This window comes from Polyodon spathula, chromosome 21 (genome assembly GCF_017654505.1).
Source record: "Polyodon spathula isolate WHYD16114869_AA chromosome 21, ASM1765450v1, whole genome shotgun sequence".
Taxonomy (NCBI): domain Eukaryota; kingdom Metazoa; phylum Chordata; class Actinopteri; order Acipenseriformes; family Polyodontidae; genus Polyodon; species Polyodon spathula.
The window spans coordinates 14,012,575-14,084,663 of record NC_054554.1 but is presented as its reverse complement, the minus strand read 5'-3'; the positions used below and the strand labels follow the sequence as shown (position 1 = coordinate 14,084,663).

The following is a 72,089-nucleotide window of genomic DNA, read 5'->3' as shown; positions in this document are numbered from 1 at the left end:
CGAAAAGGCCAGATTCAGATATCTTGTGAGGTAAAAATTTCACAGCCTGGTTCCAGCACAGCCCCGCAAAAATACTGCATGTAATTAAGTTGTTGTACTGTAGTGAACTGTTCTGATCACTGCAAGAACACTGCAAAGAGAGTTTACAGCTTTTTGAGGTTTTTAATTATTACAATGTACCCGGTACAACAGCATATTTGTTATATCATCAACTATTTTGAGAGAGAAAGAGAGATTTCTGCTACAGTTAGAAATATGTTGTAAAGCATAGTCATTTGTATTTACAATAATGTTTCCCAATTGGTCCTCAGTGATTTTCAGATCTAATGCCCTTAATTTTTCTCCATAGGAGTGCATAATTTTATTTTTATTTTTTTTTTATTGACTATTCCAGTATCTTGGTTGTCGGTTGATATCTACTGTATGTATCCATTTAATTTAGTCTCATGAGTGTTTCTTAAAGGTCATTGAAATCCACCCAGAACCTTCAAAGGCAAGGAATGGGCAGAATTCATCTGTTTTGGACCCTGCTTGGTTAAGCAGTCTCTTGTTCTCATGCTTCGAGCCAGTCCCCCAGTGGAATACAGCTGGCCAGTTCCACCACTCATTATGTAGGTGCCTGACTGTGATTCTGGAACAGCAGAGATTTCTAATCCCCCGCACGCTCTTCTCACTCTGCATGTCTACAGTGTCGTTCTTCCCATATGTTACACAATTGGGAACAGGCAGCTCCACTGTAACAGCAAGAGCAATTACCAGTGCAGTAAAATAGATCATATGCAAAGTGTCACATATGAAGCAATGACATTTTGGTACAGTGGCAACCACAGCAATTATTTTCTGATCTACAATAGCTCTGATTCTGTTCATCATTCTAATAGACCCCCCCTTTTTTTGCCCAAGCATTACTGGTCTGGTAGCCCAACTCATTTCCATCAGTTGGTTGTGTTCTGCAGATTGCTCTGGGCGCTATGAGAGCAGTCACTGTGTTTTCTGCCTGGCATGATGGCGATCACAAGTGTGGCTGTGGGTTAATGAATAGAATGCATAGAATAGGGATTTTAGAATTGTTTAATTACCTAAGCAATTAAACTGCAGGGAATAAACTAATTTTAATGTTTTGTAAACAATCGGACAAGCCCTCCAATGGAGTGCTGTTATTTTAAGATGCACTGCAACAGTCATGTGGATGGGACTGCATCTGTACAACATTTATGTGCATAGGAAAAAAGGCTTTGATTAAACAAGCCTACACTGCATACATTCTACTGTGTAAAGTAGAATTTGTCTGTAATACAGTAATAAGTCATGGATGGAACATGACAAATATGTAAATGCTAAATTTTAATGCATTTTTGATCACATATATATATAAGTAATCCTAATTCTGAATTTAATCCTGAAATGTTTTTTTTTTTTTTTTTTTTTTTTTTTTATCAAACCAGTGATGGAAGAAATTCACCAATACAACATTGCCATCTAGGGATTGTCAGAGGCATAAGTGCAATTTAAATGCCTGAAGGTTTTAGCTATGTTTTCAACTTGCGCACGCACACATCCTAAGCAGGGCCGGATTATTTAAGAGTGGGGGGTCCGGGGCTGTTATCATTTTAGGGGTCACTCTTTGCATATTCAGTTCCTTCCCTGTACTGTTTTATGACTTAAGTCTTATCTGATCGATATTTTACCTGATTAGATGTTTGAGTTACACCAGTTTTGAAAATGAGCATTCGCCTAGTGTTAGTTACTTGCAATGTCAAATAAAAAATGGGAAATGCAAACTGTAGCCTCTTTTGTCGTAATAGCAAGTTATCTGGAAATGTGTTGTCCTTATCTCTTACCAATATGTATGTGTGTAATAGGTTTGTAATAATACAATAATACAAAGACACTTTCTAATGGAATGTTGTTTTTTTTATATTATTTGTGTCAGCAGAATCAGCAGAGCTGCACACACAGGAACAACATATTTTTATTTTTTTATTTATTTATTTCGTTTTTTGGGGGGGACCAAATGAGGCAGGCTGTATTTTAAGACAACCTAAAAACTTCATGGAAATCCTGTTTAAGAAAGCTGGACAATCTCAATAGGCCAAATTGGAATTCAGACACAAACATAGCCTCCGGTATTTTAATATGGATTAGTTTATTTGCATTTGGAACAAGAATTTCTCAGTCTAAAAGAGAACTACATGGGAAACACACACAACCCGAAACTACTACCAAAACAGAGTGAGAAAAAGGTGAGACTTAGTATTATTTTTCCATGGAGATTGCCCCACTGTAATACATATAAAACTAAGCCATTTCTCCGGTTGATTTCTCTCCAATGTATTTTCCGAAGTACTGTTACCTTTACATATATTTGTTGTATTTATTAAAACAGCGTGTCAGCGTTGGTGTTTTGTTCACATATCTTCCTCGGGATGACATTGTACTTGTATTTCTGCTTTTCAGCATCACTCTCATACTTTGAGTACTGCTTTCCCCCGTTTTCAGCTGTTTTCAAGAATTTCCCCCCATGAACATGTGGATGACAAATTCTTCAAGAAAGTAAATAACATGTTTTTTTTTGTCCAGACTATTATTAGGTGTACTTTGCAAGGAAGTAAAATATGAGTGAATACATACAATTATTAATACAAATGTATTAAATATATGTATTAAATATATTACCAGGGCTCTAAAAACATAAACTTCCGTGAATAGAGCTTCCAGGCAGTGCAGTTCCTTGGTGATATTATACATGCTGCTGTTGAACTTCTGCAGCATTTGTGTAGTTGGCTGAAAGCTCCTGCAGTCCTGCCCCCTCCACTCCAAGCAGTATTTAACCTGTAGCAGGCTTTCCAGAGTTTTGCCCTGAAGTTGATTTCGTAATTTGGTTTTCATCATTGTTACAGTCCTGAAAGTTTGTTCCACTGCTGCATTTGGTAGTGGTAGTGTCAACATAGTGAGAGCAAGCTGAGCAACAAGACCAAACCGCCTTTCCCCTGCAGCATTCATATCTTCATAGACCTCAAACCGGAAGGATGACTCATTAACTGTTTTGTCCAAGGTCTTTTCAGTTTCTCTTATGTCTTGACAAACCACCTGGAATTCCTGAGCAATAGTTGTGATGGGTCTCTTGAGTTGTGATAATGCCTCTTTTGGGTGCAGCATGTCCAGTTTCTCCAATATACTTATATTGGCTGGTAGTTGAGCCCGCAATTGATATGCCATCTACACCAGCATCCCCTTGCACTTCTCCTTCACTAACTCTACAGCCTTTTTGTCTTTAAGATTGTCTGTATAGGAAGTAAAATCATAACCCAGGTACATGGTTGCTGTACGCATGATATACATCTCAGTTAAAAGTGCCAAGCTCTGAGTAGGGAATGTTCTCTAGCTGATTTGCATCAACACTGACTGGTAGTATAGCATGAGATCATGAAAAAGCTTGGAGAGGCTCCCTGTCTACAACAGAAATAATTGGTTAATTCTGTTCAGTTCACCAAGGGTATTTTTTTAAGAAAGATGAAATACAGTTTATTGTATGGGTCTGTCATCATTTCACAGATGAGACTTGCTGTATAGCACCTTTCTGTGTCCTTTGACATACCAAAATGTAACCTGAAAGCATCCCATTGATCCAGCTACCTGGAAATGCTTTCTCCTCTGCTGAACCACCTGGTTGCTACTGGGTGAGTCATCCTTCTGGGGTCAACAGCTTCAAGAGTGTTATACAATTCCTTGTATAAGTTTCTTCGCTTTGCCCTGTGTGAGAACCAATTATAGATCTTGCGTACAAGAAAATCCAAATGCCTTGGCAATATTTCAGAGGCTTTGCTGCCAACTAAGTTTAATGAATAACAGATGCACTTCACCAGTACTAAATGAGGGACCTTTTCCTTTAGCGTAGTGTACACTGAATGGTTGCATCCTATCATTACACTTCCATACCAATCCATACCAATGCTAATGCACTTTTGCAGATCCGGGCCATCTTCTTCCAGTGCAGTACACAGAGTGTATACAAGGGATTCTGCATCTTTCTCATCCACTAGAATTAATTTGAAGAAAGTTAACACAATCTTCTTTTTTGAAGAACTAGGGTATCTAATCACAACAAAGAGTCTGTGTGAATGTTATATCAGTGCTCTCATCAATGATAAGTGTATAAAAACTGTTACCAATATCTGCCAGCAGTTCTGGTTGGAAATCTCCCTCCTGACCTGTGGGGGCGCCAAGTAGCGAAAGAGAAAGTGTTGGATGGGCTGGCCTGACAGTTCATTTCCTGGGTCGGGAAGTCGGTCAGCCTGAAAGGCGGCGAGACTCTGTTGCAGTAACATATTGACCCGGAAGGTAAACGAGGTAGCAGCTGCAGGCAATAGAGTCAGCTGCAATCATTTACCAAGGAGTCATGCGTGATAGCATAAAGGGGCCAGAAAATTGTAAATCTTTTCCTTCGCCTTGATTACAAAACCTAACCTGAAAGGACCCGTGCAATGCACGAAATAAATAATCACGAGTGTTTGTTTTGTTTGTCTTGTCTATAATTGTTACTTGAGCTGTCGCTATAGGCCAGCAATAAACCCAGACAACACTTCACCACTTGTTCACCACTAAAGCACATATTTCTATTATACTTCACCACAAGCACTGAGAGCACTCACTTTGGGCCTGTGATCGTGTGTGTGTGTCTAATTGTGTGTGTTAGTACTGTGCTTATTTGCGGGACTGCAACCCTTTTTCATTACTGTGCAATATGCATTGTTATGTATTGCAAGCTTATTATTGTTTACTGACTGGTCATCAGACCATTGGATTATAAAACCATTAAAAACAAACCATTTCACCCGTACTTTGTTGTCTGTTTGTTTCTTGGGATTACTGCACCAGCACCACACCTGCTTCACTAATTACCACTTTGCCACAGTAACTCAGCACCCAAATGTTAACAATCAAAGCAGTATACTTGATGTGATGAAATGCAAATGTCTTCAGAACAGAAGACTGGGGATCTAAAGAGGGTAGTATTTCTGATAAATGGTCAATTGTTCTAATCGAATAATGTTCTGCCATGTAACACATTAATTTTAATTCTGCTTCTTTGTCGTGTTCTAGGGATGTTGACAGTAAAATATTGATTCATTGGCTGAAGTTCACTTGTTGCTTTTTCGTTCCGGACATTTGAAACTTGCTTCTGGGACTTTGAATGCATGATAAGATCTTTCTTGTGAGTCTGCTGAGTACAGCGACACACAACACAGTAAGCCACAGTATCACTGCCTTGCACCCTGTAAAAAAGAAATATAAATAAGTCAACAGCAAAAGTATGAAGCTGTATTTTAAGAAAATATACTTTAGCTAACATTCTAACTATCATTCTTCAGGACTATAAACATATATACTGATCGACAGCAGTCAAAATAAACAAATAAGGACAACTGAAGGAATAATAATAATGAAAAACAATATATTGTTCAACACAATAAGGGCATATCTGGGCAAGAACACAAGCCAACACAAAAAGAAAAAAAACAGAGCAACCAAAAAACTAAAATAATACAGTGACAGTCACAACCCAGAATAAGTCCCAAGTCCGAATTTTTTAAATGTCCCAGCTTCACAACTATGAGGTATAACACACGGTATAGCCAAATCCGTTGCACCCCAATATTATCTTTTGTCCACTTTACAAAAGTTATAATGCAAGAATAAAAAGAGTTGGTTAGATATCACCCACTTATCTCGTCCAAATTGCCCAGAAAAATTGCTGAATATTTTTTTTAATCCACAGGAAAATGAATGAAATCCAATCCAACATAAAACATGAAAACACAAAAAAACCATCCATAGCAAACAACAGGTGGGACGACCCAAACAAAACTTTATACTCATTTTTCAAATGTGCCTGGAAAAAACCAACTTGCAATAAGAGTTTTTTTTTTTTTTTTTTTTAGAGAGGCATGGCAGGAAATGGCGTTGCGGTGACATCAGACCAGAAGGCGAAACAAACACAGACAGGCAGGTATTGCAGTTCACAGACGTGGCGCGTGCCGTTTTTATGTTAAATACAAAAATAAATACAATTTTCAAACAAAAATAAACACTACTCACAGAGCGAAACAAAATATTTAAACAAAAATAAATCACGAACACAAAATTAGACCTAAAGGTCCGGCTGGGCAGTAGCCTTCACAGATCCTTTAATTTTCAGTTCCGTTTTTGTTTTTTTTTATGCTCCTCTCCCGCTCTTGTTCACTCCTCCATACACCCACCCGGAATGCAGAGAGCTGCAGGTATTTATACAGGTGACCATCTCCCGATTACCAACAAATGAATCACTTAATTCGGGAGATGGCCACCTTCTGCACGAGTTTTTAATGTGGATGGGGCTTCCCTTCCACGCTGCAAAAACAAAACCTATACCAAAACAATAACAAAACACATGGCGCTTCGCTGACATATATACAATAACTTGTAAACCAAAACAAATACAAAATACAGTACAGGGGCGGAGGGGGAAACCCCATTCTAAAATAAATACTGAGCAGGGCTGCTCGCCCTGTTACAGAGGCCTAACACATCCCTCTCTGAACCTCACTTGTTTCTACCCCCTTTTTTTCTATGGAAGGGGTTTCTTAAAACTAAACCCAGAGACTCAAGGAGCTCATTAATTAGCGCCTGTTGCAAGACTGAGCCCTGGCTGAGAGGAAAAACAAATCAAATCAAATCAACCACTAGGTGGAGCAAATACTTGCGTTGAAAATCACTTGGCCAAGCAAAAACAAAGAACATAAGATATTATATAACTATGTTACAATGATATATATATATCTATAGATATATATATATATATATATATATTATATTATATAATATATAATAATATATATATAATAATGCTAATATTATTATTATTACGATTGCTATAATTAGTATCCGGTGATCAAAGTAGGGTGATCAAACGTAATTTTATATTTCAACAGACAAAAAGCAAAATAGGTTATTAAATGTAGTTTGTACCTAACTTAAAAATACGTCAAAATGCCCAAAAATATGTTTTTATCACGTAACACTGAGTTTTAAGACACCAAATTCACATGCTTTTTCTACCGACAGCCATCTTCAGTTTTGCATTCTACAGACTGAGCCTTTACAATTAAAAAAAAATAAAATATGTATACAAAAATAGAAACACTTCATCAATAAAAAATAATCAAAGATGGTGATTTTAAATTAAATATAAAATGTTTAAGCTCATGCAATGTTTTCTTAAATTAGTATACTATACTTAATTGTAAGTTTTGGAATATAAATTAAAATTGTATTTCCATTTTTACCAGTTTAAAATTGCTTACAATGGTGAAATTTTCTCAAACTGTGTGTATTGAGAATAATATGTATTTAGTATTTAAACTTATAACTGCAGACACATTGTGTTTCAGTGATTCACACTCAATTATGCAGTTAAAAAAAATAACTGCAAAGTTGATGGCCAGCACTTTGTGCTCTGAGCAGAGCGCTCCATAGAGGCAGAATCGCCAACCCTAATTAAGCACATTTAAACCATAAATAAGCTAAACATATATATACTTTTATAGCTCTCAAAAGTATTCACTCCCCTTGGACTTTTCCACATTTTATTTACAACATGGAATCAGAATGGATTTAATTAGGAGTTTTTGCTACTGATCAACACAAAAAAAGTCCACAATGTCAAAGTCAATAATAAAATCTACAAATTGTTCTAAATTAATTACAAATATAAAACAGAAAATAATTGATTTCATAAGTATTCACCCCCCTTGCTATGACACACCTAAATAAGCTCTAGTGCAACCAGTTGTCTTTAGAAGTCACATAATTAGTTGAATGGAGACCACCTGTGTGCAATTAAGGTGTTTCACATGATTTCAGGTTAAATACACCTGCCTCTGGGAGGTCCCACAGTTAGTGCATTTTCTAACAAAAATTACATCATGAAGACGAAGGAACATTCAAAGCAAATCTGGAATAAGGTTCTTCAAAAGCACCAATCAGGGGTAGGATATAAGAACATTTCCAAGGCATTGAATATCCCCCCGAGCACAGTAAAGTCCATTATTAAGAAATGGAGAGAATATGCACAACCAAATCTGTCTAGAACAGGCCGTCCTCAAAAACTGAGTATCCAGACGAGAAGGGCACTAGTCAGGGAGGCCACCAAGAGGCCTATGGCAACTCTAAAGGAGTACAGTTTTCCACGGCTAAGTTGGGAGATACTGTGCATACGGCAACAATAGCCTGGTTGCTTCACAAAACTGGCCTTTACGGTAGAGTGGCAAAAAGAAAGCCATTGTTGAAAAAACTCTCATCAGATCTCAGCTAGAGTTTGCCAGAAGACATGTGGGAGACTCTGAGACCACGTGGGAGAAGATTCTATGGTCTGATGAGACCAAAATAGAACTTTTTGGCCTCAACGCTAAGCGCTACGTTTAGTGTAAGCCTAATACCGCACATCATCCTGAAAACACCATCCTTACCATGAAGCATGGTGGTGACAGCATCATGCTCTGGGGATGCTTCTCTGCGTCAGGGCCTGGAAAGCTCGTGAAGATAGAGGGCAAAATGGATGCAGCAAAGTATGGAGAAATCCTGGATGAAAACCTGTTGAAGTCTGCAAGAGACCTGGGACTTGGGAGAAGTCTGCGCTTATTTGTTAAATAATTTACATAAAATACGCAATGCAATCTCCAGTACAGGAAAAAGTGGATTTTTAACTAAATATACTACGGTGTTTCCCTTGTCTGGTGAAATAAAAAAATAGAGAGATTAAATATAGAGAGAAAATTAAATTCTAAGTACTGAAATGTATTATTTTTCTCAGTAACAGTCGGCAAAATTCAGTGCTTACCCGACATATTAACACCCACCTCTGCTCACGAATGATTGGACAGCTGTCAGATCTTGCACTTTCCAATTGGCTACTCACTCGCCTTCAATTTTCATGCAGAATACTGTGAACGGCATCTGCTTGCTTATGCTTGGACAGCTGCATAAAACTTGGCAGATATGACTCTCCTATTGGTTAAACTTACTGTCAGTAGCTCTAACTGAAACAGACACATTTTATGTCCCACCCAGCTAACTTATGATTGGGCTACCGCAGAGACAATGCAGCTATTCACTTGGTTGATCGTAACGCGGAAGCCCTTCAGGAAAAAAAAAAAAAAAGTGGAGAACGTACAAGCACAGCATAAGCGAGTAGCGCTGTCAACAGACTGTTGTGGCGCTTTTGTTATTTATTTATTTATTTTCCCATGATACGACCCGCCAGAAATGTGTTCACAAGCCATAATTTAAGAACAGCTGCCGCGGGCACGATGGCCTGGCTTCACGAGCACGAATTTGTATGCAGGCACCACTTTGAGGACCCCTGTACTAGTACTACACGTGTTTCCATTGCACAATTTAAAATTAAGATGTAATGACTAATAACATCTATATGTACCTTTCAATTCCGGTTCTGCCTCCCATTTTTTTGTGTATTGCTGTTGAGAAGATGTTTTTATTGACATCATTAAGATATACAGGTATGTCAAAATATTTCTAAGAATTTCTCGCCTCTCAGTAGCTATGGTGTCAGACTCAGATAAACAGTCAGCAATGCATAAGAATTTTGGGCATACCTCAAAGGCTCAAAGAGTGTTAATATGATTGATCAAGCCATATGTCCATTACTTGGAGGTGGAATAAAGCAATAGGATTTGTAAATTTAATCAGCTGCCTGTCGTTAACAACTGATTAGGCGGGAGTTGAGAGAGTATGTATGACTGATTGGTCATTTCAAGTGGGAGGGTGGAGGTATTATTGTGACACATAAATATGTGGGATTGGTTAAAACTATAGGCTGTGCTACAAGTGGTACGCTACTGCATCAAGTTACTCAACATTAGAAAGTAGGATAAATATAATTGAAAGATCTCTAAGAAGCTAATTACAGAGAATGTAAAACGTCCCCATGTTTATCTGAATCCCCCCATTTAAAAAATATATCCCTCACACATTCCCCCATGAAACCATTCCCCCTATTTTTCCCCCCATGACTTTGATTTTCCCCCAATCTGGTTCTGATCTGCGTCACGTTCTCGCTGCAGCACACCTGATAAGAGTGGCACGTGACTTGATCGCAGGTCAAGTCATATGATCAGGCAGTCCCTGCTCCGCTAACGCAATACGGCTTGGTAAAACAGACCTGTTGCCACACACTACTTATTCATTTTTTAGATATTGTATTATAAATTATATATATTTTTTGAGGCCTTGGCTGCAAGTCCCTAAAGCCCCTGTGTAAATCCGGCCCTGACTGACGCAGGGTATGCAGGCTGAAGTATTACGAATTGCATCCATTGGACTTATTTGTTAGCACTTAATGATGATTTTAACACACCTAGTTTTTTTTTTTTATTATTATTCTGTAGCTAATAAGCCAGTTATTTTTCAATGTACAGTAATTTGACCTTGATGTAGCAAATCTAGTGCCAAGTGTCCTGATTTAGATCCAACCAGGATTGCATTAGAATAAGGGCTTCAGGTTTTTATTCATTTCATTTTTCAATGCTTATTGTTAGCTATTAGAGTTTTATGTAAATTGTTTTTTCAGTTATTTTGCTTTTTATATTTTGCATGAAATTATTGTTTTTGGTTACTTTCCAAAATGCTTGGGCTTTTTTCTGTCAAAATATGCATAGTAACTCTACAGTACTTTTACACTTAAGTTGTACCTTCTTTCATTTGCTGTCTTCCACAACGAAATCTTTATTGTCACAGGCATATTTTTCTGGGTTTTTTTTTTTACATTTCACCATAATTTGCAATTGTGTTTTAAATCCTCCATATTTGAACTGTAATACATCTTTATATCCCTCTAACAAGCCTCTGTTCCTAATTGCAATCTCATTTTAAATCTCCCAAGCAGAATTTATCGCTATAGAAATGTAGGAATTTGCTGTCACTCAGTGTTTGGGGTGGGTTTGAAGTATTCAGGACCAATCGATGATAGACATGTCAGGAAGGAGGGACATTGCCCACGTGCACTGGGAAAGTTACAGGTGGTGGTGCCCTATCTGCACTGTTGAATTCTGCTACCTCGTGGTTTAACCAATTACCCATTTCTACTCACTCTACTCTACTCAATTCTCTGATGCCGGACTTGACTACAAAGGTTTTTCAAACATTCAACACCTCGATAACTCTGCAGCAACAACTGAAGGAGCTTATGGAGTGTAAGTCAGTGTTAACCCATTCTGTAATAACAGTATGCCTGAGAAGATCCTGTTCTACAACAGAACAGGGCAGTTGCAGTTCTATTTAACCATCAGTGGGCGCAGCCAAAGACCTTTGAGCAGTCCATGGCAAATCTGCAGTCGAAGGTGAATCAAGACTGGGTGCAGTGGAAATTCTGATATTCTGTATCAATACTGTACCTGACACTTAAGGCAGAGGGTGGCATGTTTGAGGCATGCAAGAACACTTATTGAGGGTTTCTGTTAAGTCGGTATTCTGAAAGGTTGGAGACTTCACACTTTGTTCAGGCAACACCTTGTGTGTCAGCATTCACATTTTTTATTTATTTTTTTGCACATCTGCTTTTACTAAACCCACTACATATCACAGTCAAGGAGAGCTGGCAAAATATGAAAATCACAAGCAGTCACAGGATAGCTATATATATATATATATATAATAATAAAAAAAGCCATTGTATTGTTCAAAAAGAAATTGCAAACATGTCTAGAGCAAATTGATGGCTTTGTGATCCACAGCAAATAGAATCATGTAATCAACAGAATGCTGAGTAACCTGGCCATCTTTGCGTATTTTTTGACAAGAACATTAACATTCAGATTCGTAGTTTATTTTATGTCTGGCTTTTCAAACTGAAAGATAACAAAGCCTTTACTCCTGGCAGTAACACGAACACAAAAACAGATATTTGCACACACAGCTTAGTACAGTAATCCCTACTGAAATACATCCTTCAGATAAAGCGATGCATAAATACAACAAGATACAAACTCAAAGACATGTTTCTACCGATTATATTACTTCATTCATCCTGTATACAGTGCCATGAAAAAGTATCTGTCAATGTCTGATTTTCTGCATTTTTGCAAATTGTTCCTATTGAATTTGGTCAGATCTTTTTGTAGGTTGTAGTAGTATATAGAGGGAGTCTGAGAGAAAAAATGACACCAAAGTTTAGTGCTTCTTTCATTTGTTTGGTGTGCAAGGTAATCCAACATGCAATCTTTAGGTGTGAAAAAGTTATTGCCCCCCCTAGTTAACTCAACCCAATTAATACTATGTTTAACAATCAGGCCTGATTTGGGCCAGCCCTGCCCAATATAAACTAACTTTGGCCTTTACCATCAGAGTGAAGTTGTCAGCACACAGGTTCCAGAGACACATCATGCCACGATCAAAAGAAATTTCTGAAGACCTCCGGAAAAAGTTTATTGATGCCTATCAGTCTGGAAAGGGTTACAAAGCCATTTCTAAGACTGTGGGGCTCCACCATACCACAGTCAGAGCTATATTGTTCAAATGGAGAACGTTTGAGACAGTATTGAATCTTCCTAGGAGTGGCCATCCTGCCAAAGTCTCTCTAAGAGCAAGGTGTAAAATCGTCCAGGAATCACAAAGAACCCTAGAACAACATCCACGGGTCTGCAGGCCTGTCTCGCCTCGGCTAAGGTCAGTGTTCATGACTCCACCATCAGAAAGTCACTGGGCAAAAATGGGATTCATGGCAGAGTAGCAAGGTGGAAACCACTGCTCACTAAGAAGAACATGAATGCTCGTCTCAAGTTTTCCAAAAAGCACCTGGATGATCCTCAAGAGTTCTGGAACAATGTTCTATAGACAGATGAGTCAAAAGTGGAACTTATTGGCCAACATGGGCCCCGTTATGTCCGGCAAAAACCAAACACTGCATTCCACAGTAAGAACCTCATACCAACGGTCAAGCATGGTGGTGGTAGTGTCGTGATTTGGGGATGCTTTGCTGCATCAGGATCTAGATGACTTGCCATCATTGAAGGAACCATTAATTCCGCTCTGTATTAGAGAATTCTACAGGGGAATGTCAGGCCATCTGTCTGCCAGCTGAAGCTGAAGCATAGTTAGATCATGCAGAAAGACAGTGATCCGAAACACACAAGCAAGTCTACATCAGAATGGTTGAAGAACAAGAAAGTCAAAGTCCAGACCTAAACCCCTTGAGATGTTGTTGCAGGACCTGAAACAAGCAGTTTATGATCAAAAACCCACAAATGTCACTGAGTTGAAGCAGTTCTGCATGAAGGAGTGGGCCAAAATTCTTCCAATCTGTGAGATACTGATCAATAACTACAGAAAGTGTTTGGTTGCAGTTATTGCTGCTAAAGGTGGTGTAACCAGTTATTTAGTCTAAGGAAGCGATTACTTTTCACATGGGGCATTGGGTGTTGTATAACTTTCTTTAATAAATAAATAAATATCAAAATTTTGTGTTATTCACTCAGGGTCCTTATTATCTAATATTAGATTTTGGTGCAAATGCTTTTTCACGGCACTGTAATGCTTTGTTCTTGAGGTCACAAGATCAGAGAATAACGGGTGACACGGTTACAGTTGAGGTCCATTCGATGGCTGTGTCGGTATACTAGGTGATGCTATATCCAAGGTACCAGTTAAAACGTACATTAGAAAGAAGCTCCTACTGCTAATAACATTTCAGTTTCTTTGTGTATTCTCATTGTAAGGTGTTGTGAATCAGTATGACCATGCAAACTATAGGACTATTTTTAATAGGTTGTAAAGAAACATGTATACAAGATTATAATGTTACTTTTGTACTTGAGAAAGCTGTACACATTCTCAACAAATCCATTGAATTCCAACGCTAGGATTTTTAAAAGCAATCCCTGTCATTTAAGCACTTTACTCCTTCATGTAAATACTAGTCTAACTAGTCTATTTTTACAGCCAGCAGTGGTTTTTTGTTTGCAATAAATCTGTTCTTGGGCAGCTTTTCATACTCAGAATCTAACTGAGTCATCAACCACAAGCATGGAGAGCAAGTGTGTGTTAGAGAGAGAGAGAGAGAGAGAGAGAGAGAGAGAGAGAGAGAGAGAGAGAGAGAGAGAGAGAGAGAGAGAGAGAGAGAGAGAGAGAGAGAGAGAGAGAGAGAGAGAGAGAGCACACATTCTTTATGAATTAATTCACAGTTTATATTTTTAACCATAGGGAAATTATGAATTGCCAGCGATCTAATAAATAAGGTTTGTGTGCAATAACAGTTAGTAATTGCTGTTTCAATTTTTAAATGGGGTGGTAATATGTAGGCAATTAGGGGTGTAATGAGCAGTTATGTATTAAGCCAAGTGAAACATTTTCAGTAGTTTGAACATCTGTGGCCTGCATACTATTTCTGGTGATAATTAAGGAAACCGTTTATTCCTGCATTAAAATATACAAGTAAGCGGTAAATTAACTGTCCTTTTCTACATTGAAATATATAGCACTTCACTGAAATACAAACTTGAATGTAGGTGCCATGTTTAAAGAATATCATCTTTTTAATGGTTTTCTTAGTGATTCCATCAACCTGGGTGAATTTTATTGACACCTTATTAAAGGAAACTTTTACATTTGCTACAGATACAGGAGCAGATTACAGTTCCACATCCCCTACTGGTCATTTCTAAAACTACCTCACTTCAGAAACCCAGCTATTTGAAGTGTATGAAAAATGATAGTGCTTGAATTGTATTAAACATGGTAAATAGTGATCTAAGCTGAAACAATAGAGCACATCGTAGCATAACTAGCAGGTAAGAAATTAAATAATCCAAAAAAGTAGGCATTGAGAAGTATCTCTTCAACATCACTGAACTGCAAAATGTTTGTTTAAACTAATCATGTTTTGTGTTGAGAGCAGAATGGAACAGCTTGCCCTGACTAAGAAGGATCTGAAGCTGGCCAAGAATGAAGCTAAGAAAGCAAGGATGAAACTCCAAACGTGAGTATCTGAGGGGAAGGAGGAAGGGTTGAGAAGGACCTGGACAGCCAAATAAGACTAGAACCACGATACTTGCATCAAGTGTCATTAATGTCCGGTCGCTGCAATAAAAAACAAGGTCAAAATTCTACAAGTAATGACCCTGCAGAGGATATGAATGGTATTATAAACCAAATTTGTACTTGATCTAATTCTAAAGCCTCATAATCTATAGAGGGTATATAGGCAATCATAATGACTGCGCTATGAGGATATAATGGGAAATCAACATAGTGGGGCTGGCCCATACCTTCTGTAACTGAGTGAAGAAAATATGTTGGGAATTAAAAGTTTAACAAAACAAGGGAAGTTTAAGTGGTACCACAGCCAATAAAATGGAAATTGAAAACTGGGACACAATGTTATTGTGCGGAATTAGAATGTCTTTTCCATACCTAAATGACTAGAGAAAAAAAGTTGCAGTAGCTTATGGCCATCTAAAAGACATTGGGTGCGTGAAATGTAAATTTTTTTTGAAGAGTTCTGGAAAATAAGAAGAAATTGGTCCAGAAATGTGAGGCGCAGCTAATGAAACTGGAGGTGCAAGCGACGTACAGAGAACAAGTAGATCACCCTGGGCTACCTATGGGTGTCAGTTGTACCTGTATGGATGTGCTGCTCATTGTTAATGTTTGAGTTACTAGGGCTGTGCTGAAAATTCAGATTCAGAAATATTTGAAATCTCAAATTGCCCACCAAGTACTTCCAAATATCCACATCTCTTTTAAAACCAGTATTTTCTTTTAAGCTTTGTTTCCCTTAGGTGTAACAATATGAGGGTGCCTTTGGATAAAATCTACAACAAATCACAGAGACAAATTTGCATGCGCTATTGATATGACAGAGTTGGACTTTGAGTTCTGATCATTCCTGATTCACCTCCATTGGTATAGCTCTGTACAAGCACTCAATAAGAATATTAGAAAGCTAGCCCTGCAATATAATGGAATACACCCTTGTGGTTATTTTATTCTAGTGAAACTAGCAATTATCCTTGTCTGCCATTCAGTCATATTCATATCTATGTATTCCTTTTTTAAACTCTTAATATTTACTACTTATACACAAAGTACCTATACATTTTATGTAGATTTCTTTTTAAAATATATATGTTTAGGGCATGGTAAGAATGCAAATAAAAAATAAATCAATTAGTGTAGGGCATTAAATTTAGTTATGTATGGAAACTAACATGCAAGGTAAACTCAAGCTCTTAACTTTTATGGATGAAAAATATGCTACTTAATTTAATGGTAATTTAAAATAATCTGAGGTTTTTATTTTAAATTATTTGTATTTGTTTCAATAAAGTTAATTAAAACAGTTTTTTTTGTTTGTTTTTTTAGATCATGAAAAAGTAATAGCAGCCTTTTTGTGTTTCATATATGTGCTATTACTTTCAAAACCAAATATTTAACTGCCTTCAATGTTACTTGTGCATTCTACAGACTGGATGTGAAGATTAATGATTGAACTGTTCAAGCGTAGCAGGTCTGCTCACTCCCTGGGCGTGCAGTCATAGGTTGACAATGCTCAAATAAACTAGTCAAATTTAGTTGGCTAAAAAGTGGATTAAACTAATTCTAACAAAAGTATCTAACAGTTTAAAACAAGATAAATTCATTTTTTTGCAGATTCTGCCTAGCACAACCTGATTTACCTAAATTAACATTAGGTAGTTCAAGATTAATGGTCATCAGTGTCTGTTGAAGCAATCTTAGGTGCATATTTAGCAAGAATTGGAATTGAGCATAAAACTTTATGGTAGTCTGTAAAAGGAAGGGCACATGCAATTGAACCTTTTATAGTTATTTTTTATGATTATGTTAATAATCCCTGCATTATTAAAGCAGTCAAGTGACCACACTAGTGTGCATTGGGTCTGAATATTTTGAACTGATTTACAGGATGATAGGCTTTCATTAATCAAAATAAGCTACTGCTTGTTGGGAAACTTTAAATAAATTTTTGCTTCCGGTACCAGTTGTGTCCGACTAGCTGCGATTCCAACTTGTCAAGCAGATTCAATAGAATGTTCTGCAGCTGAAATGCCCACAGCAGGGCCACTTGTCGCAGTGGTGAAATTAATTGTCACCCTCCAGAGAGGAAGACTATTAAAGATTCTTTACTGAATGCACTGCTGGCTTCTGATCAAAAATACATAGGCAGGCAATTTCAAGCCACAACTTGCCCTACAGGGTCTGCTTTGCATTGTGGATCTTAATGTGATCATTCTGCACCATAGGTGAAAATAAGAAAAACTGACTTATTTTACAACAACACTTAAAGATATGTGAAACCTTGGATAAAATGCAAGTCATTAGTAATACAAATTATCTTTTACAAAAAGACATATAACCTTGCAACAAATTTTATTTAACTAAAGGGAAAAATATCCACTTGGCATGTTGGTAGTGTGTTAATACTTACTACTTTAACTTTAGAAGTTTACAATTGTATAACTATAATAACCTCTGTAAAATATTAAGAAAAGTTAAATTCTAAAATGTACAATCTGTCAGGAATGCAACCATTATTACAAGAATTTATATAAAAAATGCTTTACACATAGCAATTTGAAAAAAGAAAAAATAAGCCTTGTGATCTTGTAGAAAGTCATTCAGTAGCAATGGTGCATTATTTGGCAACCTGTTAAAACAAAACAAAGAAAAGTTCAGAATCTCACTACAAAGCCTGAGCCAGACTACAACATTCTTATAGGGCTTCCAAGTTCACAAGCATCTGTAAACATGTTCACTCACCAGCAAACTAAACATTTACACACACACACACACACACAGAAGAATAAGCAAAGGACCAACTCAAGCAAAGGAAGCATTCAGAAAGTGTGTACAGTAACAAAGCTCTACTTTGCTAAAGCAGTGGTGCCTATTTAGTTAGGAATGCAGTACACTTACAGCACTAAGCTGTAAAGAAACAAGTTAATAAGAGCAAGTAGCTTCAAAATCTGTTCTAGTTTCCTGCAATAACCCTATGTAGCACAGGCTCGATCAGCCAAAAACCAAAGTGTCTCGCTTACCAAGTTAGTACCGCCTAGTGCTGGGCTGTATTTTGCCAGCACTACAACAGGGAAAGTTACCCAAAATAACTGATTGCCACCATAAAACACACTTTAATTCAAAGCCACTTTTAAACTTGACCCCACAATATGTATATGTACTTGGAGTGGCCAATTTAAAATTAAAAATAAATTAAAAATCCATTGTGTAACATTATGCCAAGAAGGATTTTTACCCAGAAAATATTCCTTTCTACCATTTCTCTTCGAGGCTCCTCTTTTTCTTTTGTATAAATACTTATTTGGCCAGAAATACACCAATCATAACTATCCCCACAATATAGTTATTTAAATATTTGAATATTTTCTTTGCCCTTACAACTTCCAAATGGGGTGGATTTTGATGTTACGTAAAACATGTAACAATTAATATTAGTACCAACTATATTGTGCTAAACAGTTTTGTCAGTAAAATTACTGACTATATCCTTATCACAAATATAGAATAATTATAAAATAATTTATAATCTATGCATAAATATGCAAGCTGAAAATGTCACTGCTACAAATATTGGCCATAAATACATTTTATAAAGAAAGACTTGTATTTTCTGAATTTTAATGTTTATGATATATGGGAGTATCCTGTCCTCTATTGTGAAACATGCCTTACCTTACAGACTCACCTTGTTTTCTCCTCCCTCGATCTCTTCCACACCTGCCTGTGTCATTAGGTCTGCAATATTCTTTTCCAAGTCATCAATACGAGTGCTCATCTCATCAAGTGGTTTCATTAAAGAAAAAACGTGGCTTTTAAATACATGGTTATCCTTGTAAACTAATGCCATTCAAGTTATAACATATAAAACACTGGCATGTCCAGAGATCATCTGATTTCACAGGCCCAGATTAGCACTCATTTCAGGTTACCTTTTGTATGATAAGCACAAACTGTGAAACCTTAGGCATAGATTCTGTATGCAAAATTAAATGGGAAATTCTTTGATAAATTATTTAAACGTTTCAGATTTTCCATGTTTTATGGGATGACTGGTAGTTTTGTTTGTCTCAGATACCTAACCAAGTCACAAATGATCATTTGCAGAATATAAAATGTAAAAAAAGAACTCTACACTATCTGAAAATAAAATATGCAATGCACTCTTTGTATGAAGAGATTGATAAAGGATATTTCTTCCAATGATCTGGTCTGACATGGTTTGGAACTTGTCCTGCATCTGCTGAAGCAATGTCTGAACCTAGAATAAACCGTGAAAAACACATTCAGTCAAACAGTGAAATCATTCAGATCTGAAGGACGAGAGCCTAATGCATGTTTGTACATATAACAAACAAATGTTCCAAGCTAAAGCAACTGTTGTCTACAAATGGTGTCCTCCGCGATGTGGAAACTGGTAAGTTTTGAAATAAGTTACCTTCCATCGTGGACTTCTGTGAACAGGGTGGCATTGTAAGGGTGACGTCAGACCAGAAATGCAGACTCCAAACAATGATGAATGGCGGTGAATCTGACACGCTACGGCGTCCAGGGTTTTATTGTAATTAAAAATAACAAACAAAAAGGTTTAAACAAAACACACAACTGAAAAAGGGCGTGTTGGCCAAACAAACAAAACTGACAACACTAAACAAGACAGTGGACGAACCCAACAAACAAGTACTGTGCTGGCACTTCCAGCTTGCTGTAGCAATTGCTATTTTTCACTCCCCTTCTCCACTCACGAACACACAACCCCGAGTGTGTGAAAACATGCAGTTTTTATGCAGCTGTACCGAGATTCGATTGCTAATCAATCATTCAACTGGAGTCTCGGTACAACTGCATGTGAATTAATAAAAGTGTAATTCCCTGTGCTCACATATTTTACCTGCACGTGAAGTGCTGTGCAATCCTTGTGCCTAAAAACAAATATACATTTTAAACACTTGTGCTCGTAACCCATATTTATATCCTGTGTATAAACACCAACATTAACGCACTACATACAACATAAAACACTGATAAACATATAAGGTGTGGGACAGACACTCCGGCACATATACCCCCCCTTGTGCGCAGCACACCTGGCCTCAATGGCCAACTCCCCCCTCAGTCACAAAGTCCCGGTTTATAATCCCGGCCCAGGAACAGAGGCAGCAACAGGCCCGACGTGGCGGCCACGGTGGGAGGTCCTCCTCCCACCGCAACAGCTGTAGCGTCTAGGCCGACTGTACACAGGCTAGCTCCTCTGGCCAAGGCAATCCTGGCCGCCGCCCGGCTGTCTGTGGGGGTGGTCTCCTGACCTTCTCCCCCTTCTCTGTAGCCGTCAGCTCCCCCTTCTGGGGCTCTGGCCACCAAATTCCCTGCAGCAAAATTGCTGCAGGGGGAGGTGGTCTCCAGACCCACCCCCCCTTCTTCATAGCCGGCAGCTCCCCCTTGTTGGGCTCTGGCCACAGTATTTCCTGTGGAAAAGCAGAGTTGACACTAACCCCAGGCAAAAGCAGTCCCGGCGATGGCAGCAGCAGCAGACCCTCGGGAGGCGACAGCAGCAGCAACGGACCCTCGGGAGGCGAACTCGGGAGGCGAACTCGGGAGGGGAGCCCCTGGCTATAGAGGCGGCAGTGGGCGCTCCACTTCTCCCTTGTACCCTGTAACCGGTAGCTCCACGGGCGATGCAGAACGACAGGCAGCCCTGGGCGAGGCGGAGCGGCAGGCATCCTTGGGCGGAACCAGCAGGAATTCACCCTCTGCTGGTGGAGGTGGGAGCTGTAAGCAGTCCTTCCATGGTGGTGGTGGAAGCAGAGGCCGCTCCTGCTGCTCTGCTCCTGGCAGTGGAGGTGGAGGAGGCAGAGGCAGAGGCAGTGTGTTGTCTCCTGGCGACGGAGGTGGGAGCAGCGTGTAGTCTCAAGGCGACGAAGGTGGGAGCAGCATGTAGTCTGTTTCAGGGGATTAGTGTGGCTCTCCGTAACTTGCAGGGGGACTGATGCGGCTCTCCCTTTAATCCCGGAAATGTGGTGCTTGTGTCTGTGCTCTGTTGTGCAGAAAAGATAGTGCTCAGGGGGTAGTGCTGGCTCTGTGGTGGCAGCTCCTGGTTCTCTTCCCCAAATGGTAGGGATGGAGGCATTGGCAGCTCCTGCTCCTTTCCTTGTGAGGGTGGTGGTGCAACCAGCAGGTATTCTCCCTCTGCTGGTGGAGACAGCAGCGATGGCTCCTGTCCCTTTGGTGCTGGACATAGTGGGGCTTCCCCCTCTGGCGCTGGACATAGCGGGGCTTCCCCCTCTGGCACTGGACATAGCGGGGCTTCCCCCTCTGGCACTGGACATAGCGGGGCTTCCCCCTCTGGCACTGGACATAGCGGGGCTTCCCCCTCTGGCACTGGACATAGCGGGGCTTCCCCCTCTGGCACTGGAGATGGCAGCAATGGCTCCTCCCCCTCTGCTGCTGGAAAGAGTAGCGGGGCCCCTCCCATATCCGCAGCCCGGTAGTTGAGCACCATGGCTGCGATGTCTGGGAGGGATGCTGGGTGGTGTTGCTGTTCCCAGGCCTCCCAGCACTCCCTATCTCGGGCCGACAGGAGGTTGATCACAGCAGGGAGGACCTCCTCGATATCCCTCTCAGGATCCGTCAGCCAGTCCCAAATCCCCTCAGAGGAGAGTGGACCAGTCGGCCTCGGAGGACGTAGAGGCAGCTCCTGCTCCTCTTCCTCAGGTGATGATGGTGGTGGACGTGAAACCAGCAGGCAGTCTCCCTCTGCTGGTGGAGGTGGGAACAGCTTCCCCTTCCGGGCGCTGGATGCACAGGCTCCAGAAATGCAGACTCCAAACAATGATGAATGGCAGTGACTCTGTGACGTTACGGCGTCTAGAGTTTTATTGTAAATAATAACAAATAAAAAGGTTTAAACAAAACACACAACTGAAAAGAAAGGGCGTGTTGGTCAAACAAACAAAGCGGACAACACTAAACAAGACAGTGGACGAACCCAACAAACAAGTACCTTGCTGGCACTTCCGGCACGCTGTAGTAATTGTTATTTTTCACTCCCCTTATCCACTCTTGAACACACAACCCGAGTGTGTGAAAACATGCAGCTTTTATGCAGCTGTACTGAGACTCGATTGCTAATCAATTACTCAACTGGAGTCTCGGTACAACTGCACATTTTCCCGTGCATATTATTTTACCTGCACATGAAGTGCTGTGCAATCCTTGTGCCTAAATACAAATATACATTTTAAACACTTGTGCTCGTAACCCATATTTATATCCTGTGTATAAACACCAACATTAACGCACTACATACAACATAAAACACTGATAAACATAAAGGGGCAGGGCACTCCGCCACAACGTCATATTGCAAACATACAGTTTGCATTCAACAATAAAATATAGGAGACCATTGGATGTGGACCGACAATCTTTTCTGGACAGACACATACAGAGCTCTTCAGCTGACACACTCACAGACCAATGAAAATGCAACGACTTAATACCTTAAGAAAAGTTAAGTACAGTGTACACAACATTTTCTAAAATGATCTTCTATCTACAGTCACGTCTCTATTGATGGCTTCATAATTTGAAATACGAGAACTGAGAGAGGTGTTATCTTTAGATTTCTATTACAATGTTATATTTGTACTACTTCAAAAAGGGGAGATGCAACAATCAGACTACAGCATAGAAGAGAAAAGGAACGTTGAAAACTGCAGTACTGCTCCCTCCACCCTCCCACATCATTTTATCTGGTCTTTACAGATCAGCCAATAAAAAACTGTTTCCAACTTGTACGCGTTTTCATTGGTTAGGTTAAATGCCTGTCATTGTCCGAGAGACCAGCTATGTAATTGGTTGGGACGTAGCTAACTAAACATATTCACCCGAGAACGTTTGACAGCTGAAAAAAAAAAAAAAAAAAAAAAAACTGTAATAATAATAATAATAATAAATCTAAATACTAACTATTGTTTTCGTGAGGTAATGCCTGCAACTGCACATTTCAATGCAAGGAAAGCAAGCCCAAAAAAGCACATTCAAAAAAAAAATCTACACACGTTTAAAAAATATTCTAATTTAACCTACTCATTTTATGTGTCTATTTCTAGTAGGTTAAATTATAATTTTTAGTCGATTTGTGGTGTGTTTAACTTTAAAAAAAAGAACAGTCCTTAGCTCTTCAGAGTTTTAGAGGAGGGAGGAGAGAGCACATGACTCCTTTTTTCCTGCCGTACGAACATGTCCTAATATGCACACCGTACAGCAGATTTTGTCCACTGTATACACCAAAATGGCTAAAAGGGCATCGGTTGTTAAGCGGAAGTCATGGTAACTAACAGCAAATGAAGCGACCTAGTGTCAAACACAGCTGTAGCTGCCGAGATTTAGAGCTATCCTTGCTGTACCAATATTCAACTAATGCAATTAATGCCAGAAAACATGATTTATGCAAAGTATTAAAAAGCCTGCTGGAAAACTGTATTCTTACCGCTTTATAGAACACCGTGACGGGTAGCTGCCACTACTCCCTCTGCTTTGCAGAACGTTTTGCTATCGATATGATGATAAATACAATTAAATTAGATTAGATGAGATGTATAGCGTTTGCAATTTTCTACCAGTCCTTCTAAACCTAATCGGATTACGTTCACGTTTTGAAATTAATTAAAACGCGTATAAACGACTTTTAACTGTTTCAATAATTGCATTTATACACAAACATATCCAGCTACAGATATACACTGCATGTTTTATTCTTTAGAACAATACGATCTCACAAGGGATACACCTGCTGCAGACTCAAATGTCATGAACCTAGTTTATAGCACCTTCCTCACCTCAATCGAAACAAAAAAAGAGATGTTCAACAAGGCCTAGTTAGTAAACACAAGTAAATAGGTTACTACACAGCAGTAGGTATTTTTGCACTTACCACACCTGTGAGGTCCTGCACTGATTTTGGATCAGTCTCTGACATCCTTTCCGCGACTCTGGTGCTAAAGCTTTTTGCAATTCTAAATCGTATAAATAACTAAAACTATGTATTATTTTTACAAAATGTTCCTAACCACAGACACTCCTAGCTCCGCTTTGGGAGACCAACGGCAAACGACAGAACGCTCCAGCATAGTATCTCGCGATACTGACGAAGGGGGTTTTAAACAATGATTCCTGGAACCTGTAGTTTTTTTTTTTTTTTTTTTTTTTTTTTTTTTTTTTTACTTTTAGCTGGACTGCTATGCTTTTTGGGTAATGTAGTTCTTCTAATGGGATTTGCATGTTGAAGTTTGGAACTGCTTAACAAGTACTTGCCTACAAAAAAAATAGGCTAACGGATTGTTCTAAGTAGGTAATAACGCACGTATACCTAATTAATTGTTTATTTACTGCTCATGTTGTGTGTGTGTGTGTGTGTAAACAAACTGGACAGTCAACGTTCAGTGTGTTTCTAATACAATTCACAAGCATAGGAATCTGCATTTTATTAAGATATAGCATCATAACTGTTTGTTGTTACTGTTTCCACACGCTACACTGTTGTAAGCAAATAACCGTATCTTTTTATAGCAGACTTCAGTTTTGGACAAGCATCTTACAGTAAGGGTTGGGTTGGATGATAATACTCTTCATCAACAAACATTGTATATTACACTAAATGTTATACTTTCGATTCTTCCTATTTTAATCTGCGTTTTCCAAGCATGGAATCATACCATTACTTAGTACTATACTTTACAAGCGTGTATGTTTGTATAGGGTTTGGTATTTGTATCGATCTTGGTTAACGCAGACAGGCGCATCACACAGGGCGTGGCAGTCCACACCTAGGCAAAGGGCGGGCGCAAACCGGGACCTCTCGCAATATAGCATAAACCCGATATACGCTCCTTGCAGAAGTGACGGCTCTTTTGTACAGCGGTATATAGGCGCTATGCTTTAGTGAGAGGTCCCAGGTTTGGGACCGCCCTTTGCTGTGTGTGGATTGCCTCGCTATGTGTGATGCGCCTGCCTGCGTTAACCGAGATCGCTACATTATTTATTGTATTACAAAGCCAATAATTGTATTACAGTAGTAGGTGGTGTCAATAGTAAGGGAACCTGCAACATGTGCTGTCCCTGCTGTGTGCAAAAATAGTACAATAAATAGAGTTCATAGAACTTCTTGTCACAGTGTCATAATCATAATACAATTCAACCGTAACAAACTGAACAAGCATACATATTCCCTAACATGAAGAATTGTGCCACTATGTTTTAATTAAACGATTGTTACGGTTTAAAGTTTAAACTGTGTCGTAGCTTATATCAGCAAATCTTATTTTACTAATTTCCTCTTTCTGTTGAGTTTTTTTTTTTTTTTTTTTTAATACAGGGAAACAGAGTGAGCAGTATAATTCCATAATTATAGCCTTGAAATAAAAATCATTGCGCCTCTGTTGCAGGAAGTAGACACTTCTTGTCGGCCACTGCAGCTGCCAAAGGAATTTTCGTCTGAAGGAGGTAAGATGTTTTTCTTGAAAATCAGCCTTTTTTAAAATCTCCTATAACTAAGGACGCAGTGAATAAAGCATTCGCTAACGCGCCTTTATATATATATATATATATATTGATATAATAGTATATATGATATATAATATATATTATATATATCTATATATAGTTTTATATAGGATATAAATCGTGTTTGCGATATCAGTATTGTAGCCAACCGTAGAGTTTTAAATAGGATCATAAATTCGTGTTTGCGATACAGTGTATTTGTACAAGTTGAATTTAAACTTCCTCAAAGACGCAGGGTAACGAAGCACACTAAACAGTATAAGTCTACAGTATAATTCTATAATTGGGAACGTATTCAAGACGAGAAATAACAGGTTGGTTCAGTGTAAGCAGTGTTTTTTTTAAAGACACAATTCTTATTGTATCGGGTATAATACTGAGTCATTTGTGTACTCTGTTCTAATCGCCTAATTTCAGCTACATCTTTTTTTTTTTTAAAAGTAACTGGTCTACCTTTTTTTCAATCATCTGATTGTGAGTGATTGTGGTATTAAAATGAACATGTATAGATAAGTGTTTTTTTTTTTTTTTTTTTTTTTTTTTTAGAAAGATACATTTGCTGTGTTTTAACGTTTAAATTATGTAAACATTTAAACCAAACGCATTGCCTGCATATTTCTTTCATCTTCAAATAATTTCATAAGACATGTTCCATCTATTCTTAGCTGCATATCTGCTTAGGATTGCTGCATATTTAAAGACACGATCAGCTCCCCCCCCCCCCCCCCCCCCCCCCCCCCCAGGAACGCGTGAGGTCTGTCAGTCTTGTCCACTAGAAGGTATAGATAGATAGCGATGTGGGGTTCATATAGCACTAAATATGGTTGATCCTCTGGTTGGAACTGCAGCAGTCCTTTAGTTTTTGTTAAAGCAAGTTTAATGCCTTGGATTTTTTTTTTTGGCCATTTCACCCCACTAAGACACCTTGCTTGCTCACTAAATATATTGTGTACATTCCATTGTGTTCCTATGCTTTTGCCACATCATCAGTTTTTAAACTTTGCTCCTTTAAGACACACTTGAGTCCATCTTGACAGCTCTTCTTTTCACGGTTAACACTGTCCCAACCCAATAAGTGTCAACAACATTATTTCAAGTCTGCATTCTGTGCAGCTTTCATTAAAAAGCAGATCCTGTTGAAACTTGCCTAGTAGAAAGCAAATTGTTGGGATGACGTTCTTAGCAGGAGTAAGACATAAAGTGGATGTGTCTGGGCAAAGACTACCTGTTTGTGTCATTTTAGAAGTTCTGGCAGCACCTAAGGATCCTTATTTCTGTGATCCTTGGTTTCTTGAGGCAGGAGTTTAAGATCAGAAAGCTCTCTTTTTACAAATATTACAGGTCTCTGTGTAATATGTAGATTTGAAAGTTTCATCGGTTTATTTATATTCTTTATAATACTATTATAATGCTATTATCCATGCCTATAGAACAGCTTTACTCTGTGCCATAGCTTCGATCAAACCGAATGACCCGCAACTCAGGAAGTGATGCAATGTGTATCTGTATTTCCCCAATTGGAATAAAATGCAGCTGTGCTGTTGCTAATGCTAAGAACAGTTAAAGAATGGCCTGATGCCTAATCTCTAAATCCTGTATTAGTTTACCATGGTAAATTTGAACCACCATTTTGCAGTTTTCCTATTCTTTTCATATCTTTGTACTTTGAAGTTACCATAGATTACCATGGTTTGCCATGTTTTTTTAAAAAAAAATTTTTAATATGCTTACCAATATGCCTCTCTAGTCTTTACTATGCTTTCACTATGTGTTTATGTGTGGCAAACTTTTATAAAGGATGTGCTGTTACATGGTCTTCTAACTGAACATTTTGTCTTACCATGTCTTACCATTATTCCTTGAAGTTTACAATGTTTGCATATAAACAATCTATAAACATGTTATGCTATTTAACAATTATAGAATATGATTAGAACTAAAAAAAAACTATTATACGCTTTTGCCATTGTTTTTTGTCATTGTTTATAATCAGTTAAAACGGATATAGTCTGTCTACCTGTTTTTTTAGACAGGTGTCTGTCTCACCAATTATAGTGTTATGCTTTGCTTTAGCAATACAGTTTTGTACACTTTTGCCATTTTATTTTTGATGTTGTTTATAATCAGTTATAATGGATATCTTAACTAAAGTGTTGCCAACATTTGTATGCTTTGTTTGTTTATTTTCCCATTCTAATATTATTCATTTAAATAAATTACAGTTTCTGCACTTGTGGATATTTGTAGAGCTGAAACAGTAATAAATGGTGATCAAGCACACAGATAATGGAATAATAAATAGATAAAATAAATAAACATGCATTAAAGAATACCTTTTTAGGTCGCCTTTTCTTCTTATGAAAATCTTTTGGTTCATTGCTTTTTTTTTATATTTTAATTTGAGATTATTTTTGCTGATGAAGTTGCTTTCTGCACTCAAGATCTCAAACTCCAATACTGTATTTGCATCAGAAAAGTGATGAACCATTTACATCACAATAAAATGGTGACCAGTGAAGATAGTGTAGAGTTTTAGCAAGATAGAAGCGTGAAGCCGATATTCTAAAAACGGCAGCTTGTTTATTCAGTAACAGGCAAACAGACAGATGTTCAGCGTGATTGTCTGTTCACTTGAATCCCTCAACCCCTGCTAGCTCGCCGGATACCTGTTAGCCCGCAACACAATAAACATCACAGGATTTTGGTTAAACCTCGGCCAATTAGTGGCCGTTACACTCCCCCTTCCCCTGATCTTGCCAGGTGCGCTCAACGATCCTTGGGGTGCCTTTCCCCACTCTTGGTAGGGGTCAATGCTGGTCAAAGTTACATCAATAGCCCAGAATGGGGAGTGGGGCTGCAAGCAGGGGAGCATTCCTGCACGTGGGAAATCACAGGTGCAGAGTTGTGCAACTCAGTCATGCATACAGTGTTGCAAGGCAGTGCAGTCCAGCACAGTTCAAGCACAGTTCCAGAGATGCACACACAATAACAAAGTCCCAGTGCTAGCCATTTGTTATAATATCAAAAAAAGTAAGGTACGAAAATGGGGTCTAAAGCCTTGGTTATCAGTCTTTTATCATCTCACTAAAAGTGAACATAGAGTAAACTATAACTAGTTTGTGAGTAAAGAACATCATGCAATTGTTTATTATTTCCTAGTGTTCTGTGAGGTTGTGCATGTTTGATTTGAGGCTTCCGTACCCAGTAATTTTGTCTGGCACTCAAAGCTGAATATGTGTACATGTTGCAGCTCACTGTACAAGAAAGGAACAAACAAGCGTTTCCTCTGTGGTAAATGTGAAAGCCCAGAGTTTCCTGTAAAATAAGGGTAGGCCAGCACAGCACTGTTATTAAATTAGATTGAATATCCAACATTGATTCAGATCATGCTTTATCTTAACTAGGCAACACTTTATTTTGTTTGCCAGGAAGAACTATTAATATTGATTAAAGCAGAAGAAGGCTCTTGTGAAAATGGAAATACTGAAAGAAACTAAAATGCAATGACAAACATTTCAACTAGAAGTCTTGGGGTTCTCTGTGTATGTATTATTTTGTGTGTACCCCTGATTGATAGAAGTGTGAATGGTCTCTCATGGATACACTCTTGTGAAGTCTTTATTATTTTGCTTCTTTTGAACAAGTCTTCTCCAAGCCATTGAGAATGGTTGATTATTACCTGGCTGATTCTCTTTTAGAAGATTGGTTGCTAATTGCACACCTAGGACCTCATTTACGAAAGGGCACTAAATTTGAAGTTGGTGTACATAGAAAGTAGTGAGCCTAACGTGCAAGATAAATCTAAATTTACTGCCCCATTTACTAAGAGAGAACATATTAATTTACGTGCATGCTACATGTATTGTGAGCGATGATTTAATGTGCATAATAATGTCAGAGACTTACCCTTGAGCACGTGATATCAAAAGCCCCAGCAGTCCAGGAGTATCTTTTGGTCAGTAGCTTATTGTGAAGGTGGAGGTGGCTTACTTTGACCAGAAAAGTGCAACAACAGACACAACACTCAGCAAGAGACAGGCAGAGGCAACGTAAAGTGAAACTGCACTGCTTACCTTTTACTTTTACTTTGTATACCTTGTCTGATGTAAAAAAAAAAAAAAAAATCCTTTCTCCTTTAATGCATATGGCCCACCCATTAGTTTCTAAAATTGCACTGTATTGTATCGTTTTGGAATTTTTCTTTAAAACAACCCACCTCTTTAATATAACACATGTATTCAACATGTGCATTCTGCATTGTATGAGTGACATTCCCATTAAGCCAGTCACAGCTCACAGAGGTATAAAATAGCCAATCAAATAGCACACAGGATCCACTCCCTAATGCACACAGCACACATAATTTTCATTATGATAGTGACGCAAAAGCTTGTTTAAATTATTTATTTTACTTTGTGTAAAATTTTAAATCAGAAGCAAAAAATTAGTTGGAGATGTCATCTGTTAGCCAGATGATTATTTGTTCAATGAATAATTGTAACAACAAGGCAATATGTCTGATTTGCAGTGCAACGGTTGCAGTTATGAAAGATTATAACATACAACGTCACTATGACACTCTGCACAAAGCAACATATTTTGAGTTTACTGGAAATGAAAGAAGCTATGGAGTCAACAAAAGGTTCTTCTGAAAAGTGCTATGGATGCCATGAACAGCACAACCACAGGAAATTACTTTTTTAACTTCAAGAAGCCATGGAAAGTGCAGAATTACCTTGGAAGAAAGGAGCTGGGTTTACAACAGAGGGTGCACCATATGACTGGACACAAGTGTGAACTGGCTAACTGGAAAAAATTAAAGAAAGAAATGCCTAAGTACCAATTTTCTTAAACTGGATTCTGCATCAACAGGCATTATGTGGACAACTTGCAGAATTAGAACAGGTAATGAGCATTGTTATCAAGTGTGCTGGAAAAGAAGTGCCAAGTGTCTGGACAGAAGTCATAAAAAGGTACATTTCATAGTGGTAGTGTTTACTAAATCACTTTTTCACAGCTTGTCAGTATCATATTTTTTTCAGTGCTGTTAAAAACTTTATATTTTGGAATATACAGTAAGTTAAATATTGAGACCACATTATTTTGTTGTACTGTTTGAGATTTCCATTGAAATAAAATACTCTTCTATCCTCCATTATATTCCATTTGTGATATAAACCCTTTGTTCATGGAAACAGCTTGTACGCATTTTTATAACATTATTAGGAGTAGGTGGGGCCATACCCCACTAGGTTACAACAAAGGAATCATCAATATGCTGTTTCATCTACTTTGTATAATATTGTAAATACAGGGCATGTGTCAAAAACAATATATCCTGTTTGAGAGTAAGCAAATAAACCAGCTTATAAGTATTCCTGTTAGTTTTGCTGATAATACATTCCTCCATTTTACAGCTTTTGTGCATAGCTACATAACAAAACAGATATTTTTTCAGTATAGTAGATGAAAATGTGTCACTTTTTCCTCATGGCTTATTCCTTTGCTTATTACAGAGCTCAAACTTCATTAAGACATCAGTGACTGATAAAAAAAAAAAAAAAAAAACAAAAAAAAAAACAGCTGCACTGTCAAAGCTTCATATCTCAGAGATCATGTACAATCTAGGTTTCTGCATGATAGAGATGGCACACTTTTAGATAATGTCTTCATATTTGGCAAACAGCTGTATTCTATGATTATTAAATTCAATTACAGTTGTTAAGTAAACGTTAATTGTATTTTACTCTATGTGATGCTTTGCTTTTTGTTCACAAATACAGTTCACTATTTCCAAAATAATTAACTGATAGCGTTCCATTAAGCCTTCACATGTCCCTTTCATCAGTCAGTGGTTTGTACACTAACTAGAGTCCCCATCCAAAGCTGTCAGGGAGCATAAATAAATGAAAATTTGGATGGTACATATCAAGGGTCTGGCTGCAGTGCTTTAGATGATCCTAGCAGAATGCTGATGATTCTACTGACATAAACAAGGAAATGGGATTGAAATTACAGGACAAAACAGGGTTTATTTCTTGGTAGGGAACCATGGAAGCAAGGCACTGAGGGCTTCATTGCAGATTGGAAACAGTTGAAGATGGGCATTGAGATGGAGATGAAGATGAACAGTGAGGGGGACCCCACCGCCTCCTGGCCCCTGCTGTCCTGGCTAGCCTCCTGCATCATGGTGTTTGGGGGGGTTGTGCCCTATGTACCCCAGTATCAGGAGATTCTCAGGACCTCCAGCACTGAGGGATTCTCCACACGCGTCTGCCTCGTACTTCTGGTGGCCAACATTCTTCGAATCTTCTTTTGGTAAGTACCCTCAAATATATGTGTCTTGGTTACTCTGAATGAATAGTTTACTTAAGCATTCTAGCAGATAAAGTTCACCTAACTATGCTGTACGTTGATGGCTACTTTAAAGACGATCTATCCATAATGTTCGAATTGTGCGCAAATGGGTTAAAGAGCAAGACAGAGACTTCAAACAGTAATTCTCTTACATAAAACAATACAAATATTAGAAATGTTAACCCAAAAGAAACACTTAACATGTTTCAATCAATAATTGTTTCTTGACAATTCTTAATATGGACTCCATAGAAAAACAAATTAGTTTACATGTACTGTACGGAATTATTATTATGTTTTAGTATAAAGGTAGCTTAGTTTCAAAATAAAAAGTAACAATGGCAATTATTTTCTGTATTTTCTGTAAATCTTTCTCTCTGCTACTTGTTGGAGGAGATATATGTTGTGTATACCTGGTTGCTAGGCAGCTAAGCCCTGCACATTCTTAGCAACAGCCAAAACCATAATAAAGCAATCCATTTGAATGTTACTACATATTTTCAAAAAATCAAGTTCTAAAAATAAAACACAATTGGCTGATGAATTTGGCAAGGAGTATACCCAAGTGTTGTTTTTCAGTATGTCTTTTGGACTGGAAAGGCAAACTTTGCCCACCTGTGATCCTGCTTCTTACTTTTTGAAATGCAAATTGCTGCATTCCAGCTGAGCTGAATTAGAGTGTAAAAGAAAAAAAGTAAGCTTATCTTGAGCAATTAGATACAAGTAACATGATTCACATAAATGACCGACTGAGACCATAATTGGTCCATGACATTCCACAGGCACTGTTTGGGTTCAGCAGATTGCAGATTATTTGCCTACAGTTTGTTTATGAGACTTCAGCTAAGCCAAAAAATACTCAATACTTACCATTAAGAAACAATGCGTGTTACAATATCACAAACCCATAAGCAAATGCTTCTAAGGGGGCAACATAACACTTAGTGACAATGACGGAAGACATAATAACTGAGGGGCAAAGTGTCTTTTCCCACAAATTAATTGTTTAGGTGTTACCCACACAGAGCCATATTCTAGCTCCTGAAAAACCAATACATGTTTTTTTCAAAACAGTCTTTCTGATTGACCTGCAGCAGGTACACAAAGTACAGCAGGTTTTCAATTAGTCATGTTCTAAATGCTCTGGAACCACCAGCCTTTGAATATCATCTGTCCTACTGGGGGACTTATTTCACAAACTGACAGTGGATAGGATTACATTAAAGGTTTGGAGTAAAATTAAATGTTCTTTTTTCTGTTTCTCTATCTTTTATGATGTTTACAGTCATTCGGAGTGGTTCCTGTTGCATTGCGTTGTTCCTATTGCACTGAGATGTTCCTGTTGCAGTGAGTGGTTCTATTACACTGAGTGGTTCTATTGCACTGAGTTGTTCTATTGCACTGAGATGTTCCTATTACACTGAATGGTTCTATTGCACTGAGATGTTCCTATTGCACTGAGTGGTTCCTATTGCACTGAGATGTTCCTATTGCACTGAGTGGTTCTATTGCACTGAGATGTTCCTATTGCACTGAATGGTTCTATTGCACTAAGTGGTTCTATTGCACTGAGTGGTTCTATTGCACTAAGTGGTTCTATTGCACTGAGTGGTTCCTGTTGCACTGAATGGTTCTATTGCACTGAGTGGTTCTATTACACTGAGTGGTTCCTATTGCACTGAGTAGTTCCTATTGTACTGAGTGCTTCCTGTTGCACTGAGTGATTCCTGTTGCATTGCGTTGTTCCTATTGCACTGAGTGGTTCTATTGCACTGAGTGGTCCTGTTGCACTGAGTGGTTCTATTGCACTGAGTAGTTCTATTGCACTGAGTGGTTCCTATTGCACTGAGTGGTTCCTATTGCATTGAGTGGTTCCTGTTGCACTGAGTAGTTCCTATTGCATTGAGTGGTTCTGTTGCACTGAGTCGTTCTATTGCAATTGTTTTTCAATTGTTTTGATAAGTCTGTGTCAAAGTGTTATTACCTTAGTTCGAGAGCTGCTTTCAGTTCTAGTTTACTGCCATATACATATTTAACTAGACCAGTTAAAGTGTCTTTATAGAAGTAAAAGCAGGGAACATCTAGTGATCAGCTAGTTTGAATGTCCTCTCCTATTACTGGCAGTGCACCGCTTAGCAAAGACTGTCTGATCTAGCCTGTGTTACTTATATCTTTGGCAGGCATCTACAACTGAAGAGCAGCTCCTGAACTAAGTGCAAGCTTACATAGTACAGTGGCTATCATATTTATTAAAACACTCCATAGCTTCTGTAGTTCTAATTTTTTCTGCATATGATCTCAAACCACTGTAACTGAAAATCTTGGAAAATTGTCAAAATAGGCAAATTAGTGATTGTCTAATTTTTAATTGATGACTTTAATAGGCCACACATGCAATTAATTTAAATTACTAGAGAAAAAACACATAACCACAAATGGTAAAATGCATGAGACTTTTTAGAAGTTGTTTAAGATGCACAAAGTGGTCAAACATTTGCACACATGAGTGCCTGTTGTTTCATGCAGGTAGGTATAGAAATCTTTAGATGTTTTAATAAATTTGCAAACATAGGAACCACTGGCAAACATCATACAAAGGCGAAGGAACAGTAAAATGATGAAAATGTATTTTGAAGTAGCTTCATCTTTAAGGTTAGGATCTGGTTTGTGTGGAGATGCTCCTGGAGGTGTGGAGCGTTTTGGGAGCACTTGCTGTTCATTATTAACCCTCACTTGAAGTAACGACCTGTGATGAAGTGAATTGATGAATTGAGGGCTAATTTATTTCAACTCATGCTCATTTTTTTTTCAACCTGAAAACCTTTTCAAAAATAATTTGGTATGCTTATTAATCACTGTACTTGGTACCTAATACTGCTGTATGTCAAGTACACTTAGCTACGATGTAATTTAAAATTACACTTACAAAATTTAACAGTGAGATCTCACTGGTACATTCGTGCTCTCTCATAGGTGCTAATTTAATCATTTGAAGAAGCTGAGCACCTGGTATAAAAGTTCCCGATTTCCTCGTTTGAGAGATTGGATTTTGTCATTGTGATGTGAGCCCGGGTTTGTCTGGAGTGGAGGTTGGACGCACAGCCAGCAGGAGCAAAGAAGGAATTTTGACTTGTTTGTGTTCGGAGGTGGGTTGGGGAGAAAAATGAATAATCCTTGGAACACCAAAAATATACTAAAATCAGTGTAAAATAGGGAATGACAGCTTGTAACTTTAAAAACCCAATACAAATCTGAAATCCCCTTACCAGATTATTAATAGGGACACTGATATACACATTAAAAGTGGAATGACATTTCTATGCAATAGCATATTGGAATGACAGCCATGGAATATTTACGGTGTTCTAGGGCTGTCATTCCATGTCATTCCACTTTTAGGTTGTTTATTAGACTTCTTTATATTATGGACATGAGGGGGTAGGATCTGTTTATTGGTTTTAAAGATATGTGCTGTCATTCCGTTTTGTCATTTGTTTTCTACGGGCATTCCATTTTGTCCATTGTTTTCTATAGGCATTCTGTTTTGTCCATTGTTTTCTATGAGCATTCCAATTTGTCCATTATTTTCTATGGGCATTCCATTTTGTCCATTGTTTTCTATGAGCATTCCAATTTGTCCATTATTTTCTATGGGCATTCCATTTTGTCCATTGTTTTCTATGGGCATTCCATTTTTTCCATTTTTTTCTATAGGCATTCTGTTTTGTCATTCGTTTTAGTACGTCCATGTGGCACTGGGGATTTAGATCTGTCCTCTAAATCACTGCAGGAAAAGCCTTAAAAAAAAAAAAAAAAAAACATAGCAAGCGCTCTGGCTTTTCTGTTCATACCACATCATGGATTGTTATTGCTGTGTTACCTGTCTGACAATGTGGACAATAATCCTTACACTATCAGTGCACCAGAGCAGCCATTTTGAAAAGAACTTTGAAACAGACTCCAAAACTGTAAGTGTAAAAAGTTGTCAGGATGTTAAAAATGAAAAGAAAAGTTACAGGTATGCTATTTAAACAGGTATATCAACACCTGGGGACGTGTAACGCTATATTTTACTCTTTCAAATGAATCTTGACCTAATGGAGTACCTTCAACTCAACTATACAGCACAATCCTGATATGTTTAAGAACCACTAGCATTTATTTCCAATGTCCCATGAAGCCTGGGGATGCACTCATCTGACAGAATCACAGTCATTTCTTAGAAAAACTGACTAACAAGCATTGACAGTGAGGTTCTTTGTGGTAGCATCTAAAATAAAGAAAGTCTTAAGGTTGGAGTAGTTTAGGTGTGAAACACTTGGTTGGAAGTTGGTATGACCTAAGTCCACATGGTGTGTGTGCTTGTACAGTACTTGTAGAAAGGGGGTAGAAAGGAGAGGTCTACAAATCAACTCTTTCTGGCAGGTAAGTCTGAGAACACTGGCCTTCTGTGAACAGTATGTGAGTGGTTGAGGTAATATGAATGTGAAATGGAAGTCATCAGCGAAAACACAAAAGGTATGGTTTTGTCAATGACTGAAAACACTTTTGGTAATGTTTTACAAGATCCTCAATCTGACAGTGAGGACAAACATGTAAGCCGGTTCATGGAAAATGTAATACTTATAGTACTATTATTAACTATGCTCACTATGCAGTTGTGCCTTTTAATGGCTTTTTCTTAGACCGATGTAACTGATTTCTTTATTTATATCTATATTTTTATATGAGTTTTCAACTCTTAAGTCTAATAGTACTGTAATTAATACTGCTGCTCTTCAGTTTGATTTAACTGAGACATTTTGAAAGTGACCAGCTCTGAAGATGGAGCGGTCAGAGTGTGCTCTGTGTTTACTAAAGGTCAGAGTGCAATCTGACACTCTCAGATTGAGTTGACAAACTCACCCATAAACAAAAACACATAACACATAACAAAATGAAACTGAAGGCTCTGGCCATATGTTACCTTCAGCGCAAGGGGCTGTACTTATGTAGCTGCGTTCCCTTAGTACTACCTGACTCTTCCCTGCAATCAACTCGACGCCATGGTCTCTCCAATCGCAGTCTGCCTCATGGTTGATTGCAAGAGATTAATTAAAACATCCAGTCATTTACAACCAGTACTTTTTTTTTCTTCTTCCTAGAAACAGTTTATAATCAGTGTTAATCATGTTAGAATGGCATGCATATTATTGTGCTAATGCATGTAATGAAAATTGGTAACTCGAGATCACAAGATATTCCTAAAATGAAGACTATAGAAATTTAAAAAAAGAATACATTCACTAGCTTTTTAATCCTTGTGAAATTACTAATGTGAAAAATAAAATATTGTAATGCATTTCGATTTTTACTTTTCATGTTTAATACATTTTGAATATATATAATATTATATTATATATATATATATATATATTATATATATATATATTAATATATATATATATATATATATAAATTTGGCAACGATATATACACTACCGTTCAAAAGTTTGGGGTCACTTAGAAATGTCCTTGTTTTTGAAAGAAAAGAACATTTTTTGTCCATTAAAATAACATCAAATAGAAATACAGTGTAGACATTGTTAATGTTGTAAATGACTATTGTAGCTGGAAACGGCTGATTTGTAATGGAATATCTACATAGGCATACAGAGGCCCATATCAGCTACCATCAGTCCTGTGTTCCAATGGCACGTTGTGTTTGCTAAACCAAGTTTATCATTTTAAAAGGCTAATTGATCATTAGAAAACCCTTTTGCAATTGTGTTAGCACAGCTATCAAAGAAGCAATAAAACTGGCCTTCTTTACACTAGTTGAGTATCTGGAGCATCAGCAATTGTGGGTTCGATTACAGGCTCAAAATAGCCAGAAACAAATAATTTTCTTCTGAAACTTGTCAGTCTATTCTTGTTCTGAGAAATGAAGGCTATTCCATGCGAGAAATTGTCAAGAAACTGAAGATCTCGTACAACGCTGTGTACTACTCCCTTCACAGAACAGCGCAACAGTGTAACCAGAATAGAAAGAGGAGTGGGAGGCCCAAGTGCACAACTGAGCAAGTTGTGCACTGGGGGACAAATACATTAGAGTGTCTAGTTTGAGAAACAGAGGGCTCACAGGTCCTCAACTGGCAGCTTCATTAAATAGTACTCACAAAACACCAGTCTCAACGTCAACAGTGAAGAGGCAACTCCGGGATGCTGGCCTTCTAGACAGAGTTGCAAAGAAAAAGCCATATCTCAGACTGGCCAATAAAAAGAAAAGATTAAGATGGGCAAAACAGCACAGACACTGGACAGAGGAAGATTGGAAAAAAGTGTTATGGCCAGACGAATCTAAATTTGTGGTGTTCGGATCACAAAGAAGAACATTCGTGAGACGCAGACCAAATGAAAAGATGCTGGAGGAGTGCTTGACGCCATCTGTCAAGCATGGTGGAGGCAATGTGATGATTTGGGGGTGCTTTGGTGGTGGTAAAGTGGGAGATTTGTACAGGGTAAAAGGGATCTTGAAGAAGGAAGGCTATCACTCCATTTTGCAACGCCATGCCATACCCTGTGGACGGCGCTTGATTGGAGCAAATTTTCTCCTACCACAGGACAGTGACCCAAAGCACAGCTCCAAACTATGCAAGAACTATTTAGGGAAGAAGCAGTCAGCTGGTATTCTGTCTATAATGGAGTGGCCAGCACAGTCACCGGATCTCAACCCTATTGAGCTTTTGTGGGAGCAGCTTGACCGAAAGGTACGTAAGAAGTGCCCATCAAGCCAATCCAACTTGTGGGAGGTGCTTCAGGAAGCATGGGGTGAAATCTTTTCAGATTACCTCAACAAATTGACAACTAGAATGCCAAAGGTCTGCAAGGCTGTAATTGCTGCAAATGGAGGATTCTTTGACAAAAGCAAAGTTTAAAAGACACAATTATTATTTCAATTAAAAATCATTATTTCTAACCTTGTCAATAACTATATTACCTATTCATTTTGCTATATTGTCTGTTGAAACTCATTTCATGTAGGTTTTCATGGAAAACAAGAAAATTTCTAAGTGCCAAACTTTTGAACGGTACTCTCTCTCTCTCTCTCTCTCTCTCTCTCCTCTCTCTCTATCTCTCTCTATATATATATATATATATATATATATATATATATATATATATATATAATTTAAGAGTAGCTTGTCCTCTATGGATAAGGCGAAGGCTTGTTTTCTCATCTTGTCCTGTAGTATAGTTTATAATCCTATATTACAGTTTGTAAACCATGCTTTCAGATTTTATTTGGTCATCTCCGCCCATTCAATGGCTTCTTTCTTGTCATTAACCAACCAGCCTCTTCCCCTATTGACAGACTGCTTTCAGCCAGTAATATGCTTTGACTCAGAAGACCTAGGAACAGATTTCCTAGAGTATGGCTTGGAAACATACTTTCACCTTGTGCCGTAGCAGAGATCATAATTTAACCCCTTAAGCTACACAAGGAATTGAGCGAATTAAAATACACTTGAGAGTGATTCAAATATCACAAGAAGACCAGATCCAGTCTGTTAGTTCAATTTAAACCCTGCATTTCATTGCAAAAATAAGAAAGTTTGCATCATTTTATTTGTGGGACACATATACCCCTTGCACCTTAAGCGGTAAAAATGAAAATACATGCTTGGAATTACATGTTTATTTCAGCACTACACATTGAAGGTCTATGTAGTATAATACGGCAGGGAGGGGGTTAAAATCCTTCCCTGCCTAAACATGTGAGAATGCACATTTGGGTCTATTGTTTAATTATTAGTTATCCTCTGCACCTGGTGTGTATTGTAAATTAGAGCCAGGTGCAGGGTATTTAAAGAAAGCAGTCAGTTTGTTCAGGGCTGCTGGTGTGTGAGGAGCCCGATTGAAGGTGTGCGCGATCGTAGTTAAAAAAAAAAAAAAAAAAAAAAAAAAAAAAAAAAAAAAGGTAGTATGAGAAAGCAATGTGTGTTACAGGTAAACTGTTTGTGTTAGTTAGGTTCCTGTGTGTAGTAGTTAAAGTGCGCGTAAGCGCTAAAGAAATCCCAGAAATGGACATTGATTTGAAAGAGTTGATCGCAAAGATCAACAGAAATACGACGAAACAAATGGAAAGCAACCGTCAAACTCAGGAACAGATTGAGAGGCAAAGACGGGAGCTGGGGTTGGCCCCATTGCAAATAAAAGAATGGAGCAAACAGAGCTGGAGCAGTTGCTCCAAAAGTGGGAGCAGACGAGAGTAGCCCCGAGGTCTGCAATCTCAGAGGGAGCAACCCAGTTGTCTCTTGAACCAGAGGAGGAGCCGTTCTTGTCACCGGAGCCACCGGCTGAAGTCAAGGGGGAGGAGGTGAGCAATCCACCTCCAACACAGCTTCAGCAACAGCCCGTGGGTGGTACTCTGGCACTGTTTAGTGCTGTCCTGTACCCCGGCTGCGTGGACACCAGTCCGGAATGTCTAGATCTCCCTACACTGGACCTTATGCCCAGGTCGCAGCAGTGCCATGCACAATTGTGTGCACGGTCCCTAGCTCCGCTCCTCCTGGAACCTGAGACGTCTCACCGTGGGCGTCAGATGTCTCGTGCACTCCCCCTTCCTTTCACTTTGTTCCCCTCGAGGTCCCAGACGTCTCTGCGCCGGTCCCGAGCAACCCACTTCTGCCTGTCACTGCTCGCTCCCGGTCAAAGGCCTGTGTTTCGGTCACCCAGGACAAGCTGTCCAGGTCCCTTCTTGCCTGTGCATGGTCCCTCCCTAAGTGTCCCAGAGGAAAGACCGATCCACCCTCAAGCCCGCCCATGGAAGAGGGCGAAAACCAAAGACTTGGGACTTGAGGGTGGGTGGTCATTTAAAGGTGGAGGGAGGTGGCCGTTAAATGGCCGATGTCTTGAAAAGACAAGGGGGAGGATGTATAATACGGCAGGGAGGGGGTTAAAATCCTTTCCTGCCTAAAACATGTGAGAATGCACATTTGGGTCTATTGTTTAATTATTAGTTATCCTCTGCACCTGGTGTGTATTGTAAATTAGAGCCAGGTGCAGGGTATTTAAAGAAAGCAGTCAGTTTGTTCAGGGCTGCTGGTGTGTGAGGAGCCCGATTGAAGGTGTGCTCAATCGTAGTAAAAAAAAAAAGTAGTATGAGAAAGCCTTTTTGTGTGTTCTGTTTTGTCGATGTGTGTTACAGGTAAACAGCTTAGCTGTCCTGTGTTAGGTAGGTTCCTTTGTGTAGTAGTTAGTGCTCAAGAAAGAGCTAGGTGTTTGTTTTGTTTATTTCTGTTTGTGTTTATTAAAAGTGCGCGTAAGCGCTAAAAAAAACAATTTCTGTGTCCTGGGTCCTGAATTAAAGGGGCAACAAACCTTGAGAGTTGGTGGATCTATTACAGTAGCTAATGGAAGTGCAAAAGAGGTAATAATTATTTTGTTAGTTACAACAACCTCAAGTGTATTGCTAATGCAAGTTTTGTTAACACTTAACAGAGGTCTGTCTATTTCTATACCCCTCCAGGTTCGGAAAGCAGTTTGAATCCCCTCTCCTATTCCAGAGTATGGTAATGATCCTTACAATGCTGGCTATGCTGCACCTGTGCTGTTCAGTCCAAACAACCAATCACGTCTCCACCAAACAACACTACTTCACAGGTACTTTCTGCCTTGCTTAGGAGTGTTTCTCCATTCATTTCATTAAAAGCTTTTCAACATTAACCTGAATGTAAGGGGGGAAAAAAACCCTTGAGGGGCTTTTTGTAATGACGATATGGAATTGCATTTGCTATTGGAAGAAAGTGGCTCAATGCTGCTGTGCTACATTAGCAGAATGGGATTTTTGTGGTTTATAATAAGTTGATAGAAGTTAAAAGAAGACTAGCAAGCTGTACACTGAATATAATGTTGACTTGCATAAGTCTAAAACCAAGAAGTTGCTTATTTACTGGAGGCAAGAAGCACACCGGTAACCATTAATGAATATAGTATTAAAAAATGGGTATAGTCAAGTAATTAATTGGTATTTGTACCCTAGGTAGTTTCCTAATTTTAATATGAATATGTCTTGTGTTGGGACTCTTGTCTTTCTGTATTAACTTATTATAAATCACAAAAATAAAGTATGATGACCTGGGCAAAGTGATGCGTGGCAGGCAGCTGGTTTATAAACTGGTAATCCTGTGCTGGCTGTCAGTTATCGCTTAAGTACATGATGCTTGTTAAATTATAAATGAATGAGTTACACCAGGGACAGTCAAGATAAACACAAATGTGTAACGTTAGTGAATGAGGATGGTGTACAGTATGCTAATGGTTCTGTTTAAGTGTTCTTCAGGGTAACAGTAATCAGCTGTTTAGTGCAACACGCTTTGATAAGGCCCCAGCGGACATCATTATTCACATGCTTCTCCACTGACCCAGCCCAAGTCAGTATCATCGTTTCTTAGAAACTGTCACAGCTGTTTTATCTAAAAACAACTTGAAGGATGTATAAGCAGACAACTTCGTCATAGTATCTGCCTTGTGAAAGACAATAGACTTTAACAGATTTCCCTGAAAAATAATAGGAACCAAGTTTGTTCTTTAACTTTTTATCCAAGATGATAGTTCTACTCTTACTTTAAGGAAGGCAAAAGTCAAGGATGGGCCTATTTTATATTTTACCCCGTTTCTTTTGCAAAATGTACTATGTCCAATTATGTAACTCACTGCAGCAATCCCCACAGCAGTACAGGAGAACTGAAGCTTTGAATATAAAAATCAAGACCATACCTGTGTGTGCTTTGAGCTCACAGGGTACCTGGTTACTAGAGGGCGCTGTAGTATGATGAGGTGACTCATCCCTTGATGAGTTTCACTCCCTAACCCATAAGAACAATAGAACCAATGTGAGGCTGCCTGTAGAATTCCTATTAATTTATATAGAACAAAATATAATATAAAAAGATTATTTCTTAAATGTGTTTTGCATCTTTCTAAGGGATATATTTACTGTCACCAATGCTTTCTGAGCGTTGAAATATACAGAAGACATTGTATTGCAAATTTTTTCATCTGTCTTTTAAACATGTCTCAACATTGAGATCAAAAGCCCACGTGACCAGAAAGAGGCAGTGTATTTTTTTTTTAAAGAGACCACTCTTCAATTTTTATAATATATAGTATATTGCACAGTGCTATGAGCAAGACTTTAAAATACCTTTTCATTTATGCACCCAATAGAAGGGGCTCTTGTGTCAGGAGTAGAAATGAATTGCATGGCCAGTGCCTGAACCATAAGCAATAGCTGATCTGACTACTGTGTTGTCCGCCTCAATCAGATACCAGGAGCTCTGCATTTTGTATGTTATCGGCACTAAAAGGCTGCAATTTAGTGTCAGATTACTTGGTTTAATGAGCCACCTCTATCATAGGGTTTCCATTTCCTTAAATGCATTTAAATGAAACGCAGAACCAATGAAGTCTTATTCAAACAGCAACAGCTGCCAGCCGTGTGATAACTTTTTATATGCCAGGGCTTCGTCTCAAAACAGAAATCTGTGGAACTTATTCAAATAGAAACTGTGGCTTTACTTTTTTAGCAAAATTCCTGGTTGAACCCATCACTACATAGTGCTTTGGGCAGACAGACTATTTTAATTTAATTTTAAGGAATCATGAATGGAAAATTTTGTTGTATTTCTGGAGCCTCCTCTCCCTCAAGAACCCGTTGCATTGTCTCAAGTCTAGGATGGGGTGAAGGCCGGCATCCTTTTTTGGCACCAGAAAGTAGATTCTCGAGTAGAACCCCTCTTCTTGAGAGGTGCGCTCTATGAGACAGATGGCTTGTTTGACAAGTAGTTTCTGTACTTGTCTGAGGGCCAGAACCTGGAGAATCTGGACCTTCCTGGTTATCATGCGTGCCTGGGGAGATTGCCAGCAGCTCAACAGTGCATCCAACAGCGCCATCTTATCCGCATCAGGGACCCTCACCTGTGACAGCCATAGCTGTCGAGCTATGCGAGCCACCACCAGGCTTGCTAGACTCCAACCTAGGGCTTGTACTTAAAGGCCAGAGATCTGGAGCAGCATGCCTGAAAGGAGACACAACTCGGAAGCCACCGGCTCAGTGAGCGGGGCTTCCCGTGGTGTGCCATCAAGGCGGTCAGGATATTTGTCATATTCACTAGGCACATGTGCTTCTGCTGCGTAAGCCCACATCAGATGTATCTCCATGACCCTGCATTGCGGGGTCGGGCACACAAGGTCCTTGGGCAAGCCCCCCACTGGTGGAGTCTTGACCATGACAACAAAGGTGGAGTCCACTGGGGGAAAACCCGTCCTGCCCAGCTTGTCTGTTCCTACTAAGGAAGCGAGCGGGCCGCATGCTTCAGCACTCTGGGCACTGTGGTCGGACGATCCCAGGAGAAGCGTACCTCCTCCTTGAAATCCTGGAATGCTGGGAAGGGCTGAAGGCAAGGCCGCAGCCTTTGCGCATGGAATACCCTGCGAGGGGCTCTTGGACAGTTGGAGGAGGAGGAGAACCGGGGTTCCTAGGGCCCCTGACAGCTCGGTCACAGGGGACAAACATTCTGTCCCCATGGCCCTGTCAAGCCTTTTGCGAAGCAGTCGCAGCTGAAAAGCCACACATGTCACAGAATGTCTCCCCCTCCCCTAGGGCTGAAGTGGCATGCTGGACAACCAAGCACCACACACGCAATGTATGGCCATCTTCCAGGGGCAGGTTCGCCCTGCAGGACATGCAAGCGGTATAACCCTGGGCACTGCACACCATCTTTCATTGAGTACAAAGCACGGGAGTGCCGAAGCACCACGGGTATCAAGCCCCGTGTCCACGATCACACCGAATGCCGTGTGCACCAAGTATCTTGTGCACCGAGGCGCTATGCATACTGAGACACCACAGCATCCATACACACCGAGTGCACCGAGGCGCTATGCACACTGAGACACCACAGCATCCATGCGCACCGAGTGCACCGAGGCGCTGTGCACACTGAGGCACCACAGCATCCATGCGCACCGAGTGCACCGAGGCGCTGTGCACACTGAGGCACCACAGCATCCATGCGCACCGAGTGCACCGAGGCGCTGTGCACACTGAGGCACCACAGCATCCATGCCACCGAGTGCACCGAGGCGCTGTGCACACTGAGGCACCACAGCATCCATGCGCACCGAGTGCACCGAGGCGCTGTGCACACTGAGGCACCACAGCATCCATGCGCACCGAGTGCACCGAGGCGCTGTGCACACTGAGGCACCACAGCATCCATGCGCACCGAGTGCACCGAGGCGCTGTGCACACTGAGGCACCACAGCATCCATGCGCACCGAGTGCACCGAGGCGCTGTGCACACTGAGGCACCACAGCATCCATGCGCACCGAGTGCACCGAGGCGCTGTGCACACTGAGGCACCACAGCATCCATGCGCACCGAGTGCACCGAGGCGCTGTGCACACTGAGGCACCACAGCATCCATGCGCACCGAGTGCACCGAGGCGCTGTGCACACTGAGGCACCACAGCATCCATGCGCACCGAGTGCACCGAGGCGCTGTGCACACTGAGGCACCACAGCATCCATGCGCACCGAGTGCACCGAGGCGCTGTGCACACTGAGGCACCACAGCATCCATGCGCACCGAGTGCACCGAGGCGCTGTGCACACTGAGGCACCACAGCATCCATGCGCACCGAGCGCACCGAGGCGCTGTGCACACTGAGGCACCACAGCATCCATGCGCACCGAGCGCACCGAGGCGCTGTGCACACTGAGGCACCACAGCATCCATGCGCACCGAGTGCACTGAGGCGCTGTGCACACTGAGGCACCACAGCATCCATGCGCACCGAGTGCACCGAGGCGCTGTGCACACTGAGGCACCACAGCATCCATGCGCACCGAGTGCACCGAGGCGCTTTGCACACTGAGGCACCACAGCATCCATGCGCACCGAGTAGACCAAGGCGCTATGCGCTATGGAGGGTGAAATTGTCCCCAACCCTTCACTGACTTATTTCTTATCAATAACCAATCAGCTGATATCCCTATTGACTGATATACTTTCAGCCAGTATCATGCTTTGACCCAAAAGGCACTGCTGTGGTAAAATGAACACTATCTGAGTGTAGTCCCAGCTGATTATTATGTTTATATATGCTTGCTATAACATGTTCTTGCCTGTAACTAGAAAAAATGTGGACGATTTTTAAGCTAATTTTCGATTCATTTTCCTGCTGTCACAATGCTGCTGTTACTGTGTAGGGTACAAAGGGGACATCATTTAATTCTGTCATGTCGATTTAACCAACTCATAGATTTCCAGAAAGCTTTTGACAAAGTCCCGCACAAAAGATTAATTCTCAAACTGAACGCAGTTGGGATTCAAGGAAACGCATGTACATGGATTAGGCAGTGGTTAACATGTAGAAAACAGAAAGTACTGATTAGAGGAAAAACCTCAGAATGGAGTGTGGTAACCAGCGGTGTACCACAGGGATCAGTATTAGGTCCTCTGCTATTCCTAATCTACATTAATGATTTAGATTCTGGTATAGTAAGCAAACTTGTTAAATTTGCAGACGACACAAAAGTAGGAGGAGTGGCAAACACTGTTGCAGCAGCAAAGGTCATTCAAAATGATCTAGACAAGATTCAGAACTGGGCAGACACATGGCAAATGACATTTAATAGAGAAAAGTGTAAGGTACTGCACGCAGGAAATAAAAATGTACATTATAAATATCATATGGGAGATATTGAAATTGGAGAAGGAATCTATGAAAAAGACTTAGGAGTTTTTGTTGACTCAGAAATGTCTTCATCTAGGCAATGTGGGGAAGCTATAAAAAAGGCTAACAAGATGCTCGGATACATTGTGAAAAGTGTTGAATTTAAATCAAGGGAAGTCATGTTAAAACTGTACAATGCACTTGTAAGACCTCATCTTGAATATTGTGTGCAGTTCTGGTCACCTCGCTATAAAAAAGATATTGCTGCTCTAGAAAGAGTGCAAAGAAGAGCGACCAGAATTATTCCGGGCTTAAAAGGCATGTCATATGCGGACAGGCTAAAAGAATTGAATCTGTTCAGTCTTGAACAAAGAAGACTACGTGGCGACCTAATTCAAGCATTCAAAATTCTAAAAGGTATTGACAGTGTCGACCCAAGGGACTTTTTCAGCCTGAAAAAAGAAACAAGGACCAGGGGTCACAAATGGAGTTTAGAAAAAAGGGCATTCAGAACAGAAAATAGGAGACACTTTTTTACACAGAGAATTGTGAGGGTCTGGAATCAACTCCCCAGTAATGTTGTTGAAGCTGACACCCTGGGATCCTTCAAGAAGCTGCTTGATGAGATTTTGGGATCAATAAGCTAATAACAACCAAACGAGCAAGATGGGCCGAATGGCCTCCTCTCGTTTGTAAACTTTCTTATGTTCTTATGTTCTTATATTTCAAGTGTTTTGTATTCATTTTATGTGATTTGCCAACCCATAGATTAACTTCCTGTGCAGCAGGTATTTAGTTTCCTACAAATCCCCACCAAAAGTTTTATTTGCAGCAAAGGGAAGTTTTGAGGGTTACAAAGAGAGTGAATCTCCAGTTTAGTGCCAAGTTAAATGAGCCTCACCCTGTGTAAAGTGAAAGTAACTCACACCTTTCAAAGGAAAAGGTACAGGCCTTGCTAGAAAGTTGTTATGCAAATTAAAATGTTTTTTAAAAGCCTTTGATTCACTTGAGAAGGGAAGAACAGTAGCAGCACTACAGGGAATGTGAATCATAACGATGTGTGGAAGTTGAACAGATAAATTGCCCTTTGAACCACAGTGAGGTTTGAAATAGTGTAGTCAAGCAAAACTGCACAGCTCTGTTCCTGTGGCAGACTCAGGCCTCCGTGCTGGATCACTTACCCGGGTAACCTTATTTCTCATGCGGCTTTCGCATTTTCTCTTGACAGCACTGAATGCTAAGATAAGAAAAAACAGACTACAGTTTATTAACCTCTAGAATGTGCTTTATGGACATTATAGTTACAATGAAGTGTTTAAATTGTGTGAGCTGACAGAACTAGTAGAGTGCATAGGGCAAGACCGGGCAGCCTTGATGTTTTACAATGTGATAATTGAGTATTGATTTTTAAATCTAAGATGTTTTTTTTTGTAGGGAGCAAGGTTAACTAGAGAGAAGTTCACAGTATTGTAATAGATTTTACTTACAACAGCTGTCATTTTTTTTCCCAATAGAAAGGTCTTTCTAGTTCCCTTTTCCATCTTACTCTTGACTACTGTAGTCCGGAGACCCAGGGAAGCAGAATGCTCCACTTGCTGTTATATTATTGTCCAGTATCATCCCATAATAAGTAAACCCCTTTCTTTAAAAAAAAAAAAAAAAAAAAAAAAAAAAAACTGATTTTCACTCCTGTTGTTGCCGAGTTCACCACACTACAGTGCCCCCTACTGGCCAGACAAGCTGTGAGCTCAAGCGGACACCTGCGGCTCACCATGGTGTAACGGAGTGGTTGACTTGGTGGTGGGATCGGAGGACACGCACTGACTTTCAGTTCTCCTGATCTGTTGTGGAAAGTTGCTGCGGTGAGGGATCGTAATTGGACATTCTAAACTGGAGCGAAACTGGGGTCATTTGTAGCTTCAAAAGCACTAAAACTCATCAGGGACCGAAAAAAATAAAATAAAAAATGAATGCTGTTTTTGAAGAGAATTTCTTTCCATAAGTTTACCCATGTGATCATTGGACTGAAATCCTAGCAGTAAACAAGGCTTCTTATTACAAGAGCGCGGGAGACATAGAGCTTGGAATAGATCACTAGCAGAGCCAATAGTTACAGCTAAGCTACCATAGTTTAACACAGTGAGCCACTGGGTTTCTTTCTAAAGTGTTTTTAGGTGCAACCTGACACCTTCTTGTGTCAGTGCTGTCTATCCCTAGAGCTGTCTGGTCTCAGAGTCATTGCCTTTTATTCTGTACAGTGTTGGGGGGTCACCTGGTTTCATTAAACAGACATTGAACAGGACTCTGAACCCTTGAAAAATAAGACATTTGAAAATCTAACATGAAATACTGTACTACTATTACGGCTTCCAAATAAATTAATCTAAAGTGTGTGTGTGTGTGTGTGTGTGTGTGTGTGTGTGTGTGTGTATCTATATATATATATATATATATATATATATTATATATATATATATATATATATATATATATATATATACAATTTACAATTTTTTTTTTTTTTAAAATATGTCTCAATCCTAAAATTCTAGGTGATACAAAACTTTTGGCCACAGCTGTAGTTCATTGATCCAAAGTGCAGTTTAACCACAAAATCAGTCACAAACTATTAATTTGACAAACCCTTTTGAGACCTTCAATTCTATGAATGGGCTATTTTTAATACAGCATGATGAAGTGACCCTTCTTCATTCCTTGGTTTACAGTGGCCTCTGGCGGAGATTGTTGGCACTACACAATAACAAAGTGTTACTTGAGAGCTGTGTGTTGCCTGTTTGCCTACAGGTAAACAGGTGTGTGTCACAATAAGGTTTTACATCCAAATGTTATTCAGTGAAAATACCAACTTATTACCTTATAAGTGGAGGGCCCTGGAAATTGTAAACTGACAGAAAGCATTACAAAAGCTAAATAATACAGGAACAGAGCAGAACAGATTAGCCCTCTTTTTCCAGGGTTATTTTGCATTTTATTTTTATTCCATGTTATTTAGGACACCTTGTTTTTCAGTGTCCCTGGAGGGGGCAGTCAGCACCCACACTGAATACATTACAGAGAAAGATCACTTGTGCACTTTCAATAAATCATCAAACACCAGAAGTAAGACACCTGCATGTGATGAATAAATGATTATAACAGCACAGCACGTCAAGCTCTGGAGGGAACTAAAATACATGCTGGGTTTCAGTAAACTTTCTTTTCTCTTAGAACTGTTAACTTACTGCCGTTTACCATGAGACAAAACTGTAAGACAGCAAAAGCATGTAGAGAAAGCGTTGCTGATAACATGATTTGTTGATTTGGGGAGTATTTGAAGCGTTGTGTATAGGATGTCAAAATGTACTAAGTAATGGCTTTTATAATAAGAGGCACCTTTCATATGTCATAGTAACTTATCGGAATTCACAAAAAACAAGAATATACAAAATATTAAAGTGTTGTTGCTTTATTAACTTTTGAATTGTACCATATTAACTGGATGACATCTGTGCACAGGATAAGACTTACTATAATGACTTTAATATTCAAGCTGAAGTATAGCACCACACAGAAAGCTGCCTGGTGAAAGCATATTGTCTGTGGGTTTTTTTTTTTTGTTTATTTTTTTAGCGCTGGAACATCCCTATTGTTGTAGAAAAAAGTAAAGCCAAAAAGTTGGCTTATAAAAACTTCTCTATCCCTTAGTGCCTGAGGCCAACCTCCAGACAATGTACCACTCAACACTTCAAAACTAGATAAGCTTGATAAAGACTCATGGCATTGCCTGCATGCAATTTCAATGCTATACTTATACCTGACTGCCCTTCACTTTTTGTCAAAGAACAATACTTATGCACTATAACATATTGTGTGTATTAGTAATGGGAGTACAGAAGCACAGTATAGATAAGACCCTTATCTATGCTGACCCTGAGCCTTTATTTTATTATACTGTGTTCTTTTATTTCATATGAAAGGAAACCCTGCTATTTAGGGTTTGATCATTCCACCAGAAGTCAAAATACATCAAAATAACTGCTATTGATATCTGTCCCACACAGTTATCTTATTTATATTATTTGTACTGTATTTTTTGTACTAGAATTGGGGTTTGTGTCCACAGTATTCCATTAGCTGAGAAATGCTCATGCAACAGAACACTGTGATGGATGAGAATGCTAGCACTTCATTTGCCACGTGTAGCAAACACTGGGTGTCGTATGATGCTTGTTTTTCATTTGGTTGATGGGTCAAAACCAGCTTCAAATGGCGATTGATCTAGGTGTATCTTACTGATATATTACATTGCAGTTCCTCAACGATAGTCTTAACCCTACTATTATGTTCAGATTTTAGGTACATCTGTTATGTTTTGAGTCATATTGACCTGAAGCAATTTTAAACTAATTTAAACAACCTTAGTTTGATTAAATATTTTTATTTGCAAAGGTTGCTCTTTTAGTCCAGGAGCTGTGATAAAACTTCTTTGACTGCCAGCCTGGGAGCTCCTCATTTTGGAATGTCTTTACCAGTGAGATGCTGTTGCAATACTGACAGAAAATTGTAGGTAGAGATTGATTTTTAATTATAATATATATATATATATATATATATATATATATATATATATATATATATATATATATAATTAAATGTGTGTGTGGTGTGTGTTTATTTATATCTCTAGACAGGTGCAGCCATTTCGGAAAGGATTACTACTAATATAATAATATTAATTATAAGAAGTATTTTATTCAAACAAAAAATAAGGACATAAAAACGTATGCCATTTATTTGTGTACACATGACCTGTTCAAAAAAAAAAAAGAAACAGCTCAAAGTGTATAAATAAGTTCATGACCCCAACTTAGGAAGTCATAAAATATTATACAGAAAATGAAAAGAAAAATAGCATTTAAGCTAGTTATGTGTTCTACTCTGCAGCTCAACTGTTTAGTAGGACTTTGGATAGTCTGTATTATCTCCAGATGAGCTCTTCAAAACCTCTGCTGTCATGCAAAAATAATCATGATTCGTGATTCCTCCCTGATTCAGAATTACATGGTATACACAAAAACACTTATTCTTTTTATAACAGCATTAATATCCTCAGCAGCTGTCTTTATCTGTAGATAATTGACCATGTATTTCATTAAGCGCTGTGACAGGGTAGCCAAAGTGAGGAGACTCAGAGACAAAGTGCAGCAAATAAAATACTTTTAATTAAATAATAATCAACACACAAAACAAACGGGCACAATGGCCACATAAAGACACAAAACAGTCTAAACAATAACTAACGACCACAACCACAACCCTCCCAACCACTCCCTTTTATACAGGTGCTGCAGCTAACTGGGCAATTCGCACCTCATCAGCTGCAGCACCTTTCACACATTCTTCACACAAACTCATTAACTCAGATCCACACAGCAAACCCACATCCACTCTAAACACCACAAAAACACACAAAGACAGACTGCACCCTGTCACAAGCGCCTATACCTAACTGTCGCCATGGTCAGATATCTTGCAGATGTACCCTGCAGTATAGGGGATTAGTGCTTCAAAGTCACTGGCTGTTTTTACAGTTTGTAAATCCCTAGAGCAAAGGAAACCAATATTACTGGCAAAAATCTAACTATCTGAGTTGTATTCACTTTTTAAAAATAAAGCTGTGGTTTGATTCCCCTAGGAAAGGCTTGCAAATGAATATATTACCTGGATAATTAAAAACATTCATCAAACTCTTAAGCCCACACTTGGGCAATGAGGTTTAATTGTCATCCTACATTGGAGATGAAGCTAAAAAAGGAAGTCAAATGATGGGGAACAGCTTTATTAAACAGCCGTTGACAAAAACCTAATTAACATTTAGACGTATGGAGACTAATAAAGGGAGGTAATGATGAGGTTAAATAATACTCTGGTGAGATTGCACTTAGAGTACTATGTTCAGTTCTGGTATTTGCTTTACAAAAAGGACTTTGTAGCTCTTTAAAGAGTCAGATGAGAGCAGGCAAATTAATCCAGGGCTAAAAGGTATAAATTATGAAGACAGGTTGAGGGGTACTGAATCTTTTTAGCCTGAAACAATGAATGGTTTGGTGTGACTTAGTTGAGGTTTTTATAATACTGAAAGGAGTTTTAACCTTTGCTATTTTTTAAGTGCAGCACAGAGACCAGGATCAGGGGATACAGTTGAAATTGAGTTTAGAAAGACAGTGTAGGAGACACGTGTTATACAGTGGTGAGGGTACAGAATGGGTTAACAAGCCATTACTGAATCATTCCTTTAAGAACTGACTAGATTTTGAGATAAATTGGCTACCAGGACCCAGATGGGCTGAATGGTCTTCTCTTCCTCATAACTTTTTCTTATGCTCAAAGTTTAGAAGGTTTTTGAGTAGTCATTTCATCCAAAACTTTCTCTTTAGACTTTTGTAAGCTAAGAAAATGCACAGTAAAACAGACTTCAACAGTTTTTAAAATGTATAAACCCTGACAAAATCAACCCAATCCGACCCCTCTCCTTAGGCACAGTATCCCATGATTCCTTGTATGCCGCATGATGGAAGTATCCTCTATGGTAATATAATATCTTTGAAAGTTATTGATCAATTGTTTTTTAATCAATAAAAGCCCAAAGGTGCAATAAATTGATTAAATATTGGGTGATTAATCAATCAGTAGAAAAGGTCAAGTTTAAAACCCTGAACAGCAAATAATCTTAGAGGTATTGGGCTTTATATGTTTTGCTTTCTAATGCCTTTTCAGTGTCAGTTGCAAAAATATTTGCAAACTTTACTTGAAAAAAAAATGAAATGGTAACACACAGTAAAATCCATAAGGGTAACCTTTCCCTAAAGATATGGAACATGCTTTATTCATCCTGTAGCATTTAATAGATTTTTCCCCCAAGGTTTTCATCTTTAGAAATGCACTGGCTTCCCAAGTGGCGCATCCAGTAAATGCACTCTATCCAGAGTACAGGATGCGCCCTATAGCTTGGAGATCACCAGTTCAAACTCAGGCTGTGCTACTGCCCACCATGGCTGGAAGCTCCCAGGGGGGAGTGCACAATTGACCAAGTACTGCCTGGACAGAGAGGGTTTAGTAGGCTGGTGAATCCTTCGCTCATCGTGCATCGGCAAACCCTGTGGTTTGCCGGGCACATGCAGGCCTGCCTGTGTGCAATTCAGAACTGTATGGTCCTCCGCTTGCATTGTGGAAAAAAAGCGGATGGCTGATGGCACATATTTTGGAGGACGTGAGTGTTCATCTTTGTCTCTCCTGAGTTAGTGCGGGAGTTGCAGCACTGGCCTGGGTTGAATAACTGGGCTTTCCAAATTGGGAGAAAATCGGGGGTTGGCGATTCCAAATTTCTAAAAAAAAAGAAAAAATCACTGGCTGTCATCTAAGTACACAGTATTCTCCACCCTCCAGCCAATAAGATAAAGCTCAGTCAATAATCATTACTGCTGGTTTTATTGAGTGTGTATAGTTGTTATAACCATCACAGACAACGCTTGCTTTGGGCATGTGTCTTATTAACCAACATTGGGTGCCACTTTTGAAGAACTGGTTGCTGAAATTATCACTATTCCATTTAATGTTTTTTTTTTTTTTCTCTCTCTCTGCATGAATAACATTGCAAACCACATGGCTTGGACTAACAAATATAACCTTGTTTATTTCAGGCAGTAGATTACACGAGAGACATCACAATCTGGACACATCCAGTGCTTGTAGAATACAGCGAGATATCACCTGCTGTTGTAGTATAGATCAATATATCAATGTATAGCAATGTGCTTCCTCTCTAAAGATAAATAAGCCATCAAGAGTTCATCACAAATGTCAATTCTTCTTTTTTGTTTGACTGTTCAGACCTGGACCTGAGATATTTTTGGAGCTGGGCTTGCTTTGAGGACTACCTTCTGTTTTGCTTTTCCTTCACGGTGCTGAGTGCCCTCATCACGTTCCTCTTCCTGGATTCGGTCCTGTTTGTGGAGGGCGTTGGGTCCCTGGCTGTGCTCACAGAGGCAATGCTGGGTGTACCACAGCTGCTCCAGAACTTCCAGAACAAGTCAACACGGGGGATGAGGTAGGCACTGCTTGCAAAGTTATTATAACTGTTACATAACAAGTTATTTGGACTTCCTTTCAGGTCCTGGATTATAATAAGAAAGAGATTCCATACTATCAGGAGTCCAGAAAAGTTTTCTACTAACCAGTAGACCATCCCTGTCTAACTGTCGGTAATAATTAAATTTTTCCTTAAAGTATAGACATAATTTTTTATCATAAAAAAATTAAAATCTTTACAATTCAATAGTATAATTTGATGAAAAATAACAAAACAAATGAAAGCGTTATTCAAGGAACCTCAATATTAACCCACTGAGTTTAATACTAGAAAAAAACCTTCTGGGCTGCAAATAGTCAGCCTCAGGAAAATCCTGCTGGCAGCGGCAGCGTTATGATGTAAATAACAAGACACAGGTCAAGATACAACCTGCATGCCATAGATGCACATCCCACATGGGGAAATTTACATTCTAAAAAAGAAGCAGCAACATTACATTTCATTAAAAACACAGCTGTATATATATATATATATATATATATATATATATATATATATATATATATATATATATATATATATATATATATATATAATATAATATCATAATCAATGAGAAAGAGAAGGCACGTCTTCTAAAATCTGTTGGTTCCAGAAGACTGTAAGTTCAGTATGGGTTTGGATTTGGTTCTGGGTTCAGGATGTGATTTTTTGGGGGTTTGCTATCCCATTGACTGCCCAGTACAGTCACCCTGTCCTTCAGTCCAGTATCTCACAAACGATGTTGCCTATGTAGGACTTTCCCAAATCCAGAACAAATCCAACAAATATTACTTATCAGTGATAAAATATTTGGTTACAGGTGCAGCCCTGATTTCACACTAATGGCCCAGTTCACAAGTTGGTCATTAGAAGACAGCCTATATCAGCACTCAGCTATGATTTCAAGCCTGAGTCCATTTCACTTCTGCCCGCTGTTTGAAGTGTGTCAGGTCTTCAAAGTGGGTTACTACCTGAGCATGTTTTGAGAACGAAAACTCTGACTGTGAAGAGTTGAAGATCTATTAGGTCTATTTTGTCCCTTTTTTGGCACAATATAGGGATTCAAATGTATTATACTGAAACTGCACCACTGAATTTTACCAGTGTCTCTCAGAGTTGGATATTATAAGGACAGCAGACATCTGTGTATGAGGGGATATCGTCAAGAGCAGAAGTGAATGGACGAGGCCATACCCGGATGTTCGCAGTCCTATATCCTTATAACACTTGTTGTGTGTGCATTATTTTATAGACACAGTTGCTGTTATTTCTTGCACAATAGGAAATGGATTTAGGTCTGAATCCACTAAATGTTTGTTACAGAAGCCCATTTGAGGTGTTGTGTAACAGGGTGTCAAAAGTCCTTCTCACTGCATGACTTGGAGCAGGGGAGGGGATTGTCTTTAAGTGTAAGAGATGTTAAGACTTTTATCACTGGTCATTCTCAGCTACAATATGTCCTTATTGGCCATTCCTGCTGGCAGTACCCCTAAGCTTTTTGATTATATACAAAAGGTCACAAATGCTGCTATTCACAGCACTGCCTGTTGCTGATTCAGTTGGAGCCAAAAGCAGCACACTTGTTTTATATAATAGGGACCTTACCAATCTATTATAGTAAATAATGGTGATTAGCTTATAAGGTAAAGACTTGAACCTGCACAAAGACAAGCCCTGACAGCACCTGTAGTTACATTTAACAGTGTGATCTTGGTGACTTTGTGACTAGCTATTAGATACACACAAATTATACCACTTATGTGAGTTAGTTTTACATTAGGTCAAGAATGTAGCAGTCAATTTTATTTTTTCATAGTTTTGTCATAGTGAGCAGAAAACAGGGACTCTTGTTATTTGTTGTTACCGCCGTGTTCTGACCATGACAGAAATGCTGGATGTCCTCTATTTAGTTTTCCAAGTATAACAGACTACATGAAAGTAAGGGATGCCAATTTTTTAATTTTTTTATAAGGTAGTATGATGCCATATGGGCTATATTAATGAGGGAAGTGATAAGTTGGGGGACTATCAAAACGTGATGTAAAAGATCTGTTTATTTGATTTTTTCCCAGGTGCTTCCATTATGTAATGACTGTCCCAGTGCAAAGTACAGGTCATGAGCATCACTGGTCTTTTCTGCCACCTTTTAATCCATTGTCCTCAGAGTTAATCTCGGTAAATCACCAAGCTGATTAATCATCTGCTATAAAACCAGGGGATTAAGAGACCTCTTTGATGGTATTTGTGATCATTGGTTCATCCAGGAGTGATGCAGTGTAATGCTAAAAAAACAAATGCCCCCAAAATCAACAGCAGCACTGATGTCCAGCTTCAGCCTGCAAGCCTTTAAAGAACAGAGAGTTCCCCTTTGCTTCTGTCTTTCTCTTCTAAGGTTTCCACGGTGCTCACACTGAAAAAAACTAGGGAGCTCCAACAGATTTTACATAGAATGAAATAGGAAGTTTACCCACAATTGAAAAGTACTGAATGCCTCACATGCAAAGGCACATGTGTATTGTATCTTATGCAAATGAATGAGGATTTTATTTGATCATAAATCCGTAAAGTGCATTCCAAATATTCAGCCAGCAGAATATCCTGTTAAATGTTTCAAGAGAATGCCTGCAGAATAACTCACATGCATGTTTTCAATCTAGTACAAACCACACTCATTTTACGTGACTTCAGATAATCAGATTTCTGTGTGATCAGAGCCCATGCAATCTAATCAGGTAATCGGAGCACAGCATTTGCTTGACAATGGATTTTAGAATCTGTTGTGAAGGTTCCCACTATATTTCTGCGCACATTAACTTAGTATGAATGTTTAAATAGCTGCTGTAAAACGTACTACAAATACATATTTTAGTAGTTACACAACTTATACCCTACCGACTGCCACAATAATGCACAATAAAAACACAATCACAGATGGTATGTGATTATGGTATTATTTACACTGCTTAATGAATGAGTGGTCATCAGCGTGATTGTAAATTAAGTGAATGGCAATCACATGTTTTTAGCACATGTTCTCAAGAACCATTTCAGTCCAATTATATATGAGTTAATTGAACTGGCTTAGGGTCAGTTAACTCATTAAGGACTGCAACAAAGTCCTAGACTGAAGCAAACCTCAAGGGCCAAGACTGAACCAAACCTCAAGAGTTGGGAACCCCTGATTTAGGTTGTACATATAGGGTACTATGATGTCCCTTGACACCAATAATCTGTGTGCTATATGTACTATAGAAAAGAAGGGTTAACAGTTGACTCCAGACCATTTCCCAGTTGAGAGCTTTTGTCCTGATATTTCAGTTCTCAAGATTCATAAAACTGTAATGACAGTTTCATCGTATTTGTAAAGCAGCCCCTTGTCAAAAGGTCACTGGCACAAGGATAAATTGTTCTCGTATGGTAGACAATGGTCTCCTGATGACTCATTCATCAAGATGAATGAAAGTGATGATTGGATCAGAGGCCAGGACTGCTGCTTCTCTGGAACAGCAGTGGGTGAAGCGAGGACGGACTTGAAAACCAGCAGGATTATTAATAAACCTCCGGTGCCTCCAAGGATAAAAACACAGCATGGAGAGAATGCACTGTCTTTGACAGATTCCAGAGATTAGAGTGGTGCCCCATTTAAAGTGTTCTGCCTCAGAGATACTGGCATTAAAAATAGTGGCTCACCTGGAAAAGGCACTCCGTGTGGTGCCAGGGGAGCGCAGATTTGCATCACAGGAAGCATCATGTTGGCTCTGGAGCTCCCTTGGGCTTGAGAGGCAAACTGGGACTTTTTCTCCTTACTGCACTACAGCCACTACTGAGCTCAAAGAGACATCTGCAGGGATGGCAGCTGTCTTCCATCTGCCTTACTCCTAGGTGTAAAGAGGCATTTGGCTGGGATTGGCTGACATATTCAAAACTGTGTTGTGATTCACATTGTAATGAAAGATGAATGCAGTTTGGCCTTGATGACCTAGGAATAAATGCGGCATAAACTTCCGTTCCTGAATTGTATGACCTCTCTGGGTCTGTAATTCAGGCTTCTTTTTTGAAAGACTGAAAATCCATGTTACTGTTTTAAAATTGAGAGTCAAGCCACTGTGCAACGCTGGATTAGATCAGTAAAACAGAACCTCTTCTGTTGAGTTGTTAGGTTGTAGTTTTGTAATATTTAACAGGTATCTTTAAAAAAATATTACATAGAAGTGATTGAGTCTGTTTCTTCAGGGAAATATTGTTTTTGAAGTGATATGTATCCATTACTTCAAACACTTAATCATAAATTCAGAGATAAAATAAGAAACTAAAGGCATAGTTTCAAGACCTTTATCACTAGTAAATTCTCATTTTCTTATTCTAACATTGGATCTTGTTTTTAGAAATACAATATTTATTTGTTGTTCTTTGTTGTGGAGTTAACACTAGTCTATTTTCATGAATATCAAACTTTGTAAAGTCTGACTTTAAACTGACTTAATATAACTCTGAAGATATAGGGTCCTTTAACATTTTTTCTCTTGTAGAGTAATGGCTTCAAAAACAGGCCCTGGACAAGCATTACACCCTGTAACTGTAAAAATTGATTGTAGCTAACAAAATGGGTTCATTTCTTTCCTGCCATGCTCATAAATTCACTATATTGGTCTGAAAATGTACAGTTTTAGCAAACATAACAGCTGGTACTACATAGTTGACAATTAAGTTTGCAAGCCATGCTTTTAGACTGCCTTGCATTTCCTGGGTCATTTCACCTGGTGAATGAAATTCTACCTACCCTTTCAAGGCCTTTCCTGTCAGCAACCAACCAGCTGCTTCCCCCAAATAAGACTGTATTCAACCCAGTGTAGTAAAATTAAAATACATGTCCTTTCAAAACTACACATTTGAGACCTCCACAATGGATGAAAGTGCATGACAGGTAAGGTTTTTTAAAATATTTTGTTAGAAACAACCACTTTAAAGAAACGTATAAAATACTTCTAGTCGAAACCTTTGCCAAGTATGTCTTTTTATACTACACTATACTACAATTACGTGTTTTTATCCTGTAGTTATACACCGAATACTGCATTGTTAATACTGAGTTTTAGCACTGCAAAGATATTTGAAATATTTGCAATTTTTCAACCTTGACCTGTACAGTATGTCACAACACATTACCAATACAGAGTGATTACACAATTAAGCAGGAGAATGTTATACCCCAGTATTATTTTCTATGATTTATCCATTTCCTGATGCTGTTTTAATATTTGAAACTCTGAGAAACAGTTCAGTGACATTTAATGCCTTCTCTGGATCTTAATCTGATGAATCCATTAATTCCAGTCGTAAAAAAATTAAATAAATATGGGACTGTGGTTTAGTAAACCACAGCCTTAGCTGGTCATCCATTTTGTAAAAGGTCCAATACAAAACGTCCAGTACTGTGCCAGTTCATTAAACGAAGTTAAAAAGCACATTAAAGTCAACCATGGAACAATGCTCCGCCCCCCAGCCGTGCAGGAGTCTAGAATTGGAAGAGGGCAGTTGTGATTGTGTTTGACGTCTTTGACATCTCTGGATTATCTGAGTTCATTAACTTGTATATGTTTAAATCAGAGGCTGGTTGCATAAAGACAGACTAGTATTGAAAGCTGTGTCTAACTGTAAGTCAGTCTTGCTAAGGACAGACAGCTAAGCTGGTTGCATAAAATAGGCTTACTCTAGGCTGGTCTTACCTTTTACAGTACCTAGCTAAACCCTCAAGGCATTCTGGCACAAGGGTGAATTGAGACAATGAATTCAGCTTTGCAACTTAGACATTTTATTAGAGAACAAAACCAGTTAACATGAGGCAGATGGGTAGGGGAGGTAAACTCAAAGTACAGCACTGGTTTTAATGTATACTTTATATTGCCATATATTATTATTGACACTATGACAGATGTTCCAATTCTTAGTCCTGCAATCTTAAAAGTACAATTTTACATGATTGCTCTTTCACGTCTTCTCCGCCCTCCCTCCGCCTGGGGCTGTTAAATTGATTCCATTAGCAAGTACAGTGCTCCCCCTCTAATTCACCATATTATACCAGAAGACAGTATTTCTGAACATCGCTTAAAAAAAAAAATCCTTAAATCTTACCTATTTTGCATATCGATAGCTACATAGATCTCATATGTACAGTTTTGAAAGAAGCATATGTATTTTCATTTTAAAATTTTAGATCTGGTACTTCACTAGGTTAAAGAAATTTCTAACAGGAAATCTGTCATTCCTTCATTTCCTAAGTCATTTCACCTCAGCAGTATCTGAATGCATGTCAGTCACAAGGGGAGACAGCTGGTTGGCTAGTGACAGGATAGAAGCCTTTAAAGAGATGAGGACAATTTCACTCTCCAGGCAAAATGGCCAAGGAAGTGCAACTGTATCTGAAAGCATGACTTGCAAACAGATTTCTCGTGTATTACCAGTTAAAAAATAACTGTAAATACAGGTTTACTGTAAAATGTGTTTCTTTCAAAACTACATGTTTAGATAATATGTGAAAGTACAGGTGAATAACTATCTACATCCATTCAACTTGCATCTTGCATGTGATGATTAATCCAGCAGATTAAAACATGATTCTCAAGATCAATTAGGGTTGCATTATCAGAGCATCCTTCTGTTTTTTAGACCATTGATTTTTCTTGTGTTATAATTAGAAAGATAAAGCATACACTTACTAGGAAAAACTAAATCAATTTTTAAAAGCTGTCTAATTACAAAACATAGACATCCTGCCCTTTTAACGAAGCAGGGTTTTATCCTACTGTGTAAGCTGACGCCTCGGGCGTTATTACCACCCTCGGTATGGTATATATCATGGGAACCATATATTGTAGTGTGCACGTGGAAGACAGCAGCAGGGCTGGTAGATGATGTAATCACACACAAAGACATAAGCCTGATATATGCTCTTTACAAAAGAGCCGGCTCTTTTCTACAGCGGTATCAGCGCAGTGCTTTAGTGCGAGCGGTCCTGGGTTGGCGCCCGTCCTCCGCCTGTGTGTGGATTGCCTTGCCCTGTGTGTGCGCCTGCCTGCGTTAACCTATATATATATATATATATATATATATATATATATATATATATATATATATATATATATATATATATATATATATAAATATGTGGATTCATTTAAGTCTGCATTATGACTGTATTGCGTATGAGAGAAAAATGGGCATTGCCAGTGCTTAATTTGGTAACGAATTAAAATTTGTAAACAAAGAGGTGTCAGGGTGCAAGCAATGATAACACCCTGTAACAATTTTTTTTTTTTTTTTTTTTTTCCTGGGTAGTAAGTGTTATTTCCTAATTGCTTATGCCTCAAAAGTATAGAAAATGGCTATTATTCCCCACAAACTTTGCTTTTGTGACCAGGACAGTGATATTTTGAAATATCACTATTTCCAATGAGAAAACGGGAGCTTTTGTGTCTTTTCGTTCACATAAAGTCAGAAAAAAACAACATATGAATCCAAATTAACATGTATTTATACTAAAGTAATACAAAAATGACTACAAAAGATTTAGAAGTGAGTAGTTTTGAGATTTACGATTATACTGTAAATTTACAGTATAATCGTAAATCTCGAAAAACCACTCACTTCTAAATCTTTTAATCTCTTATCACTTAAACCAGGCAAGTGGCAATACTGCAGTAATGATCTTGATGTTCATATTGAAGTAGACTGCAATATTCTTTTTCATTAAAATGTGTTGTTCTTTGCTAAAATAATGTTTAGCTTTACTATTTTGTTGTGTACTCATTTAATCAAACCAAATAGTGTAAGAAAATGTTTTTCAAATCAAGTAAGCTTATTTGTGAATAAAAAACGACAACAGAGTCGCAGTCCTTGTTGTGCTGCCAGTGTCATTAAAGACACTCAGTTAAAATCGTAAAGTATAAAAGTACGAACTTGGCAGTGGGACTGTCTCTCTTTAGGGCGGAAGTAAGAACTGTGTTGAAAATTAAGAAAACGCATTTGAGAGCAAAAAACTTTATGAGATTTTTAACTTTCATAACTGAAGAGGTTCAAGGGCTGCATCCCAGCAAGCCCGGAGGTACCAGGGCTGTGCCCCAGCAAGTGGAATTGTTAAAAAAACAAACATATTAAAAAGCTCCTCCCCTTTAAGACCACTAACACAATCGTTTTATCTTTTAGCATAAAGATGGTGTTGCTGTGGACAGCAGGGGACTTTTTCAAGACAACCTATTTCCTAGTGAATGAGGCTCCATCCCAGTTCTGGCTGTGTGGTGTCGCCCAGATCTGCATTGACATAGCCATCCTCCTGCAGGTGGCATTCTACAAACAGGAGACCCACACCAAGTATGGGTGACGGCACCAAGTACCAAACTAAAGACATCGCACATTTAACCAACCAGTCTGAAAACCTTGCTTGTAGATTTGGTCACTCTTGTAAGGGCTGTTTTTTAGTTTATTAACTGTTACCAAACATTGTTAATTTTTAGCTAATGACGTTTTTATTTCTTTATGTATTGCACCTAATATAGGTTTATCTCAGGGCCCTACACTGCCAGATATTTATTTTCCTAATAATTCTCTTTTTATAACCCTATACAACCAAGAGTAAAGGACAGTTTTTGTAGCTTTGTACAGTTTGTGTGTTCATGCTTAGAAAACTTGGTAGAACTTTAGATGACATGGCAAACATGACCATGGTAATAGCTGGGTAAACGTTTTTTGCTATCACTACTGGTGGAATAAGTGTATAATTGCATCAAAATGTATGTGCCAAGTAATTCCACAGTATGTAGTAAGAACAGGAGCCATTAGTGATTACCCAGTTATTACAATTTAATTACATGTCTATTCATGCCCTAGAATATAAATTGCTATCAAAAACTGCTGTACAGTTCACAGTCACCGCTGGTAGTATGATATGTGCCATATAATGTGTGCCGATAACTGCAAGAACCGTACATTTAAAATAAATAAATAAAGCAAAGATAGTGCACATTAATGTGTTATTGATGTCATTAAAAAGATATAGCAGGATATCCAAAATAGAGTGTCAAAACCACCCTACCACAACATCTTTCTCCACCAATGTAAAAAAAGTATGTCCTCAAGAAGTGTGGCTGCCTGACCTATAAAACCATCTGTTATTTAATCGGGTGACTTTAACATTGATCTACAATTGTTGCTCCCAGAGTAACGCTGTCAAAGAAAACATATTGGAAAGATGGCTTTTAATGTACAATTTAGAGTTGCACCATTATCTCAGGTATGTAAGTAAGGCGTTTGTTCAGCCTTTTAATCAAGAGACCGAGTGGATACCTGGACAACATGCCCCACCACAAGGGCGATTACAAATCTGATTAATGTTTACTTAATGTTATACAGTAAAGTATACAGTAGTAACATAAAGTCATATGGGGATATCTGAGCCTTTTCTCCAGCAGAAAGATAACACATGCTCTGAATTCTGGTTGTGTTATGTAATAAACAGGCATTATTTAATCTCTGAACAGAATGGCATTTAAATACATAAACTGCTTGGTGGAATATGCTGAACTAAAGAACAAACTTGTCTTAAAGCAGACTTAATGCAGAAGTAGCAACAAAGACCACTCAGAAAAACTGCAAACATCATACAAATAAGGGGGGAGTAAAAATGAAATCTGAAGCTACTGAGAAATTACCATTTTTAAATAGAAGTTTGGGAGCTTGGGATCAAAAAGGTTAACAGTAGTTTAACTGGCTATGTGAACTATTATTAGATTCTAACCAAAGAAAATGTAATTATAAGCCAAAAACAAAAGATCTTTATTATATCAGCTCTTCTCTGGGGTTGGCTGAGCAGACAGGGTCGGTTGCATTGTTTCTGATGTGGAGGCACAAATGATATTGTGATTCCTTTATTAAATCAGCACTATAAAACCCCTAGCTTTCAACACCATAGGACTCTTTTTCAATGGCAATTGAGAAATTTAAATTGATTCTGTTGTGAAATGGCATTCACTTTGTTCATACACAGTATCTGACTGTGCTGATCCAGACTGTGGGTTACTGTAAGTCATTAGATATTTGGCCGTAGAAGAAAGGTTTATATAAACACGAATGATCCACAAACAGCTTTCATAAACCATGGCTGATGCGATCTCCCAGAATGTTTCACATATTTAAAATTATCTTTAATTATCTCTAATTATCCAAAACAGTGTGAACAGAATTGCTGAGTTGTTATACATATACCCAAACCCACACAAAGCTCACCCGCCCCTTACTGCAATTACTAAAATACTGTGTTTTCTTAATTTTTTGTACAGCACATTTTTTGTGAAGGTGATTCACCTGAGTTCAGGAGCTGCTCTTTAGTTCTAGTTGCCTGATAAAGATATATGCAACCTAGATTGGTCAGCCAACATGTATTTATAGAAGTGGCAGACATCCGCCACTTTGCAAACAAGTTTTTCAGTGTTGCTGACAATACATGCTGTGCACTATATAGTGGTGGCTCTTAAATATAAAGACATATTGGCTGATCTAGCCTATATTATCTATAGCAGGCAACTAGAACTGAACAGCACATCCTGAATTTAGTCAAAGCACCTTAACACAAACTAATCAAAACTAAAAACAAACACAACATTTATAATGACAATAAGAACCAACATCATAAAAATGCAAGTGGATGGTAAAAAAAAAAATTAAAAAATAGCAAAAGTAATTCGAAGATAGTAGACGATTGATCCCAGAAATTTACCTAGTTGTTTTTTAAAGGATCCCAGTGGTGCGACAACATGGCTTGGTAACCGTTTATATACACTTACCATTCATTGAGCCTCATTTACCAAAGGGTGTAAACTTTATGGTGCGCAATAATTGCAGTTACTGTGAACATTAATGATTTCCATATTTACTATTGTAATTGTATTCATTTTCGCGCAAAATAGTGGGCATATGATGGTGCACACTAATTTTATTGTGCCATGCTATGGTAATCAGAATGAATGTGTGATTTGTATGGTAATGCATGATAATGTATTTAAATGAGCATCCAGCTCAGAATAATGAGATGAGCTGTATTCACATGGTATTTACTACAGTAATTTTAGTGCATTAAACTGATAATTTTGTTTGAACCGAAAAATCTGGCAGCAAGGGTCATTTAAGGTAAAACTGTTCACTCATATATACTGAGCATCAATGAAACTTATTACTTACATTTGGATAAAATTCACTAGATGCGATCGAAAAAAACTTGAGCAGGTGCAGTGACTTTTTATTGTGCTGATTAACAACTGACATCACGAAAATGCTGCAAAATGATCTGTCGGTCTTGTTGTGAATCTTGGTCTTCCAGTTCGTGACTTGTAATTGACAGAGTGTGTCTGGTTATACTGTCTCGCCAGGTTTGAAATTGCTGGCTCTGAGCACCCAAGACGGCGAGTCACAGTACGCTCACCTAGTCTAGCTTCCAAAATGCTGATTGTACGAAGGCGCTGCTCTCTTGACAGACGTAACATATTATTTTTTATTTTTTTAATTTTCTTAATTGCTTTTATTCAAACTTGCAATACAACAGCTGAAATCACTCCATATCCAGTGTCCAATCAACTTTCTCACAATTAGGTCATAGTCACTTCAGTCATAGTCACTCAAGCATGTCATGGTCAAGGATGAATGATCGAGTGATTAAAAAGAAACCAAAAACATTTTGTCAATGTCCATCATTTATATACCTTATTTTTTTCGAAAATAAATGTGTTATAAGTTTCTTTTGATGCTCGGTGTGTGTGTGTGTGTGTGTGTGTGTGTGTGTGTGTATGTGTGTGTGTATATATATATATATATATATATATATATATATATATATATATATATATATATATATATCTATATATATATATATAGATTCGGTGTCGGATTCATCCCAAATACCTACTTTTTGAGCAGGTTTGGGATTCGGCCGAATACTTAGGAGTCGGTGAACCGAATACGAATCCTGTATCCGCCCAGACGCACATCCATTTTAATACATCCCTCCAATGTGTGAAGTTCTTCTTTAAATAAAATACAAAACCCATATTGAACGTAACTTTTGTATTTAACAACAAAAATACGTTTGATGAACTCTGTCGCAGCTCTCAACTCCCTGTTACTGGTGGCGCATGCACTAAACAGTCACGCAGCTGCTGAATGCAAACATACCCCTGCATGCAACAGTATAAGGTCACACTTTTCATGGAGTAATGCTATGCAGTAAACCTGTAATATATAGTCACAGCAAACTGTTGTAGAATTTTGTGTTTTGATTCTTTGTCTGTTAAACGTGTTCTGGAGATCATACTGGGAGAAAAGAAAAACAGTGCACAGAAATATATATTTTTTGTAACTTTACAACTGACAGATAGACGTTGTTGCACAATATGCTTTAGTAAATTAAATTACTTTACTGTAATGTGCCAATACAAGTTGCTTTATTTGGGAACTGCTGTGTTGGATTAAAATATTTTTTAAACTATTTCGTAGCCTATTTGATATTGCATATTCGGTGCATTTAAATCAATGTGGGTTTTATTGAACTAAAATCTTATTCAGGGATATATTTCCATTCGGTAATAAAAAATACTATTAACTAAAAGGCTAAACACTATAGATTGTGCAAGTCCTTTGTTAGTAGCTGGCAATCTGTTTTTCATTCAGCAGTTTCCGTCAGTTTTCTTGACAGATTTTGTAGGTTTGTTATTCGGTTTGGTATTTGGACGAATCTTTTGAGATGGATTCGGTATTTGGCCAAATCCCAAAAACTTGGATTTGGTGCATCCCTAATATATATATATATATATATATATATATATATATATATATATATATATATAATCACGGTGGTCACAGGTAAGTCTCTGACATTATCGTGCACATTAAATTATCTCTCACAATGCAAAGTATGGTATGTATATTATTGAATTGGACAAGTTGTGTAATTAAATGAGACAAAATCTCTCAAATGACTTGGCTTATCAGCAACCCAAGCAGTGGACATTTTTTATTTGTTTGATATTAAACCCTTCATCTTGGCTGCCATTTAGGGTGCTATCAACACAGATAACATGGTTGACAGATCAAAAGTTTTATATACAATTCATAATTTCCTGGCAGATTAAAGAGACTGAAGGATTTAAGCCATGAAATACAATTTAAGCTGCTGTTTGACTGTGATACTGAGAAATGAAGATGGTTGACCAATTGTGCTTTATTGTGAAACTATTTAATGCTTAGGCACTGATTATTTATTTCATTTATATAGCGCCTTTCATACCAGAGTACACTGTACATAAATACATAAAATACCAAATATACTAATAATAATAATAATAATAATAATAATAATATAATAATAATAATAATAATAATAAATAGCAATTATGTTAATTAAAACGTAATTTAATAAAACTGCTAAGATAAAAATGCCATTTTATAAAAATGTGTTTTAAGTTTAGACTTAAATACCCACAGACCCAACTTCCCTAACACTTGGAGGTAGTGCATTCCATAGTTTGGGGGCTCTAAAAGAAAAAGCCTTACCTCCCGTATTGATTTTATTGAATCTGAGAACAACGAGCAGCCCTGCTTCCTGTTATGTAAGAGTGCGATTTGGGAGATACGCGGTCAGCAGCTCCTGCAGATAACTGGTGCTGCTCCATTCAAGGCTTTATAGTCAATAATAAGATTTTAAAGTCAATTCTATATTGAACAGGGAGCCAGTGCAAGGAGGCTAAAACAGGTGTGATATTTTTTTTTTTTTACTTTAGTCAAAATTCTAGCAGCGGTATTCTGAACAAGCGTTTTGGGATGCCAGAGAGGAGTGCATTACAGTAATCAATTCTTGAAGAAACAAAGGCATGTGTTAGTCTCCCCGCATCAGATAAGGAGATTATAGGTCTCAGTTTGTTTTTTTCTCAAGTGATAGAGACACTTTAGAAACTTCCCTAATATGATACTGTGAAAGAGTGGCCTGCAGGGGTGACGTCAGAACCAGGAACAGAAACCAAAACACGCTTGCTGGCGGTGGAAACTGAGCCATGGTGCTCAGTTTATTTATTAAATAATAATACAAACAAAAGACGTGAACAAACAAAAGACACATAAAACAAAGGGTGCGTTGGCCAAACAAACAGACAGACAAAATGGACGTGGACGAACCCAACAAACAAGTACCGCGCTGGCACTTCCAGCACGCTGTAGCAATTGTTATTTTAATCTAAACTCTCTCTCACTCAATCTCCACTTCCGAACACACAACCCAGATTGAGTGAAAACATGTTGTTTTTATGCAGCTGTATCGTGACTCGATTGCTAATCAATCTTTCAATTTGAGTCTCGGTACAACTGCATGTGAATTAATTAAGTGTAATTCCCCATGCTCACATATTACATTTTACCTGCACGTGAAGTGTTGTGCAATCCTCGTGCCTAAATACAAATATACATTTTAAACACTTGTGCATGTAACTTATATTTATATCCTGTGTATTTTATACATAAACACCAACATTAACACACTACATACAGCATAAAACACTTAATAAACAAAAAGTGGCAGGACACTCCAACACAGAGACTCAAATGATAAATCAGGATCAAAGAGAACCCCCACATTTTTTATTTCAGTTTTAGGATTTGATAAAAGACTACTAGGGTCAAACTCATGCAATCTTACATTTTATAGTTGGTTATGGGTGCCTACAAATATAACTTCTCTTTTATCTGAGGCCAAAATAAACAAACACAACTAATTAACACTAAACGAAACAGACACTACCAAACAGCAGACAAACAGACAAACACGGTGAGTGATGTTATGATTTGTTTTAACTATTATTATTACCTCTGTCTCCAATCCCATTCTTCATTCACTGAATACACAACCCCGAGTGAGTGAAAACATATTGCATTGAGACTCGATTGCTAATCAATCATTCAATTGGAGTCTTGGTACAACTGCACGTGAATTAATAAGTGCAATTCCCCATGCTCACATATTACTACATTTTACCTGCATGTGAAGTGCTGTGCAATCCTCGTGCCTAAATACAAATATATATTTTAAACACTTGTGCGCATACCCCATATTACATCCCGTGTACGAATGACTATACACCAATATTAACACACTACACGCAACATACAACACAGAAATACACCCAGGGGTGGGGCAACATTGCCACATACACAACCCCCCCACCCCACCCCCCCTTGTGTGTAGCACACATGGCCTCAATGGTCACCTCCCCTATTGAAATCCCAAGTCTCGCTGAAAGTCCCGGCCCAAAATATGGACTTTAAGGGGCTCATGGGTGGCAAAGTTGCCAGTAGCCAGGCTGCTACTGGCCATGCTGTAAGCAGACGTGCTGACAGTGGGGCGAGACTCTCCTCCCACTGTACCACTGGCAGCGGAAATGCTGCCAATGGTGAGGCTGTCGGCAGACGTGCTGACAGCTCCCAGACTGACTCCTTCAGCAGGGGCAATTCCAGCAGCGGAAAAGCTGCTGGAGTTGGTGGTCTCTAGACCTTCCCCCGCTTCACAGCTGGCAGCTCCCTCTGGGGGGACTCCAGCCCCCAGAACTGCAACGAAATTGATGCAGGGGAAGGTGGTCACCTGACCTCCCCCCCCTTCATAGCCAGCAGCTCCCTCTGGTGGGGCTCTGGCCACACTGAACCCTGTGGCCAAGCAGAGCTGACGGCGAACCCTGGCAAAGCAGTTCCAGCGACCCCAGGCGAAGCAGAGCCGGCAGCCCCAGGCGATACGGAGCAGCAGGCAACCCCAGGCAATGCGGAGCAGCAGGCAAACCTAGGTGATGCGGAGCGAAGCGAGGCAGGCATCCTCGAGTGATGATGTGCAGGGAGTCAGGACAAGCTGGGGTGCGGGTTTTGGCCCTCTTCTCGGCCATTGCGGCCAGGCGGTTCTTCCCCATGCTTCCCTCAGCAGCCTATGCAAGGGCTGCTGAGGACCACCAGCATCCAGTCCTGGTCATTCTAGTGAAGGGAGAGGTAGCTCCTGCTCCTCTCCCCCTGATGGTGATGGAGGCAGAGGCAGCTCCAGCTCCTCTCCTCATGATGGTGGGGGAAGTGATACCAACAGGCATTCACCCTCTGCTGGTGGACGAGGATCCAGCAGGCATTCACCCTCTGCTGGTGGAGGTGGCGGAGGCAGAGGCAGCTCCTGCTGCTCTTCTCCTGACGGTGGAGGTGGCAGAGGCAGAGGCAGCTCCTGCTGCTCTGCTCCTGCCGATGGAGGTGGCGTAGGCAGAGGCAGAGCAGCAGGATTCAATTGGAGTCTCAGTACAACTTCATGTGAATTGATAAGTGCAATTCCCCGTGCTCACATATTACTACATTTTACCTGCACGTGAAGTGCTGTGCAATCCTGTCACAAAGACAGCCGAAGTGGGTGGCGTCAGAACCAGGAAAAGGAATGAACACAAAGTCAGATGATGTGAAATGATGATGGCGCTTGCTTGCACTGGTTTATTGCAAAATAAAAGGGTTTAAACAAACAGAAAACAGGACACGGCACTCTACGCCAAAACAAAACAAACAAAATGGACTATACAGATAAACAAGGTGCACGGACAGACACACTAACAAACACGGTGAGCAGATAAATAAACAAGTATTGTGCTGGTCCCACCAGCACGCAATAGCAATTGATATTTACTTCTAATTCTCCTCCTCTCTCCCGTTCTCCACTCACCGAACACCCAACTGCAAGTGAGTAAAACGTGCATCTATATATACTGTTGTGCTGGGATTCAATTACAAATTAATTACTCACTTGAATCCCAGCACGTGAATTAATTATATGCAACCTCGTGCTCACATATTAACTACTTTAAATGTACGTGAAGTGATGTACAATCCTGTGCCTAAATACAAATATACATTTTAAACACAGTTACGCAGACCCATTTATATCCCGTGTACCAATGACTATACACCAACATTTAACAAACTACACGCAACATAACAGATAATATACAGAGGGGCGGGCACTTTGTCACAAATCCTCATGCCTAAATGCAAATATACATTTTAAACACTTGTGCGCATACCCCATATTACATGCCGTGTACCAATGACTATACACCAACATTAACATACTACATGCAACATACAACACAGAAATACACCCCGACAGAAGTATCACCAGGTTTTAAAGAG

At 38.9% G+C, this 72,089-nt stretch overlaps 2 protein-coding genes across 3 annotated transcripts; one reads left to right on the top strand and one right to left on the bottom strand.

Moving 5' to 3' along the window:
* Positions 1–15,392: 15,392 nt before the first annotated feature.
* LOC121296149 (heat shock factor-binding protein 1-like) lies at positions 15,393–24,214 on the bottom strand. Its single transcript, XM_041221399.1, has 4 exons — positions 24,020–24,214; positions 19,279–19,345; positions 18,773–18,870; positions 15,393–17,716 (listed from the first exon to the last, which is right to left on the bottom strand). The coding sequence occupies exons 1-4, from the start codon at positions 24,062–24,064 to the stop codon at positions 17,705–17,707; spliced, it is 222 nt and encodes a 73-aa protein (XP_041077333.1). The 5' UTR covers positions 24,065–24,214; the 3' UTR covers positions 15,393–17,704.
* A 1,273-nt stretch (positions 24,215–25,487) lies between these two features.
* On the top strand, positions 25,488–65,835 carry LOC121296500 (solute carrier family 66 member 2-like). Of its 2 annotated transcripts, none has more exons than XM_041222126.1 (5): positions 25,488–25,587; positions 31,693–31,965; positions 41,516–41,649; positions 54,620–54,836; positions 63,063–65,835. In XM_041222126.1, the coding sequence occupies exons 2-5, from the start codon at positions 31,748–31,750 to the stop codon at positions 63,235–63,237; spliced, it is 744 nt and encodes a 247-aa protein (XP_041078060.1). In that variant the 5' UTR covers positions 25,488–25,587; positions 31,693–31,747; the 3' UTR covers positions 63,238–65,835. The 2 variants fall into 2 exon arrangements, with proteins under 2 accessions (XP_041078060.1, XP_041078061.1); XM_041222127.1 differs by lacking the exon at positions 25,488–25,587 and adding an exon at positions 30,602–30,620.
* Positions 65,836–72,089: the final 6,254 nt, after the last annotated feature.

Bases quoted from the DNA above. Each gene is read 5' to 3' on its own strand.
- LOC121296149 (XM_041221399.1), bottom strand. From the start codon at position 24,064: ATGTCAGAGACTGATCCAAAATCAGTGCAGGACCTCACAGGTGTG. The intron at 19,346-24,019 runs GTAAGTGCAAAA...GGTTTATTCTAG, and splicing joins TGCAGGACCTCACAGGTGTG to GTTCAGACATTGCTTCAGCA. The intron at 18,871-19,278 runs ATATCCTTTATC...TAATGAAACCAC, and splicing joins AGACCAGATCATTGGAAGAA to TTGATGAGATGAGCACTCGT.
- LOC121296500 (XM_041222126.1), top strand. From the start codon at position 31,748: ATGGGCATTGAGATGGAGATGAAGATGAACAGTGAGGGGGACCCCACC. The intron at 31,966-41,515 runs GTAAGTACCCTC...ATACCCCTCCAG, and splicing joins ATTCTTCGAATCTTCTTTTG to GTTCGGAAAGCAGTTTGAAT. The intron at 41,650-54,619 runs GTACTTTCTGCC...TTGACTGTTCAG, and splicing joins CAAACAACACTACTTCACAG to ACCTGGACCTGAGATATTTT.